Source organism: Helianthus annuus, chromosome 12 (assembly GCF_002127325.2).
Source record: "Helianthus annuus cultivar XRQ/B chromosome 12, HanXRQr2.0-SUNRISE, whole genome shotgun sequence".
Taxonomy (NCBI): Eukaryota; Viridiplantae; Streptophyta; class Magnoliopsida; order Asterales; family Asteraceae; genus Helianthus; species Helianthus annuus.
In genome coordinates, this window is record NC_035444.2 from 77,302,193 (window position 1) to 77,374,281 (window position 72,089).

Consider the following 72,089-nt stretch of genomic DNA (forward strand, 5'->3'; position numbering starts at 1 on the left):
ATGAAGACCCGTTTTTCAACATCGATGAGTTAAGGAATGCAATCCCCGATGATGAACCGTATAGTGTTCCCGGTTATCAATCGCCGGAACACGTAAGCATTCATACGGAAAATTCGGACGATGGGGGGTATTACGATGATCGGGCTAATGATGATGAAGATTGGGGCTACGTGAATAGGGGAAACGTCTACAACGCTAGAAGGTATGACGATGAGGAATTTGGTTACCAAAACGCCAATTATGTTGGGGACGATGAATACGGTTATGGAGGTGGAAGAAATGATGGTTATGGGAACAACCGTCAACCACGAAACAATAACCAACGGAACCGGAATGATGGGTTTTACAACAACAATAACAACAACAACAATGCAAACCCTAACCGGATTCCTCATTTCGTGAGAGGTGGTAACCCAAGGGATAATCGAAGGGGGGATCAAAGAGATGAAAGAAGGGATAATCGAAGACCGGTCGATCAAGAAGTTAATGGTCCACAACGTCGTCAACAACCTCCACGGGGAGTAAATGACCGTTTCCGCACGATAGTGACCGAGAATAATTCTCCGATAGTATGCGAAAGGAGGATGTTTGATTGTAAACTGCATTACATCAACATACTTCCTCACTTCAATGGGAGGTCCAATGATGAGCCGTACACACATTTAACGGAGTTCTCTTCCATTTGTGATACTATTGGGGGGCACAATTTCGCACTAAAGGAAGTTAAGCTTCGGTTGTTTCAATTTTCGTTGAAAGACAAGGCAAAACAGTGGTTCCTTACACTTCCGGCCAATAGTATTCGAACTTGGGAACAAATGCAACAAGCATTTTTGGATGAATACTATTCTATGGCAAAGACCGACGATGCGAGAGATGAAATCCGGTCGTTTCGTCAACTTTCAAGTGAGCCTTTACATGAAGCATTTACCCGATTCAAAGAGCTAATGAGGAGATGCCCACATCACCAAATAGAAAAATGGGAGTTGGTGAAATGCTTTGTACGGGGTTTGGATGATGCAACTTGGAATCGTCTCGAGACAACAAGCAATGGTACACTCTTGAGCAATCATGAGGATGATGATTGGGAATTTTTGGAAAGGATGAGCAAACGATCCAAGGAAAAAGAATCGGCCGATAGAGCAAAAAGACATCCAGTTTCCCGGTCACTTCCCGATCTCGATTCCAAAGACCGGATTTCCACCTTAGAACGTGAAATAGCCCAACTGAAAAAGAAGAAAGAGGTAAATGCGGTTCAGTTTGCGGTTTGTGAAGAATGTGGAGATATTGGGCATGCGACCGAGCAATGTCCAATGGGGTCGAGTGGTTACACTGAAGAAGTCAATCAAGTGTATGGAGATAGAAAATAGTATGACATGAACTCCAACACTTACCATCCGGGTTTGAGAAATCACCCCAACTTTCGGTATGGCAATGCTTCAAATCAAATGAACCCGAATTTCCAATCGGGTAATCAAGGAGGAAGTGGGTCATCATATCAAAACCGTCAAGGCGGCAACCAAGGAGGTTACCAGCGAAATTACAACCAAGGGTACCAAGGTGGGTACCAAAAGAATTACAATAATCAAGGCGGTAATGGAAGTGGGTCAAACAACCAAACCGGTGGTGATGACTTGAGTGCCAAGATGGATGCTTTGCTAAACATGCAAAAGGAGACTCACAGTGATGTTAAAGAGATAAAGAAGGCAAACGAGATTCGAGACAAAGCACACGAGGCATTGGCGAAACAAGTGGGGCAACTAGCGGAAGAAGTGGCCCAAATAAAGGGAGGCATGGGAAAGCTTCCAAGTGACACCACCATAAACCCTAAGCATCAAGGGTCGAGCTCGAGGAACACACGTGAGGTACCAATTAATAAAATTACTTTACGCAGTGGTCGAGTTGTTGATAATGGTGTCAAAACACCACCACTCCAATTTGTTGAAGGGGTGGTGGAAGATGCTAGTGATGAGGAGCTTGAGGATGGTCAAACGGGTCAAAATAAAAATGATTTGAAAAAGAATAATGTTACTCCCGTTGCGACCATCCCCGTCCCCAAGGCTAAGGAAAAGGGTGTGGAGGCTAATACCGCCCCTTATCCCGAAGCATTGAAGGGACCGATGAAAAAAGTTGTAAACAAAAGAGGTCCACAACAAGAAGAGTTGTTGGAAATTTTCAAACAAGTCAAAATTAATTTACCTCTTTTGGATGCAATTAAACAAGTACCGTCGTATGCTAAGTACTTGAAAGATTTGTGTACCCAAAAACGCACTCACAAATTTCCAAAAAAATTAGATTTAACCGAAAATGTGAGTTCGATTCTTTCGGGTACACTTCCACCTAAGCTTCAAGATCCGGGTGCGCCTATCATTTCAATTCAAGTGGGTGATTTTAAAATCAACCGGGCACTTCTAGATCTTGGTGCTAGTGTAAGCATTCTACCGGGTAGTTTGTATGACCAATACGAGTTTGGTCCACTTCAATCGTCAAACACCACCGTGGTGTTAGCCGATTTGACACCCAAACTACCTCGTGGAATTGTTTCGGATGTGATAGTGAAAATCGATGATTTTTACTATCCGGTGGACTTTCTTGTACTTGATTATGTGGCCAAGGACCCAACCAAACAACCTACGGTGATTTTGGGTCGACCGTTCTTAGCAACTGCAAATGCTCAAATTGATTGCAGAACGGGAACGGTGGACATGACATTTGGAAACCGGAGGTTGAGGTTGCATGTTTTTTCCGGACTTATGAGCCCTCCAGTTGATGATGAATGCTATATGGCAGACATTGTTGACACGTGTATACCTCTTTGCGACATAGTCGTTTATGGGGAAAACACAATGGAGGATTGTTATATGTTTGACAGGTCACAGGTGGAGGTGGAGCAAAGCATGGACGAGGAAGTGAGGAGTTTGGAGGTGCTTGCGGTTAGAGAAGGAAAACCGACATGGACGCACCAAGTTGAAAGCTTACCGGAGAGCATTGATACTAAATTGAAGCCGTCTTTAGTAGAGCCTCCGGAAGTGGAGTTGAAAGCATTGCCAAAGCATCTCAAATATGCTTATGTTGGAGAAGGCAATACTCTCCCGGTTATCATTGCATCAAATTTAACCGGGGAGCAAGAGAAAAAGTTGATGGAGGTGTTGGTCACCAATCGGGCGGCGATTGGATGGACCATTGCGGATTTGAAGGGTATTAGTCCCTCGGTGGTGATGCACAAAATCATCACGGAAGAGAGTGTGACTCCCGTTCGAGATGCACAAAGGCGGTTAAATCCGAACATGCGGGAGGTCGTTAAGAAAGAGGTGTTGAAGTGGCTTGATGCGGGTATCATTTACCCGATCTCGGATAGCCAATGGGTGAGCCCAACACAGACGGTTCCCAAGAAAGCCGGTATACAAGTCGTCAAAAATGACGCAGGTGAAGAGGTAGCTACCCGGCCGGTAACCGGGTGGCGAATTTGTATTGATTATAGGAAGTTGAATACCTTAACTTCCAAAGATCATTTTCCTTTACCTTTCATAGATCAAATAGTTGAGAAATTGTCGGGGGAAAAATTTTATTGCTTCCTAGATGGTTATTCCGGTTATAACCAAATTGCCATCCATCCGGAAGATCAATCAAAGACTACATTTACATGTCCCTACGGTACCTTCGCATTTAGGCGGATGCCGTTTGGATTATGTAATGCTCCCGCCACCTTCCAAAGGTGCATGATGAGTATCTTCTCCGATATGGTGGGAAAGTCTTTGGAAATCTTCATGGATGATTTCTCAATTTTTGGATCATCATTTGAGACTTGTTTGGACCAATTAGACAAAGTATTAAAAAGATGTGTTGAAACTAGTTTGGTCCTAAGTTGGAAAAAGAGCCATTTTATGGTTCAAGAGGGAATTGTGTTGGGGCACGTGGTGTCAAGTCGTGGGATAGAGGTTGATCGTGCTAAGGTACAAGTCATATCTACTTTACCATATCCCACGACTGTTAAAGGTGTTAGGTCATTTTTAGGTCATGCGGGGTTTTATCGGCGGTTTATTAAGGGTTTTAGTGATATAACAAAGCCTTTATGTAATTTGTTGTTAAAAGACCAACCGTTTAATTTCAATGAAAATTGCCAAAATGCTTTTAACAATTTAAAAGGGAAGTTAGTGGAGGCCCCAATCTTGCAATCGCCAAATTGGTCTTTACCTTTTGAAATCATGTGCGATGCAAGTGATTATGCGGTGGGGGCCGTGTTGGGACAACGGGTTGACAAGAAACCCGTTGCCATATACTACGTAAGTAAGACTCTTTCGGATGCACAATTGAACTACACTACCACCGAAAAAGAGCTACTTGCGGTGGTATATGCATTGGATAAATTTCGGTCTTATATATGGGGTAGTAAAGTGATTATTTACTCTGATCACACTGCAGTTAGGTACCTCATGGAGAAGAAAGATGCAAAGCCGAGGTTAATCCGATGGGTGTTGTTGCTCCAAGAGTTTGATTTGGAGATACGGGACAAGAAGGGTATTGAGAATGTGGTAGCGGACCACTTGTCCCGGTTGATGGTTGAAGATGATCCGAAAGCCTTAGAAATCAACGAGTCTTTCCCGGATGAGCATATAATGAAATTAGATAAATTGCCATGGTATGCTAACATTGTCAATTATCTTGTTACAGGTGATATGTCGGCACATTGGGATAGACGGAAAAGGCAACACTTCATGTCCCAAATCAAGTACTATCGGTTGGAAGAATCGCATTTGTGGAAGGAGTGTGCGGATCAAGTTATAAGAAGATGCATTGATGATGAAGAGATTCCGAGCGTGCTGCAACATCTACACTCGTTTGCATGTAGTGGTCACTTTAGTGGTCACAAAACGGGTCACAAAGTGTTGAATAGTGGCCTTTATTGGCCTACTATTTTCAAAGATGCAAACGAGTTTGCCAAAAATTGCATAGAGTGTCAAAAATTAGGGGGTATTTCAAAAAGGGATGAAATGCCCATGCAACCAATCCTTGTAGTCGATGTTTTCGATGTATGGGGTATTAATTTCATGGGCCCATTCCCCAACTCCTATGGCAATTTGTATATCTTGGTGGCCGTTGACTATGTGTCAAAATGGGTCGAAGCAATAGCCACCAAGACGAACGACCATTCCGTAGTATGCAACTTTGTCCAAACCAATATTTTCTCAAGGTTTGGGATCCCTCGTGTCATCATAAGTGATGGAGGATCTCATTTTAAAAATTTTCGGTTTGGAAAACTTTTAAAGCGGTTTGGTGTTGACCATAGGATTGCTACCCCCTATCACCCGCAAACAAGTGGGCAAGTTGAGGTGTCAAATAGGCAAATCAAACAGATTTTGCAAAAGACCGTGCGGGCGGACCGTAAGGATTGGTCAATTAAATTGAACGATGCTTTATGGGCCTACCGAACGGCACATAAGACACCCATAGGCACTACACCTTACCGGTTGGTCTATGGTAAAAACTGCCATTTACCGGTTGAACTTGTGCACAAATCGTTATGGGCTATTAAAGAGGTTAATGTGCAATATGATGATGCAGGTAAGGAACGGAAGCTCAAGTTGTGTGAATTAGAGGAGCTAAGGGAGATGGCATATGAATACGCATCTCAATACAAGGACGGAATGAAGAGAGCGCATGATGCCAAGTTGAGGAAGAAAGAATTTGAAGTGGGTCAAAAGGTGTGGCTCTACAATTCAAAGCTCAAATTCTTTCCCGGAAAGCTCCGAAGCAAATGGATGGGACCCTATGTTGTCACCCGGGTCGGACAATTGGGTAATGTTACTATCGAGGACCCGAAGGACGGGGTACGGCAAACGGTAAATGGTCATCGGCTAAAACCGTTTCTCGAGGGTAATGAGAAAGTGGATGCAAACAAGGAATCGGTAAGCTTCGTGGTAAGTTTCCCGGTTTACGAGGTCGAATGAAAAGGACCGGTAACACTTTATGTAAAGTTATGTATAATTGTTTAATTGTTTGTGTTTCGAGGATTATCGTTTTCAATTCCTACTAATCCTTCTTAATTGTGTGAAGTCAAGACATTACGAACGGGTCATGAAGATACAAGGTATGTTCTTAGACTTGTTTATGTGTATTGAGGACAATACACGATTTTTTTGGGGGTGGTAGGACCGTTAGCAACGTCCATGCCATGTTTAAGTTTTGTTTTTAACTTATAAAAAATCACAAAAACATTTTTAATAATTTTTAGGATTTTTTAACGTACATAGTCCTTTTATTAAATAATTATAATTTTCCTCTTAGTTTTCAAAAAAAAAAAAGGGGGAACCCGTCGGCGACGGGAGTAAGGCCGTCCGGGACGGGCACCGGAAATGGCCCGTAGGCACTTTTGTCCCGTATCCAGACGGTTAACCCGTCGGCACCAGACCCCATTTCCACAACCCGTCGGCGATGGGGTAGTGACCGTCGGCGACGGGTCTTCGTTTGTAGCTGCGGGATTTGTTTTTTTTTTTTTGCGTGGAGAACCGAACCAATACACCCTTTGACCGATCCAAACTTCACCCAAACTCACTTTTAACCACATATTTGGTCCATAACCATCCTAATACACCCAAACTTCTGAAATCTTCACAACCATACGTTCTCTTTCTCTTGCAACTTTATCTTCTTCCCCAAAACTCTTAAACCCTAGAAATCTTCAACCTCTCATAACTCTTTCTCAATTCTCCACCAAATCCACTGATTTTCGGGTCCATCTTGGGTAATTTTTCAAGAGGAACAAAACCCCCAACACGATTTTCATCAATTCTTGCTATTGTGCGAGATTTTTGGGCGTGCTACTTAGGGTTTTTGAAAGGGTGTTCATCAAGTTGCTTATTTGCCATCTTTTCTTAGTTCTTCTTGTTTAACAACAACAAAGGTATGGATTCTTCTTAAATTTATGCTTGATTATCATATGTTAGTGTTTTTCTTCCGAAATTTTAAACTTTTTGGTTTAAGAGTAGGTTGTTTAGACAATGTATGTTGTGCTAGCATGATTTTGAGTAAGATTAGTTGTTTTGAATGGAATTTGAGTATGTCATAACCATAGTGAAGTGATTACACTGTTATGAACATGATTGAACATGAAGGTGATGTTGACTTTTGTTGAAATTATAAGAGATTGTAAGATTAACAAGAAAATTAATAAGTTTATGATAAAGTGAGCGACTTTGGAAGTTTAAAGAGGCGATTTTACATTCACTTGTTAATTTAAATGTCAACATCATACCTCATGTTCAAAGTTTGGGAGTTAATGAAGGTTGAATTTATATTGATGTTTGCTTGTTTGTAATTGTAGTTATGGCGGGAGGAAAGAGACAAAAGACTACAGGCCAAGCTTCATCATCCGGGGTTGGTTCTTCTTCCGGTTTAATACCGAAGAAGTGGGAGCAACTAAGCTCCGTGGAGGAGAATGATCCGAGGTTGTATAGGCAGGATTGGGAGTGGGCGAAGTTCAGGGATAGCCAAAGTGCTAGAATTTGGGATGACGAGAAGAACAAACCATTGTCCCATTATCAAGACAGGAAGTTAGAGGCTAAGTTGTGGAAGTGGAAGATGGTGAACGGTGTGAATACCACAGTGCCAACAAGGGTAATATGTGAAAGGGTGGTGAACGTGGAAGAATTTCGTCACATCGGGATTGTGCAAATGTTTGAGCGTTTAGGATGGGAAAGCGTTCTTGATTGGTGCGAAGATAATACTTCCAGGATTTACTTGTCGGAAGTATGTGAATGGTTGTCTACCTTGAAGCTTGTGAACAAGAATGAATCTCCTTCACAGTGGAAGTTGGTGGGGAAGACTACTCGAGGGAACATGACGATGTCTTTCGAGACCATGAATCGTACTGCTCGTTTTGACTCTTTGGGAGCACAAGCCTATGATTACCCATCCATCGAGCATTTTTTGGATAATCATTTGAATATTAATGATGCTGAGCAACTGATAGATGTTATCTTACCGACCCACCAAGGGGGAGAAATGAAACGAAAGCAAATGTCGCTGGAGGGAAAGATTCTTCAAGGGATCTCGGTTGAGAACATCTTGGCAAGGTTTGGTGATCGTGGAGGAGTGAGAGTGAGTGACTGTAGGGTGGTGCACGCCTTACTGTATGGGACCCCAACACTGTCGTGGAGACATATAGTGATGATGAACACATGGGCTACCAGGGAGTCGTCCCAGAGGCGTTTTATTCCGTATGCACGCCTCATTAGCGCCATGATTGTGCAACAAAATTGTTTACCCCCGGAATCACTATGGGTTTCTAAGCCGGTGGAGGAGTTTAATTTGGGGTACATGCGGAAGAATTGGAAGATAGAAGTCAAGTTCTCGGGAAATAAGTGCGTTGTGACCGATGATTTGGGGAACAAGTATGAGATCCGTACTTCCGGGGCACCACCAGTGGAGGAAGAAGATGAGGAAATGGGTGAAGAAGAGGAGGAAGTTGAACCCTCCGGTGCACAAAGACCACGGAAACGATATATGCGGCCACATAGGGAAATTAACGCAGAGGTGGCAGGTTTTGTGACCAGAAGACGGGTGCCTTCCTACAAAAATTTTGATCGGGGGCAGCAGGAGATATATGACAATGTCTCCGCATGCATAGGTGAAGGACGGGAATACAGTCAAAGAAGAGAAGCTTGGGAAGGGTCGCATGGATCCGCAATGCAAGAATATTGGGCAGCTCAAGAAGCCCGGAGGGAAAGAATGAACAAGTTTATGGAAGAACAAGAACTGTTTCAAGCGATGAAAAGATCACACATGGAACAGTTGGCAAAAATGCAGGAGGATGAGGCTGCCCGAAGACGGGCATGGGAAGAAGCAGCGACAGCACGTCAACAAGAAGAAACAGAATTGAACCGACGCTGTTGGAGTGCTTTGTACGTCTCTCAACAAATGGCGATTAATAACGCCAAAGTGTTGCATGATCAGGAGCGGCACCAAAGAGGCTACCAAGCCGGCCTCCCGTACGCCGAGCACTCGGGGTGGACAAATTACCCCGATCTTCCCTACCCGCAAGGCCCATCCGACCCGACTCCACATTGGCCCGAAGCAGTAGGGTCTAGCTTCATTCCGATCCCGTACCAACCGCCACCTCAAGGGGAGCAAAGCCCCCTAGATAACTATAGGGAGATGTTCGAAGCCCTCACTGGTTATCCATACCAACCCAACCCGCCAATGGATCCAAACGAGCGATATCAGCGGTAGAGGTATGGTATGTTTTATGTTGTTGTTGTTGTATATTTTGTTCTGTTATTTCTTTTTGTTTTTATTTAATTTATGTCTAGTTAAATGAACTTTGTGGGTGTGTTCCCTATATAACCCTCACGAGACCTCTCGTCCTCCTAAGCTATTGGGGGGTTTAAAAGGGCTTGTTGCATAAGCTAAATGCAACCGTGATTCCTACGAAAGTGAGTTAGGCTTGTTGTTGTTGTAAAATATTTTCCACATAAAAATCAAAGTAAAATAATGCATGACTTGGTAATATGTTCATAAAAAGGGTAGAACTACGTACTAACAAATTTTGATGGTTGTGAGAAGCATGCTTCTACACAAGGATTAGAATTTGTAGGTACAACCTGTTTGCGGGACAACCATTTTTATGAAGAGACGAAGGATATGAGCATCAAGTGATAAAAATCAGGTGCATGCGTTTCTTTTTACTTTGATTGGTAGTTTAGAATAAGTGGATTGTAATGTGTATTTTAATTTCCAGGGTGAAAATTTGGGAAGGTTAGTCATGTCACATCCCTTGTGCAATTCTAAAACTCTAGTTCTTACACATTGAGGACAATATGTACTTCAAGTGTGGGGATGGGGGAGTAGTAAAAATTTTCGATTTTGACCCGTTCATTTAAACACTACACATTGAGGACAATGTTTACCTCAAGTGTGGGGATGGGGGAAAATTTCAAAAATTTTTCAAAAATGTCTTGTTTTCAAAGCAATCTCAAAAGCACAAGTAACCAAGTCAACGAGGGATGTCACAACCCATTTGGTCTTTTGTCATGGTCAAGTTCAAATTAATAAGCATAACGGGTATTTAGCGGGTGGTTATTTGGGAATAATTCGCCTAAGGAACTAGCAATGTATGCATATCACATATCATACCCTTATACGTGAGGTTTGAGCCACTTATATATCATAGATTCACATTTACATGTTTCTTTGTTTGAGTGGGCCATTAGTCGCGTATTGTAGAACTTGCGACTTTTGATACGTTTGAGATTATAGACCAAATACAAGCACGAGAATGATTAAGGCATTAGGTAAACCTTTTTCTCTTTAAACCATTTTTCTATCCTTACCCGAACAAACTCCTTAGTTGCCCATTTTGAGCCTAAACCTTTCATTTGACCACCCTATAGCCCATAAACCTTAAACCTTTTCTTTTTAAACCCGTGTGATGAAAATTCGATTATAGGAGCTTAAGTTTGTATAGTTGTTATGATTCGTGAAAAAAAAAAGAGAAAAATGTGTGAAAAAGAATTGAAAATTGTTGAAGAAAAACACAAAAATAAGTGTTAGTATTTGTCGAATAAAAGGGTGAAAGATTATTGCCCATAGTTGATGTTTATATTTAGTTTTGTTTAATCTAGTGGTTTGTAATAAAAATCGAATTTTCATCGCCATAGCCACTTTAAAATGTCCTATTCCCTACCCTTAGCCTAGCCCCGTTACAACCCTTCAAAGACCTTTTGACTTGTGCTTCGTATTTGTGTTCGATAGTGGAGAATGATTGAGTTGCAAGCCTATGCGGGTACGTGTTCTAATTGGTTTTGAGCGATTAATTGTTGAAGTGCTAACACATTATACACGTTAGCCAGTTTTAAGCCGAGTGGAGAGCACATTGTGAGGGATATGCATGAGTTGTTAGTTTTACGGGCGGGTTAATCTTGGATAACCATTAGTATATGTGATTATTCACTTAACCGGTATATATGTGAAATTTGTAAAGAGTTTGAACTTTTGTATGACAATAGACCTTAACCTCTGTCTCGGGAATGGGATGTGCATTTGTTGTTCGACCCACGTGAAAGTGAAAAACAGATTTGCTTGAGGACAAGCAAAAGACAAGTGTGGGGATGTGATGCGTGGTTGAAAACCGGCGTTCGTTAATGCTTAAGTTGATGTTTTTATTGACTTTTAATCTTGAATAGCCTACTTTTAATTAGATTTGTGTTTTGCAGGTTTAATGAAGTTTAAGGAGCTTTTCGGGTGCTTTACGGATCACCGGATCGAAAACCGGAGCACCGGAACGCATTACGGATCAAACGGGAGCGAAACAAGCGAAATCTGGAAATGAAGTTTTGAGAACCCGTCGCCGACGGGTCCCAAGCCGTCGGCGACGCCCCCTTAAAATGCCCGTAGGCCAGAAACACCCGTATCCAGACTAACAACCCGTCGGCACCATTTGAGGAATTGGGAACCCGTCGGCGACGGGGTCATACCCGTCGGCGACGGGCAGCAGAAAACAGCAGCGTGAATTTTGATTTTTCTTGTGTGAGGATCGACTATTATTGGTGGTTGGCCATTCATTACGGGAGTTACACACCTTGGGGAGTTTGAATCTTGTTCTTGGAGCCTAATTCACCAACTATTCCACCTACCATTCCATCTATCATCACTATCATTGGAGATCATCAAGAATCATCATCACAATCAACACAATCTTGATTCCTAACCCTAGTTCACCCAATCATTCACCATTCCACCATCACCATCCATCACCAACCTTCACCAATCATCCAATCAAGCTTCAAGATGACTCCATCCGCATTCCAAACATCCGGTGATCAAGTTGCATCAACCATGAGCGGCTAATCATCTCGGTTTCACCCCGGTGTAGGTAGTTGTTAATTCTAGGGTTTCGAATTGTTCTTGTTTTAACTTAGTGACAATTTGTATTTGGTTTTTGAAACTATTGACAATAGTATTACATTTGTTACGAATTCGTGAATTGTCGAACGATGTTAAAAGTTATGACTTTGCGAAACGGTGATATGTAATTGTACATTGTCATTGTTAGGATTTACTTGTGTTGATTACAAAGTGTCTTTTTGTCCGTTCTTCGGGGCGTTGATAGTTAGTAGCACCTAAGTCACGGTACACTAAATCCGTTAATCGAATGCATTTGAGTTGAAACTAGAACTTGTAGAAATCCTAGGTTAATAATTATCGAAACCGGGTGTGATTCCCTTTTAATATTATTGTTCTCGTATCCAGAAATTCTTGCAATCGTTAAGTAGTAATTGTTAATTAAGTAATTCAATTTCAGTAGTCCAAATTCACATCTTTCTTCTAAACAAAAATACAAAAATATCTGGCAAGCTTCATAATTTTGATAAGTTTTTATAATTCAGTCAAATCCCTACACAAACCACATACTCTTCGTGGATCGACCCCTTACTACCACTAACACATTGTTAAGGGTAATTTGGGCTTATAAATATTATCTTTGACCGGAGCGCGACACTCCGATTAGAGAGAGAATGCGATGGTGGATTGGATTTGAGAGAGAAAGAAAGTGAGTTTTAGAAAGTGAAAGTTGACAGATGATAAGCTCGGAGAGATTAAAAAGAACTTTTTATATGTATATGATTTGAATTTTGAATATGGAGCCAAGATTTTGAATTTTGAATTTTGAAACATCAGATGTTTGAATTTTGAATGAACATCAGTGGTTTCAATTATGAATAAAGGGCAGATCTTTGAACTTTGAATGTGGGCCAGACCTTTGAATTTTGAATGTAGGGCAGTGGTTTGAATTTTAAAGTGATTTTATATTAACATTTATGATGTAATAATGACATAAGAAAAGCGTTGTTGGACAGCCTCTCCTGCTGACACATCAGCTTTTCTTATGTCACTGAAGTTTCTCCTTTTATAGAAAAGATAGATAGATACGGGTTGAAGGAATTTATCCATACCCAAAATGCTTTTAATTTGTTTTAGAGTAAACTGTCAAAATGGTCCCTGAGGTTTGGTCACTTTTGTCACTCTAGTCCAAAGTTCAAACCTTTTGAATCTGGGTCCCTGTGGTTTCAATTTTATTACCATTTTTATCCAAAATCAAAATTTGGTCAGATTTTTCAGTTAACATCCAGTTTTTTTTTTTTGTCTTTTTCATCCCTTTTAATGAAGGACAAAATGGTCTTTTAACGTTTTATTATAACAAAGTAAAAAAAAATGACCATTTTGCTCTTCATTAAAAGGGAGGAAAAAGACAAAAACATTAGATGTTAACTGAAAAAATTTTGCTTTTGCAACAAAATTGAAAGCACAGGGGCCCAGATTCAAAGGTTTGAGTTTTGGACTAAAGCTGCAAAAGTGACCAAACCTCAGAGACCATTTTGGCAGTTTACTCTTTGTTTTATATAAAAACCTTTTATAAATTTTGTAGTATAACACTTCTTAAAACTTTACAAGCATAACAAGGGAAGCTGACTCGACTTGTCTTTATACACGTTAAAAAGATTAATCACTTTAACCTACTATCAAACTCAACCACTGTATGAATAATCAATATCTACTACACGGCGATGGTGATGATCATTTAGGAACCACCATTTATGGTGATGTAATGTAAATTACATCTATTTCCATGTATAATTTGTATAATAATTTGAGTCGTTTTGTGTCGTTTTACCATTGGTTTTGTAATCATTGTGTCTTATGTGCTTTTGCAGGGTTCCGGAAGTAAAAACGAGCTGAAACGTTAAATAAACGAGCACACAGGAGAAGATTTGGGCTTAGTTAAGGATTCTCATGGAATGGAAATGGATATTCTAAAAAGATGAGATGATAGAGAATTGATTTACGAAGCCTTGGGTGAAATAGTGAAGAAAACAAAGTTGAAACGAAGAAGTTATAACAAAAACAGTTTTCTCAGTTCGTATGTTGATCGCGTCGCGGGACCACTAACCCATATCATGCCTGCACGGTCTGGTCAACACGAAAAAAGTCCACTTTTTGACCCTATTTAAGCCCATAAACAACACTAATCATAACCAGACAAGCACAGACGAATTAAGAAGCTGAAAACAGAGATTTTGAAGATCAAGTGTTGGTGCATGTTATGTGATAACAACTTTGGCTTGGTATTTGGATATTAAACAAGACTTGGAAGTGAAGACTTGGATACAAGAGAGTTCGAGTTGATAAAATATCTAAGTTGGTCCGAGTTTGTGTAGGATATGGATTTCGAGTTTGGTTTGTTTCAATCCAAGTTTGTGTCAACTTGTCTACCTCGAGTTTGTTTATAATGTATGTGGGCCTAGCGCAATTTGCATAGCATGGCTGTAGTATACAAACGCTATAGGGTTCAGGTTAGACATTTTGGCAGAAGAGTTAGAGATTGAGAGAGTTAGAGAAAACACAGAGAAAGTGTAAGACCCTTATTATTATTTAACGGTTTTCGTATAGTTTACGAAACTAAACATGTAATTATGATTACAGATACATTGAAAAATACGGGTTTATTAAAACTTTTACAATTTAAGTATAATGCAGCTTAATATGTATGGATTCGTCGTTTGAAAATGACGACAAAACAACGTGCAGAAGCTTCATTTTCATGTATTCGGTTCTTGTACGATGCTTGATCTTCATCCGATTACTCATAACGTTCATCTATAATCAAAACCAACATAAAAGTTAGTTTTGTTAATTTATTAACGCATTAAATCAAGTCCCATGGGTTAAACAACCAAATTCAAACAATTTGCCATATAAAGCAGCTCTCGCGGGCCGCGAGAGCTTGCTATAATGTTGTCGCGGGCCGCGACTATGGTCGCATGACGCGACGGTCCACTTCCTTCGCTGTCGTGTGGCGCGAAAGCCCAATTTCGACAGAATGTTTGTTTTCTTGGTGCTGCAAATGCCCAGCTCCATTTTTAACCAATTTTCAAACTTATAATTGCCATAACTTTTGATCTAGATGTCCGTTTTGCGTGATTCTTTTTCCTATACGTCCGTAATTAAAATATTCATTTACCATCCTTGTTTGCATCAAAATATGACTTATAAACAAATGGCTTATAATTCACAATTTACACTTATTCAACCCGTTTAGTTTTAAGTTACATTGCATGAATGTTATCAAGAATCGTTTCTAAACATTCCTACCCATCCATCGGGCTTATCAAGCATTAGCGTTTTCGCTCCCATTTCGGGGTTCACGTGCGCATTTACATTCTTCGGTTTATTTGTATCTTTCTAAGCACTTAATCACATTTAACTTCTTAATTAATTTTGACCCGTTTAGAGGACTTTTAAGCATTTAAGCATCAAACTCACTCTTTTCTTTTCGCACTTCGCATTCCATATTAATTAACTACTTATCTTCCACCACAACTATTTTCGTGGTGGATTTAACATAAGGAACCCAAAATCGCAAATTTTACCCTTCGGTTAGTCATTTTACGCAATGACCAATTTTTAGGCATTCGACCCATGAATGTTTATGCCTATAACTTTTATACGTATCTAAGGACTTCATAATCAATATACAATTTCCTAAAGAACCCATGGGGGTCGTTTGCCCGATTTACCCATCAAGGGCGCTTTGGTCAACTTAGTCCCCCATTTTACGACGACGGACTTTCGCTACTTATTTGACCAAAATTGTACGTTTAACTATAATCATACTTATACGTACCTGGCTCGGGTCAACTATAAACCCGTTTTATACCTTGCTTTTATTAGCCGCTACTTTATAGTGACACAATTATCCACTTCTGGTTCACTCCTGTGAACATATGACTTGACAAACAACGTTAGTCGATATTGTCGAATGGTGTTATCACCGCCATTCGACCCGTTTGGCCTATATGACCAAACATTCACATTTATAACAAAGCATGGTTTTTTAACTACCCATTCACACATCCGACCTATTTCGGACTTTACCATAAGATCTTCTTTTTCTTTTTTTACGCATTTAACCCGTTTCGGCTTACGCCTTAGGGTATCTTTTGAACTTAAACTTACATTTGTTAACACGTGACTATTTGCCATTTTACCCATTTTTCTCATTATGAGTTACCCCAAAAGGTTACATTTCAAAAACTCATTGTTTGTTCGTCATCCATGACTTAGTTACCATTTTACCCGTTTTTACCAACCATTATGGTTTTCATCATTTTCACTTGTTCCGACTCATATTATTCACGTCGGAACATCATAATTCAATTACGGATTTTTCTCTATTCATTTTCAATCCACAGACTAAGTATATATATAAAAAAGGGTGTAAGCATTTACTTACCTTCCATTCGGTTATGCTTTTTTCCGCATACTCGACCCGTTTGACCTGCTTCTTTCCCAAGCCTCCACCAAGCTCGTTGTCACACCCCGATATTTCCACGTATCACCGGTGGGCCCGGTGGGGAGTATCGTGACGTAGTTGATATCATCATAGACAATTAATCGTAGTTTAATGCACAGCGGAAGTCTAAAATAATATTACAAACCGAATTTGAAAAGTATAGTGAAATATTATACAAACGGTTGATAATGGATCCACAGGCGGATCTAAAACAGAAAGTAAGTATTGTTCAACAGACTTTAAGTACTAAAAGCTTGCAAGACTCTTTTATTAATACTCAGGAGTTTCCAGCCCATTTCGTGTAGTACCTACACTTAATCTTTTTGAAAAATACGTCAATTTACACCGGTAAATACAAACTGACTCTTTTGAAAACATTTAAGAAAATTGATTTATATGCACAAGGCACAAATATTCTTTTATAACTTGGGACAATTATTTAAAATAATCTTGTATACAGATTTATATGTTTGTCGTACGTTCAGGACCGGAATAGAAGAGCCGGTACAAGATTAATAGACACACCACTAGTATAAGCCCACAAGAAGTTTCCTCATGAGTGAGATACCGTTTTACATACGTAACTGTTAGGCGTAACTGTCAGGTGTATGCCTACACCCCGTGCTTAAGTCGTGGCCATTTCAAATGAATGAGCCGAGGATATCCAGGACACGGTCATATTAACCCCCAAATGCTTTGTATCAAACAAAACAGATTAAAACGAGTTATCTAAATGATTTAACCACTAATCGATTAAATATTCAATACCCGACCAAGCGGTAATAATTTACCGTATCTCAAGCCCGTATAAGGGAAAATAAGTTAAAAGTATGTACCTGAGCTAAAAGTAAATTATTCTCAGTCGTATTTTCAAATCAGCAAGTACATGGAGCTTTTACTGGGCTCCTAATCTGGAACAAAGGTTTTAATAACCTATTAGATTCCTAACGGGTCTTATTTAAGTTGTAACTTTGACCGGTTAGTTTTAAAGGAAAGTTTACGATACAAAACACAAGATTAAGCGGTGACCGAATTGGAATATGATTTAGACCCGACAAGTAAGAAGACTTGTATATAATGGGTAAACTAAACACATTCTGGATTTTGAAGTAAAAGTGATAAGGTTTGACCCGTTTCGGTTAGTTTATGCAAACTAGTTACATAAATCGTACCGAACGCATATATGCATAACGTGTAACCGAGTGAGTCATGTACAAGTTCCACAAGTTAATATTCTTTAAATATGATGTGATATCAATAGGATATCTTCCATTATGCCCCAAACGAATTTAAAACCGATTTAAGCCCTGTAGGGGTATTTTGATTATTTTAAGGTTTATAAAAGAGGTTTAAAGATAAACTGAGGTTCTGGTCCAAAACATTCTGTGAAAATATTTATTTTATGTTGTTATATCAGCAAGATATCATACATATGTGAGTTTAATCGTTTATGGCCAAACTATGCACCTTAGGGGCATTTTGGTCATTTCACATATGCCTTTAAGGTTAAATTTTGAAATCTGAGTTCAAGACTTATACTTACAGTTGAAGTATAAAAAAAATTATTTTTTAAAAATCAGTAGGTAACAAATCTTAGGTGCTAAATATGGTTTTAAACCATACTATGCGCCTAATTCGCATACAAATTGGGTCATTGACCATATTTGATATGTTTAAGGAAATCTGAGATTTTGATCAGCCTCAACTGCTTAAAATATTTTATTTAACATATAAAATCAGTAGAAAAAGGTTTGACATGTAAATGATGTGTAAAACTCATTTTATTAGCGAAAAGGGCATTATCGTCAATTTAATTAACAAAAAGCTTTCATTTTACGATATCTTGCATAACTTTTATTTTAGACCAGAAACTGATGTCAAATTTTTAGGACATACTTATATATCAGTAATAAAGCTTTTTGTCCTCTCACATTTTTAAAAATCTCGTTTTAATAACAAAAGGGCATAATGTTCAATTTTAAGCATTAAACGGAAACATGCAATGAACTATGATTTCTTTGGGACCATGACGTATAACCTCAGAGGGTTATACCTACATATAATATGGTCACAAAGGAACCCTAAGGCATATCTAAACTAAGCTAATTCGGGTCAGAACTTAAAGTCAAAGCAAAAGTCAACTTTTGCGACTTTCAGTTGCGAACCGAGCCTAATACTCAGAATTGTCAGGTTGAACATGCCTAAACATGTTCTTATATTATTTACCAAGTTGTTTAAGTGATAAAATGCATTTTATAACTTCTACATTATCAGTTATAATTTATTTTGCAAAAACTGACTTGTTTGACTTTTTTGTTAAGCAGTTTGACCCGACAATTATCTGAGATAACGTGATAATTAGAAGGTGCCCTTTTAATGGTTTATCACCTACTTAATTACCAACACATAGCCACTTTTAATTCGAATAATGGTTGGACCGTTAGTGATTAATCACCAAGTCAAAGTTTAAATACGATATCTTTGGCTTTCGGTTATTAAGCTAATAAAACCTTAACTATAGAAGCTAAGAACACTTACAATGGTCCTTAGCACGAAGATTAGACTAGAGAAAGCTTCCTAGATGATCAGGATGCTTCAGTAAAAGTTCCAAAGCTTGAGAAACTTTGAGAGTATGAGAAATTTGAATTTGTGCAATGAAGGAAACAACCCTAAGCTCCTATTTATACTACAAGAGGCCATCACCAGATCATTACAGGTGTTAGGGCACTTCAGATATCATCACAGGTGTCTAACATGGTTTTGAATACCATCAAATAGTCCCTTATTTCGAGTTCATGTGAGTGTAAGGCTGTATTAGAGAAGAGAGGTGCAGAACCTGCACCTGTGCATGTTTTCTGCGAAAATCAGGCTGTCGCGTCGCGCGACGGCAGAAGGGTGTTGGTGTGGCACGACGCCACCACTATGGTGACCAGCCAAACAAGTTTCAAACATGGCAGTTTCAACCCTTGGACCTTTTAAAACGTAACAACTTTCATTTCAAGCACTTTTAACCCATAAAATTTATATTTTGATGATCCTTTGAATATAACCAAACATCATTAGGTCCGGTTTCGTTAACCGATAACCGAAAACACAAGTTTTGCCTCGTTGACGCTTTTAACCCTTTATTTACGAAAGTTAACGTATTTAATATCAATCGATACCGAAACCTTGTGAATTTTTTGTCACTTGTTCTTGAGAGCATAAGTAATTGTTGCAAAGCCCCGAGTTCGTTAAAAGGTCACTCAGAGGTATTAATTTAACATGTTGACACATTTAACCCTCGCGTCTTGTAAACTTTCACTTTCTTTCACAAAAGGCTTCATACGATTCACAATTCATTCGTTTAAGAGTATAAACATCGTGTAGGGTTGTTGAAAGGCGTAGTTTTCAGATGTTGGCACTTTGGATCCTTTCACATACATACTTTCTTCGTTTGTCAACTTTAGTCCTTCGAAATCAATTCATTATACATTTAAAGTTCATGACACGTGTCTTTACCGTATTGGACATGATTTTGCGAGGTGTTACACTCGTTAAGCGTCAAACTATCGTCATCATTCACAAGATGGTTAGATTAGTCGTTAACAATCACGACTATTCCATCTTACGTATTTTCTATGTCGAAACTACTATTCGACTTCGTCATTGGTTAGTTTGTCTTCCATAAGTCAACTACCTTTAATCAAATAAAATGCACAACGTGTTCTATAACCCATTAGGCATTTCATCAATTATCCGGTAGGCATTATCATTATGCCACTGCCTTAAACTATTTTCTAATCTAAATTCGTGCCATTATTATCGCCAAGTTAACTTAGTTCTTTCTTTTATCAAAGATGATTTATTCTTTTATTATGTAAAATCTACGGATTTTTCATCTATAAGTGAATACCCATTTCATCATGTTATTAGGCATTCATCCGAATACCTATTCTAATCAAGTTCTATCTATGAACTAGGAGGCACCCAATTTCACTTAGGCATTTTAACGAGCACCTTGTGTTCGAGATTCGTATACTTCTTTTGTCAAGTTTTTGATTAACTTTTTAATCAAATTTCAACATCAATATCACGCCCTTATGTCTAGTGTTTATAAATTACAACTAGAACTTGCATTACTTACACCAATGTTCATACATTTTAACACTTTAACTCTAGTGTTCATCATATAATCATAAAACCCATTTAGCACCTACATAACTAGTTAACCGAAACACTAATTTATGGCGCTAAATTAATGAGTTTACATCTAGGGCTTGTTCCTATACTTGTACTCATATCAATTGTACTACAACATTCATTATTCATGCCAGAATTTCTTTCTTGAATGTTAATCAAAATTTCAAAGTATCACCAAATAACAAAATTCAACATACCTTGCGATCCCCATGCTTAGATGATCACGAATTTATGTTCATGCATTGATTTAAGGCTAGGATCGACCCTCAATTTGATGAATTTGATTGAGTTAGGGTTTTGGCTCCTTGGAGCCCTCCTGATCGTACGCATACACACACACACACTTAGTGTGTGTGTTGTGTTTTATTTTCTTATTTTTAATAAAACTAGTTTGCCCACTTGGCAATATTAGTCCCTCATGTTTTATTTTGATCAAATGAAGCTATAATTCACTATTTACACTTAATCACATATTACTAACTAGGTTAATTATTCCTAGTTAACTTAATGGGTTCAGGAAGTCATAACCCGTTTTATTTTAAGTCCTGTTAACTTGGGCCTTTTATATACTTTGTTTTCTCAAAGTATTTATCCTCCTTTTAATTAATATTAGGTTTATTTATTTAAATCCTAATATTTATCGGGTTAATTTTTACCACTAACGATATTTTACTCGTCATTACTATTAACGTGGTTTGATTACCAAACCCGTTTTTGGAGTGTTACAGAAAGGTTGTGAGTTCTTGTGATCTTGAGTGGTTGTAAACATTACGTTTGATAATCACAAAAGATTAGTTTGGGAATTGATTTTCGTGTTCTTCATCCTATATTCTTGTTTCTGTGTTCATCGATCTATCAAGGGGATTCCGCACCCTTGGTTGATTATAAATCTTGTAACGATCCACGGGATAGGGACCTACATTTGATATCAGAGCATTTGCTCTTATTGTCTGTTCGAGATTGATATACGGATTCAAGAAAATCGGCTGAGTTTATTGCTGGTCAGATTCAAGTTCTCGGGTTCTGTTGATAAGCTGGTGTGTTTGAAGATTGTTGGTATCATTTTGAAGATTGCGACTACTTTTCTGGGATAGAACTTGAAGGTTTCAAGTCCTGTTCATTGTAATCATCAAGAAATTGGTGCTAATTTGGTTCGGAGATTTCCAGAAAAGTGTTTGCGAGAATATTAGAGTTCTATTGAAGATTTTCAGAAGATTTCTTGAAATCTTTTGATTTTAAAATCCCGATTTATTAGGATTTTGATATTATCTCTAACAAACTTGTTTTGCAGGTTTCGAGTTCTAGAAGCTTCCAAGAGATTTCGATTTGAAATTCGTGGTTCCTACTGTGATTTCGACTTGATATTCAGAGGTTGCTACAGTAATTTCGACTTAGGTTTTAGAGGTTGCTACTGAGATTTCGAGTTGATATTCAGAGATTGCTACTTGAGGTTGCGACTTAGATTCCGACTGGTGGTAGTTGACTCGTAAACAGGTGGTTGCGACTGAGATTCTGACTGAGATTCCGATTGGTGTTGTTTACTCATAATCAAGTTGTTCCGACTGGTAATAACCACTCAAATCTTGAGATCCCGAGTGTGATTGCGACTGAGCAAGTGGTGTCTGTGATTGCGACTGAGAAAGTGGTGGAGTTTTACTTAGCTGACATATACGGGAATTAATGTTTTCGTGAATAGAAAATTATCCGTAGACAATCTCAGTAAACCGTCTGCATGGTTAGACTCCATTTTTTTTAGGACAAAAAAGGCACGACAATTTTGAAAAAGGTTTTCGACAATATATATCATTGGATTCATATTCTCGAGACGAGTCTAACGGTAGAACTTGAACAAATGATGAATAACAACTTAATAAGACTCGAAATCTTCAATAAAACCCAAATAATCTCACCCGCAACCTTGAACAGTACTCGATATCTTCCATAAGCAATCAACAACTCTGAATAATACTTGAAAACCTGTTCAGCAGAATTCCTCAGCCGTTTTTCTTGAATCTGATGATATCAACCGAACCTATAAGTAGGTTCTTGGCTTTGATACCAATTGTAAGTCCTGCGACAGGATCTTGCAATGATATCAATCAAGAATTGTGTATTCGTGCGGAATCCAAACACAAAACTGATTCAAGATCTATAAACACAATATGATATGAATGAAAAGCTTATCTTTGCATACACCAAAAGTGTCAGATACAAAGTAATCTTGTGTGTTTCGGCTGGCTCCTATTGTTTCACAAAAGTTGATTAACCCATAAATGACACAAGGGTTATCTATTTATACAAAACCAAACGGGCCTAAAGCCCCTACCAAGGCCCAGCCGAAATCAACTAACTAATCTGCTACATTGACCCAAAACTAACTAAACATAAATCAACTAATTACATAACTAGTCCAAACCAACTTATGTATTTAACCTATTATGCATAAACCTTCAGGTTCCAACATCAACATCTAGGTCAGGTAACCTAAGACTATACAGTGTGGGCGTGGAAACCAATCCACGTCGGGCACACCACCCCAGAAGTAGTGTGGTTAGCGGCGTGGGTGAGAGGGCAGGGTTTTTTTCCACCGGCATGTAGGCCTTTTGTTTGGTGATGTGGAGGCTCTTGATTGGTGGATGTAGTTTGGGTTGGTTTTAATTGGTTGATGTTTATTTTTTTATTTATATTTTAATAACGTAATTTTCATGCCCCTTCCACTCTGTGTTTTTGTTTTTTTACCACGTCCCTCTGTTGACCTGGCCACCATATGACGCTTCATGTCCTTCCGTATCCGGTGTAAGTGGGTAGTTAGTAGTGGTGCACAAATCGGGTTTTTTTAAAAACCGGGTTTCGGGTAGGATCGGGTTCGGGTAGGATCGGGTTTTACAAAATCGGGTTTTTTTAAAAACCGGGTCGGGTCCGGGTTCTCTACCAAAAATGTATACCCTATATACCCGGGTTCGGGTCGGGTTTTATAAAACCCGGGTATTATAATACCCTATTTCCGGGTTCGGGTCCGGTTCGGGTATTCATCGGGTAGGGTTCGGGTATGCATCGGGTTGGGAAAAAACCCGCACCGGTTATTAAAAAAACCCGACCGGAACTATGCTTATAAAATGTATCAAACATAACTCTCACACATAGACATCAAATCTATTGATAAACAGAGACACAATTTATAAACAGAGGCACAATTTATAGTTCTTCATGTGGTTATTCTTGAACTTTATAAACAGAGGCACAATTTATTAAATACAAAAACTAATAATGATATTAAACAAACAAAGAAAATAGAATGGCCAACATATATTGGCATATTTGTTTCCACTTGTAATGAAATATACTAAATAATTAAGTAGCGGTGGCAAATATCATTAGAAACCTAATAATTAAACAAGATTACATCAAAGTGCATACATAATTTTGTTAAATCATAAGAACTAGAAGTCTTAATGCATACATAATTAAACAAGATTACATCAAAATCGGGTTTTTTTAAAAACCGGTTCCGGGTATTTTTTTCGGGTCCGGGTCCGGGTTCGGGTTTTTTGTGCACCACTAGTAGTTAGTAATGTTGTGATGGCAATTGGGCCTGTCCAATATCAACCAGGCCCGTATCCGATCCACTTGTGGGAGAACGCATCTCAAAATCGCGGCCATTTTTAACCAGTGTCGGCCTTTGTGAAATTAACACTTTCAAACCAAACCAAACCAAACCAGAAGATTTCAATCCGCAGTCACCTCACCTCTCTCTTCTCCGGCGTTCGTCGTCAACACATTATTATTGCTTAGGTAAACTACAAACCCTAATTTTACCCTATCTTCATTCATGTAGCGTTTATTCAACATCACGTTACCTGTTCATCTGATTTAGGGCTAATAAACCGAATTAATCATCATTCAATTTCGTTCGCTCAACAATGTTATACAATCTGCCTGTCTTGTGTTATCGTATGTGTTTTATGTGCTCTGGTTGATTTGGTGTATTAATTTAGCTGTTTTATGCAAATTGTTGAGTTTGATTGATTCATATGGTATGTTAGGTTAGGTTAAAGTGATTGGTGTTTAGCTCAATGTTGGAATAGGTTTGATTTCTAGGTATGAGTTTATTGTTTAATTAATTACTTCTGGTAATTGCTGGATATAACACTATATATTCATTGGATTTTATCCAATTTTATGTTATACTTGCATTAGGTTTGGCATAAAAGAGTAGGTTGCATACATGCCAGTGATAAAGTGACTTCTTTTTAACATGCTTTTCATGTAGGAAAGAAACTGGAGGCTATATATTTAGCTGTGTTGACCATAGTTGTCAAAGGCTCAAGGTGCAAAGGGTGAGCCTTGGGCCTCAGTGCAAGGCACTTAAAAAGCAAGGGTTTTTTTAGGTTAGGCGTATAGCATAAAAATACAACTTTTAGGGGTTTTAGAGATGTTTTAGGCTTTTTTAGGCTTGGTATAATTGTTTTAGACCTGTTCAGATGATTCAGGTGCATTTTTTAGGGTTCGTATAATTGATTCTAGCCTCAGGGCCTGAAAGTCGGGCTTTTTGAAGCGAAGCAAGAAGGCTACGCTGGGCCTGAAAAGTGGGCCTAGACGTGCGCCTGGGTGAGCTTTGATAACAGATGTGTTGACCGTTGAGGTGAAATCAACGGTTCAACTGAGTTTAAGCCTCTGATTTGTATGTGATTTTGAGGATAAAAATCTTTTTGAAGTTCGCTATCGGGAATTAATGGTTATTTGGCTATTAACTCTGCTGCAAAGAGTTGAAATTTTCAGAAAAAGGCCATCAGATTTAATTCAGGCTTTTGTTAGCTGTTGCGTGCTACATGTTCTGTATTTTAGGATCACGCAGAGGTCATGCTGCATATTTCTTCTTCATGTCATGGTTATATGTGGGCTATACAAAATTTCTTTGTACAAATTTAATATTCAACGTTTAAACAACCTTAATTTGTTGAAGTTGAGTTATTAACCATCTTAAAGTGATATTTTATTGATTTTTAAAACTCTCATTGCAACAGGAAGATCTTAAGTGTGTTGTAGGTTTCTTCTCCATAGTGTTGGGGACTATTGGCTGACAGTCCAATGGATTTTGACGAATACGAGTACTTGGAAAAAATGGTGGAGAATCCTGATGTGTCTGAGCAAAAATCTAATGGAGGTGAAGAAACTGATAAAAACGGAGATAAAGAACGGAGACACAGCTCTAGACATAGAAGTGACAAGAATAGTGATGATCGAAGGTCAAAACGCTCGAGATCCGATGAGGAATTGCGTGACCGTGAGAAAGAAAGGGGCTCCTCTCGCCACCGTTCATCTCCAAAGGATGGTGATAGAGACAGACAAAGGAGTAGCCGCGAAACTAGAGACAAGGATAGGGACAGGGATAGGGATCGTGTGAGGGGAAGACGTGAATATGAGAAAGAAAGGGAGGGGAAAGACAGAGACAAAGACAAAGAACATGAACGAGCGCATCGAAGTGGAAGCAGGTCAGAAAGACATGCAAATGAACGGGATAGAGAGAAGAGCCGTGATAGAGAGAAGAGCCGTGATAGAGAGGTTAGAGATAGAGAAAGAGAAAGAGAAAAAGAAAGAGAAAGAGAAAGAGAAAAAGATAAAGAAAGGGAATCTAGAGAAGCTGATCGAGAAAGCAGGTATTTTTGTGTTCATGTTCTATGTGCTATATATCTTTGTTGCTTTGTTTTTGTTGCTACATGTTTTATGCTACCAAAGTCAGTTAGTTCCATTGTGTAGCATTTTCAACCCGGTCTATTGTACTAGTGTACTCCTAGTGCAAATTTAAGTTTTTATTTATGCAGTTAATTAATATCACCGATATATCGGTTATCGGTCCCCATGTAAAATATTGGTGTCAAATATCAGTACCGATATTATCGGCGATATTGACCGATATTTGATCGATATATCACTGATTTTCCTTTATCGTTCTACCATTTGTCTTTCTTCTTATTGCTGCTATTAGTGTTTTAAGTCTCAATTGTTAATTGTTAGTGTTAAATGTTAGTGTTTTAAGTCTTAATCAGTTCCTACTTGGTACAATTGTTAGTGTTTTGCAAGTTGCAAAAGGTTAATTTGTTAATGGTAGGAGAGTATACTGAATTGTTAGTGTTTATTTTGCATGCTATTAAAATTACCGATATCCCACCGCACTGCGATAACCGATATCTCAAATATCGGTCCTTGCCAGATATCCGATTTTTTTTTTACCGCACTAACTGCATAGGATTAGATAATGCTTTGGATCATCTTTTTGCTTATATGGCTGGACAGACAAAGGCTTTTTGGTAGGAAGTACTAGTTATATCTGTTATTGCAAGCACCTGACAATAAATAGGCACAAGGGAGTTTCTCTTTGTAACACATTTATTGTACATGAGTGAAATTTTTGCCTCTTTTTAGCCTTTAGGAGCTCTAAATCAGGTAAATAAAATTCATTTGAACTCATCCCGAGCTTCATGCCGGTGTCAGTTGGTAACTTAATCGACGTACGCGCTCAGGTGAAGCGAGTCAAAGTCGCTTTAGGCATACACGGCACTGGGGAGCGCATAGAGCCCCGTAGTTATTTTTTTCTCCGTTTTAACTGTTTATCCGGCACTTATTTATAAAAACCTGCGGTGAAGGACGAGAGGGGGGATTTATATATATATATATATATATATATAGAGAGAGAGAGAGAGAGAGAGAGAGAGGGAGGGAGAGAAACCTGGTTTAGGAGCTTTGAATACTAATGGAGAGGAGAGAACCAGAATTTAAGCAGATGGAGACAACTGCAGAGCATATCCGGAGACTGGAGTGGAGGAGACTGCTGTTAGGCCGAAAAGAAGAACCCGTAGTTTTCACTCGGTGACCCAGTAATTTTGTTTCAAAATTGGACACCTGTTTTGAAGAAATAGACTGGTGGATGATGATTATTTATATATTATTTTTCACGTTTATTATTCTAGTGTGTTATAATAATTATATATTCTGAAAAAGATTATTATTTTTTAATCTACAAGTTATATAAAAAGATTTTATTATATATGTATAATAGTATTAATTTTTTTAATCTTCTATGCTCTATGGTAAGATAGATTCTTGGGGATTAGTCATGCTTTAACCTTTAGTTAGTTGGCTTTGCATTTTATCTGAGTTAGTAAAGAATCATAATTGAGTGTGTATTTTTTTTAATGTTATGAAGTTGTCAACTTCATGGATGGGATTTATATGAATGCTAACAACTTCTAACGCGTCAAATGTTCAATAGCCCTGATATTCTTTTCCGATTCGAAAACAACTATATTTGTTGTTTGGGAAAGCAATCTGGTTTTCTCCATTGTCTTCTATTATCTCTCGGTTGCTTCATGGTATTTTTGCTAGTGCCAACATAATAATACCTGTGATATCTAAATTTCTTAAAATTATGAATATTGAACATTTTGTTTTTGAGAATAGAATATTGAACACTAGATTTCGGGAACTCGCAGATGTGCTAGAGCAAAAATCCTCAGTCAGGCTCAGGGACTCAGGTCATGGGTTTATTTTGGAATCCAAAATAAAAGCTTGAAATTGGAAGATTTGGGGTGGCCCTTTTGGCAGGGTGACAATGATGATGATGATGTCATGTTATGATTTTCATTATCCTCCACCTTTAAACCAACATCGTCTTATTTTATTATCTATTCTGTTGCAGAAATGCCGTTGTGGGAGTACAGAAGCTTTTGCTTGTGGATATCATGCAAGATCCATTTTCTTTTACAGGATATATCTGTTGCCATGCGTTATATTTGATAATTAATTAATTAATTATTAATATTATTACATTTCAGGTCTAATACCACCAATAATTTCTCAATGGAAAATTGCACACTGTTTAAGTAGCACGTACCCGTTTTCAGTTTTCTACCAACACATTTTTTGTTTTTATGCATGAGAACTGATCATAGATGCTTGTGGCTTTAGTTTTTTTGCTTTGTATATTTCTGTATAATGTAAACGTCTTCTAATAATGAAACGGATACTGTTAGCAGGTTTATTCCCTTCGATTTACTAGTATTATTATGTCACTCCGCCATTAATATCAACTGATGTTCGAGTAATGTTAGGTTCATTAGGAAAAGGTACAAATATATCCTTCATTGTCGCCTGATTTGGATTTTACATAGTTTTGTACAATATCTTTGCTGCTTTTATAAATGTTGCTTTGTTTTCCAGGTTGGTTCTTTTAACTTCAGCAGCTGCAATATCATTGTCGCCTGATTTGGATTATACATAATTTTTGAAACGTAGTTCTTGCATTAAAATGTTGATTTTTTGTAGGCGGCATAAAGACAAGAAGGAAGGACCTGTAGAGCCTGAAGTTGATCCAGAACGAGATCAACGTACGGTCTTTGCGTATCAGGTAATAAAACATGATGTTCACTCGTGATGGCTACTTGTATAATCATTTAAGATTATTGCCCTGCCCCATCATCAACTATTATGTGGTTAATTTTACGATCTTATAAATTATCACAGATATCTCTAAAGGCTGATGAAAGAGACGTTTATGAGTTCTTCTCAAGGGCTGGCAAGGTTGGTTCTATATACCTATTATGTAAATAAGGATTCATGATGTCATGTTACCAGTTTATGTTTTTGTATGAACGTTACTGATAGGTTCGATTATGATTTCAGGTTCGAGATGTACGTCTTATTATGGATCGTAACTCAAGACGCTCAAAAGGAGTTGGGTATGTTTCCTTCTATAGAGTAAATGATTAAAATTAATGTTACATCTGTAGTGAAATGGTATTTTGTATCTTCTGGCGTTTCAGGTACATCGAATTTTATGACGCAATGTCGGTCCCTATGGCAATAGCACTCTCTGGTCAACCTCTTCTTGGTCATCCGGTGATGGTCAAACCATCAGAGGCTGAAAAAAATCTTGTACAGTCCACTGCAACTGCTGGAGTTGCTGGTGGTGCAGGTGCAACTGGAGGGGCAAGAAAGTTGTATGTAGGCAATCTGCATTACAATATGAAGGAAGATCAACTTCGTCAGGTTTCACACCCCTGACCCTAATTTTTTTCGTATATATTAATAATAATTTTAGTTTTGTTTTACTAAGTGTATAGTTTTTAGGGAAGCTTTTTTTTTTTCTATGCACGACGCCAGTTTGTGAGTGTCGCTAAATAATTAAATAAATAATAATAGAATAGTTTTGCTTTCACTAAAAGTCAATACTTTCTGTGGAAGCTTTTTTTCTGTACACATGATGCCAGTTTGTGAGTGTCACTGAATAATAAAATAAATGTACAATTGGGATGTAGACATAAGAACACTTCAGTTTTTTTCAGTATTTATTCTATTTATATAATGTTCATTGTTCTATTTGATGAACACACTTGGAGTATCGCTAATTAAAGCATCGCCAATGTATGCACTAAACTTTTACATCATTTTTTTTCACCAGTCATTTTTATATTTACACATCAGTTTTTCTTCGGTTAATTATAATACTGATAACAGTAAAAAAACAAAAAAAAAGTCATTTAATCTTATATTTACTTAATTATTTTAAAAAGTTAGTTATTTAGTCAACTTTTTTGATAACAATGAATTTAATAAATTTACAAACCATATTCAGTATGGTACTCATCTCAAAGATCTCAATAAGGTTGTTGAATTATATGTATATATATATATGTGTGTGTGTGCATATATTTGAATTAGCTTTTAGCTTCTACCATATTCAGTAAGGCACTGATTATCTATTCAGGTATTCGAATCATTTGGCACAGTGGAGCTGGTGCAGTTACCTACTGACGAGACCGGGAATTGTAAAGGTTTTGGTTTTATTCAGGTGAGAAACGATTAACATTTTTTCAATTCAATCTTGCAGTTACATGCATCATCTTATTTATTTTGCAAAAGGCAGTCAGTTCTAGTTGACCTTATTACTTAGCCATTTTCCTTCTTCTTTTTTTTTTCCAAAGTTTGCAAGACTTGAAGATGCCAGAGCTGCACAGAGTTTGAACGGACAGCTGGAGATTGCAGGTCGAATGATGAAGGTACAATTCTCATATTTCATTAAGTTAAATGTCGAGCTCTTATTTTTGCTACGTTATTTATTTTGAGATGTTGGGACATGTTTCTAACTTGTAAGGTAGGTTGGAGTGTGACAACGCACTTTATTATTATTATTTTTTGTCCAGGTGTAGTTTTGTTTTGATATCTTGAAATCGATTTTGTAATAATATAACTATTATTATGCAGGTGTCTGCCATTACTGATCAACCTGGAATGCAAGAAGTCGGTGTTAATCCTGGTGATTTTGACGACGATGATGGAGGCGGCTTGGTTAGTAACTAAGCGTTAAGTTACTAATGCCGGTTTGTATATATCATTATGAGATGAAGCTTATAAGTTCTGCTTTTATGTATTATTATATTTTCAGGCTTTAAATGCACGTTCTCGAGCACTTCTCATGCAGAAGTTGGACCGCAGTGGAACCGCAACAAGGTCTAATATGAATTCCAACTCTAGTGTTGTTTCTTAATCATATCTGTTACTGTGATCATAACGTGTAATATTTTCTATATAGTGGTGTTGGATCATTGGGCATTGCAACCACTAATGGCACAGGCCTACCATCTGGCGTTCCCGCCATTGCATCAATGCCTGTTCCACCTGTTACTGTTCCTTGCGTAGAAAGCATCGGTGTCCCTAGTGAATGTTTACTGTTGAACAACATGTTTGATCCTGAATTGGAGGTTAGTTGTGTAATTTCACATTTCACATCCGTGCGTTGATTTTATAATAGAATGTTTACATGTTTTTTATTTTTTATTTTAATGCAGGACGAGCCAGATTTTGATCTAGATATTAAGGAAGACGTACAGTCAGAATGCTCAAAATATGGAAAACTGAGGCACATCTACGTTGAGAAGTAAGCTTCTTTTTATAGACTAATTGTTAATAAAAATATATAAAATAATGAGCTATTTTGTCTGCTGTTATGTTGGTCTGGTGCCCATTCATGTATCCTAAGATCTCATAATTTTTTGATTAACAGGAACAGTGCTGGGTTTGTTTATTTGCGTTTTGAGAACACTCAATCTGCAGTAGCTGCTCAACGTGCCCTTCATGGGAGATGGTTTGCTGGGAAGATGATCACCGCCTCATTTATGGTATATCTTGCTTTAGTCAAATGTCTAAAATACCCTTTAATAATATGATTAAGCAATGTTAGATTGGAAATTTAACAAAATTGATTTTGTAGAGGTGGGCAATTTCAACCCATGTACTTTTTTTACCTATGAGCGGGTCAGATGGGAAAAATAAAAAAAATGAAGCTAGAAAGGAAACGTGTCAAATGGGTTTAAAGTTACCAAAAGTTATTTTAGATTATTATTTTAATAATGTACTTTTTTTTTAAAATTATATTTTGTCACAGTACTTGATAATTAAGTGGATGAAAAGGTGTTTGTGGGTCAAATAGATTTGTGGGGACTTATGTTTATAATAAATCTTTGCACAGGTGCCACAAACTTATGAGGCCAAATTTCCCGACAGCATCTAGGTGATGTCGGACACAAGTGTTGGGAATCCGAAGGCTGCGGGGAGGATGTTGTCTAAGTTTGAGTTTTTGAAAACCAAAAATACTGGAATGTTTTCTATGGTACATTTAGATAGGTTCTAAAGTGTGTGTAAAAGAAGGAAGTTTGATACTGAGCAGTTGCAGGTATTTGTGTTTTTAAGAGAAACCATTGGATGTATAATTTTCTAAACATGTACCAACTTTTTTTAATGTTGCTTTTTTACATTCTACTATTGTTTTTATATGATTTAGTAGTCTTTGATTCAGAATGCTAAATTCATAGACCTTATATCACACACAACGCTTCTAATACCCATGTGAGTTCATTGACCTACTGTGAATGCTAAAGCCTTTAATATGTGAGGCTTAATTGTGAAGTTAACAATTCAAAACCTTCAAAAACATATTTACCTCATTGCCATTTATAACACTTCAACGGTTTATTTTATGCATTCGTATATACCAGGTGATTCAACTCGTTAAACAACCCAAAACAAAAACTGTTTATTTTATGCATTCGTATATACCAGGTGATTCAACTCGTTAAACAACCCAAAACAAAAACTGATTCGACTCATTCAACAGTCCAAAACTACAATTTGAATACGAAAGTATTGTGCATAGTTATCTATGTCAATCCTACCAATGTGATTGCACAACACACATAAAATGTACCCTTAGTATAATTCTGCCTTCCTAATCAGTGATTGAAATTCAAGTGTGTCCCGATATGTAAATGACACCCCATTGGAGTAAACTACTTGCACACATACACAATTCATGAGACCAAGATTGTACATTCATGTAGATCAACATGCTTCTCAACCTGTAGAATTGAATGCTTCCAATGTCATATCAGCATTTTAATCATTCAAATTTCAAAATGTAGATGTCAATGATAACACCTTAAAAAGTCATTACATTACTTCTTAGATTACATTTTTGTTGGTGTATATATAGTTAAACATTAAAAATATGAAGATATGATACTAATGCTAAATATAATTATGCATATGATACAAACACAAGTTTTATGAAATCAAAAGATCTTTATAAAAGCTAACTCTTTTTTTATAAAACAAATTAAATGTAAGAAGGTATATTCCAACATGATATACATTTTGATACAAGACTTCGCCATTTGAGTTTTATCACAAGTTTTCACCCTAAAAAAAATACCTAGAATGTTTGAGAATACTTCTCGTAGTCAAATGGTTAGGGAAAACATTCGAAAAACTTGAAAAAGATGGTCAAAATATGAAAGAGACAAGTTTTTCTCAACGAGTCCGCGACGTATGGACCGCATGTAGATGTGTTTAAGCCGTAAGACTATGCCCATTGGTGACCTTTGTTTAGGTTGGTTGCCACTTGCCAAAATAATATTAGTTGTATTAAAATTAAAAAAAAGAAAAAAGAAATTGAAATCAACAACGAGGTTGTTGGAGCAACCTAGGTCATGACCCAAAACCATTCTCAACTTCATTCACTTGTCCAAACTTGATTGGTGCATCATTTTTTATTAATTACTATTTTCCTCATCAATTGAATTACTCAAATAACTTTTTATAATTAAACTTATAAGAAAAACTAAATACATAGTATTTCTTAAAATAATTTTCTGAACATCCCGATATAAGTTTTATTAAAAATAGATTTTGTTTAAAAAACACATTTTTAATATAAAATAAATATATATTTAATAAAAGTAGGTTTGGGTTGGGTTGTTAATGGGAATGAAATATTGAGTTGTGTAGATTCAAGAAAGTGAAATTAGTTTTTTTATTAAAGGTTGGGTTGAGTTGGGTTGTGAATGAGGATAGTGTGCTTGTGGAAATTTTTGAATATTGTTTTTCACTCTATATAATGAAGCAATTTCTCCATATTTGAAACTTGAATTTTGCACACTAAAACCTAGACATTTAAGTCATATCTAAGTGATCGTTAGCTCAAAACACACACCCCATCTAAAAAGAAAGATTTACATAAGGATGTGTACTGAATGTTATTTATGAGTTATACTTTTCAATACTTGAGTGGTTACGTATGAAGGTTTCTCTATCCTATATAGGAATATTTAGATTAGTGAACTCTACCATATTAAAGAGAAACAATGTAGTGGTGGTCTCTACCATACTTAGAAAAAAGCTTGTAAAAGTGACCACTACTTTAATTAGCGAGAAGTATTTGGTAAAGCAATTAGAGATAATATTGGTGATCTCTACCATATTAGAGAGAATAGTTGTAAAAGAGGAGTTCATAATATATCAAGCAGTGGATTAAAATTGTCGTCGTCATCATCATCATACTCAGTAAATCCCACCAATAGTAAAACTAAGGTATGGTCTGAGGATGGTAAAATGTAGACAACTTTATCTTCTCTTCATAAAAATAGAGAGGATGCTTCTAGTAAGACTCCCGACTCTAAAGTAGTGGATTAAAGTGAATTAGTTAATACCCACCTGAAGCACTTATGTTTGTTAATTTTTCATTCATTTTAAACTTGTTTACATGTCTTTTTCAACTTACAAGTGCTACACAAAGATATAATAAATAATATTTAAAGTGGTCAATAGATTCTAAAATAAGATAAGTCATTTGCATGTCTTTACCAAAACATTAGCATTTCTATCTATTCATTGAATAACCAGAATTAAAAGTCAATCCTACCTAAAGGTCAATCTAACTCAATTTCTTTTAGCACAACTAAGGGTGTAAGGGGTGCTCACCTCTTAGGTGAGTCCCCCCTCTTACACACAACCAACCACAAAGTGCCATGTCAACTCCCCTCTAACACTCCTCTAATACCAATTTTTGATGGCGGCACTCCCCTATTAGGTGAGTTCAAAATTATTTTTTTTTTTTTGTAAAATTATGGATGTTTATAAATTAAATAAAAGGCATTTCATTAAATTTAAAAAAAATACATTCAAAGTAGAAAATAAAAAACACATTCAAAGTAGAAAATAAAAATTACATTAAAACTAGAAAATTAAAATTTTAGAAATCGCATGGCCACCCGTACTTGTTAGCGATTTCTCGCTTTCGGGCGAGGATGATCGGCAACATACATACTTGGCGGAACATCGTCGTGCGGCTTAAGGAATGTTTTCATATCTCGATCGTAATTGTAGTTTTTCATCGTCTCGAGTTGTGCCGATATGAGCTCGCGAGCCTCCGACTCTCTTTTTTTCCTCAATTCGATCGCCTCCAATTCTACCGCTTGCTTCGCTTCTTTCATGGCGGTGTACACTTTGAATTGTGCCGCCAACTCGGCCGAGCTTCCCTCGGACGATGTAGCTTGACGCTTGTCTCGCCGTTGTGCTCTTTGTGGCGAGGGATCTTCGTTCATATCCGGTATCGAAAGGTCCACGTCAACGGGCTTTCTTTTATGTGCCGAACCTTCACCTTCCTCACCCATCAATGGGACTTGGGCCCATTTCTCGTGTCTTCGAACGACCTCCCACGCCTCGATGTGTTGAAAACCGCTTGGAAATCTTCGCCGTCGCCCAAATTTTGAGTTTCGGGCACTACCTCCTCGTCCTCGTCGTCGTAAATAGGTAGAGGACGTTCGACATTTCCTCGTGTAGAAGGAACTTGTGGAGAACGAAAAGCATATGGGTCGAAGGCGGGGGATTGAGGAGGAGCGTCCATTGATAACAAATTTTGAAAATAGCCGAAATTGGGTTGTTGGGTGTTGTAAAACGAGGGGTGTGTTGTAGGTTGTTGGAAAAAAAAACGGGGGTTGTGAAGTGTATCCGAAAGGGGTTGTGGTTGAGCATTTGCACCGCTCGAACCATCTCGAGACGGTTTCGAGACCCGTCCCTTAGTTTTTTTCTTGGCCTCGCGGGGTCGGTTCTCCATTGCTCGGTGTATAAAAAATAAAAAGTGAAGGGGGTTTGGTTGGAGAGTATAAAAAATAAAAAGTGAAGTGGGTGTGGTTGGAGAGTTTAAAAAATGTGTGAGAATGAGATGGTTTGAGTATAAAAAAATGGTGAGAATGAAATGGTTATTTATATTAGTTTAAAAAAAGTGATTTTTTTTTTTATAAAATCCGACCGTTCCTCAATTGTCGTGCCTTTTCACTCGGTGAACCCACACCCAAAACCCACCCCGAATCGGGACCCCGCGGTGATGGCGGCGGTGTTCCCGATCGAGGAAACCCCTCACCGAATCACCTCCCCGAGAACGCCCCGTACACCCTAATAATTATCAATTTACAATCCATATGATCTGTTTAGCTCTAGTCATTCTAAACCAACTTATAGATATTTTGGTAGAGGTGTACAAATCGGTTTTTTCAAAAATCAGTTTCGGTTATTAACCGAACCGGTTTTTTTCACCCAAAACAAAAACTGGTTTTTTTTATAACCGGTTTCGGTTACTAACCGGTTTTTCAAGTCCAAAACAATAACCGGTGTAACCGGTTGGGACCGGTTTTTAACCGGTTTTTGCCAAAAAAAAAAAAACGGTTTTTTAAAACCGGTTTCGGTTATTAACCGATTTTTCAGATTAAGAATAGTAACCGGTCAAAAATCGCCGGTTCGGTTATAAAAAAAACCGGCTAAAAAAACCGGTTTCGGTTTTTTCCCCGGTTTCGATTCTAAAACCGGTTTTTTTTTTCTACATTTTGGTCACGTCTAAATGCCCAAGAAGTATTTAAGTCCTGTTGAATCAATTTCAAGCCCACAACCTGTTAGTCTCTAAATTCACCAAAACGAGTCTGATCACTTTCCATATAAAATTTGAAGTTTAAAAACACTAATTGAAATGCAATCGATGATTTGAAACCACAACTTGTTGCCCGACTACCTGTCATTGCGTTGTAATTGCCCTTTTTCGTGTGGAATGATATTGAAGTAGATTTATTAAAAAAAAAAAATTGTAAGCCAATTTGGTCAATCAATCCTCACCAAAGTGTAGTTTCAGATCAGCTTTTGTCAAAATCGTAATTTTGGAATTAAGCTTGAATTAACATAGATATAAACTTATAGGGCGACTTTAATCAATTTGCGTCAGTTAGTGATCAGGGTTACAGACCATTTGACAACACATGACTGACTATGTGGACTTGTTCAACACAGTCTTGTGGGGAAAATGCATAGATGAACCATACAAACAACACTAGTCATACAGACAAAACCTTAACATCCGAACACTGCACCAAGTAGTGTGAGTGACACTAGATTATGCATGAACAATTATAAATACTGTCTCAACAACCATCATTGGTTATCTCATGTTTATGCAAGCGTTGACCATTTGAAAAATGTGAACATGATATCATCTGTATATTTGGGGAGACATTGTTCACCCCTATTAATTTTTTGTTTTTTTTTAAAGTAGTAGTGATTAGGGTGGGTGGGTTGTGAATGCTCTAAAATACTTTGGAACCAAATGAAAGGTATATATAGAATTTCAGAACTACCTCATAATTTCATATTAATAATAATAGGAATGCCACAAACATTCCATTCCAATTGTTTGATATCCCATTGGCCTAAAACCACTATACATACATATACTTCCTCTAGACACATATGTAGAAAGAAACCAAAGGCTTGTTCCAACTCATGTTTGTAGCACCCATCAATCATACTTCTTGCAGAGTTCAAGAATTTCTCTAAGGTAGTCCAGCTGCTCATGACTCCCTTCAAGTTCTTCCCACTACAGACAGCACAACATAAAATAAAATATATTTAACCCGAAGCGTTGGAAAATGGAATAAGGAGACGTTAAGGCGACGAAAGAACTCACTTTTTGGTGAGATACCGACACAAGCTTCCAACCCGCAGCTTCAAGATAGCGACGTTTCAGCACCGTATGTCCTAAAGGCTTTCCTGAAAACAAAAGAATCGATTCCGGTTGATAATACTGCAAAGGTACGAAAAGATAACGATTAAGGAAAAAAACAGACCTAAATTTCTCGAGAAATGTGATGGCCCGTCGATCTCCAACGCAACTTTTTGATGAACCAAAGCGGCATCCAAGGTGTACCCGTCCACAACGTATTCTCTCGTCCAATCAAGACCCGTCCCAACAAGAAGACGACCGACTTCTTTCTGAAACGAAGAGGTGATCTTTTGATTAAACCGTGTAGTTCTTCCTGCACGAATTATTTTGTCCTCTATCTCGCTTTTAAGTGACAATGACAATTGTGGGTACTCGAGCTTCAAACACTGGTTCACGAGCTGGACCTGCGTAGCAAACATTATATCCTCCCGATACTGCTCTAGAATACGTTGCTCCTCGAAATCGCTAAGGGTGTTCCAAATGTACGAAAAAAAGTCCCGATTCAGTTGACCAAGAACCGCGCAAGACCACGATATGTTTCCAAGTTGATCCCTGTTGAAATTGAGAACGGTATCCTCAATGGTTGACGGGTTGTTGAGATTTGACGTATGCTCATCAAGAGAAGCAAATAAAGAGTCTGCGGGCTCAAAGAGAGAAGCAAAAGCCCATAACAGCTGAGCAAGTTCTTGTTCTTGAAACGTGTTAATGATACCCGAAGCGCGTTTTGATAGTTCGGAAAACAGGTCCGGCGCAGCATGCTGCATAGAGGCAAACGCGCCAGCAATATTAGCAACGTTCTGTGAATTGAGTTGGTCAACCTTTGTCAACGCCACCTCCGCCACTCTATCCATCTCAGACAGGTAAAGAAGCTCACCGCCGATCTTGGACAGGGCCCACGCGATGTTTGAGACGCCTTGAGCGGAACATTCCGGAAGGGCCATCATGGCCATGCCTACAAGCATACACATCTCCCTACGCCGCGCAAACGCGAGCCTGTGACTCCTCGTCATTGAAACCTTCTCCATGTTCTTCGCAATACGGTGGATTGCGGTGGCGAGATTTAGTGGAGATAACGGTGAAGGACTCAACCCTTTCCCGACCGCCAGTATCATTTCCGACGTCACCTCCAATACTTCATCCGCCGTTTGCGCTTCAACCATTTCTCTGTTTAAATTAATCTCTTTCATACGGTTAGTTGCCCCACTGACCGGGAACTGCGATAGCTTCTGAACGAAAGCTTCCATGGTTTTCTCCTTCTTTTCTATAAACATCCCGCCTGCAAGCGTGCTCATACGCGCTTTAAGCTCATCCGCATCATCCATAAAGTTTTCGATAGTCAGTTCAGCTTCTTCACCGTCAGATTCAAAATCTAAGTCTTTAGTGGCGGGCTTTTGCTTGTTAACAATCGACTTCTTCTTCTTTTTCTTCTTCTTTCGTTTAGCAGTCACAAGATCTTCCATAGCGCTAGTCAGACCTCGGGTTTGAATAGACCTGAGTGCAGACTTCCTTGCGCGTACACACCAATCCGTAGAGTCGGTTTCTTCGAGTAATTCCGACTTTTCTTTTTGTTTTTTCTTATTCGGAGGAAGAGTATCGACCTCTCCTAGAAATTCCCCTTTCCAATCCAAATTCGACTCTACATGTTCACCTTCTTCACCGTCATTGTCATCATCATCATCAACCACTTTTATGACGCGAAAATCTTTAACACCAACACGATAACAAGTCTTTCTTGAAAGATGGTAGATTCTTTGGTTAAGGAACGAAAAAACTGAATCATTAAACCGTATGGGGACAACGGTTCTTCTAACTGAGTTCAAGCATAAGAGTGGCTTCGTGCATAAAATATCTCTAGGACAAGGTCCTGGTCCCGAAATTGGTGAATTTAACATATTCATCTACAAGATTAAGCTTCCTTCTCTGGTCTGACTATGAAACCAGAACGAATAAATCCACAACTTATGTACGAATATCACGAGATATAATGATGATTCGATGTGTAACTAAATTAACATACGGATGAACTAGAGTAGCGGCATTACACTGCACATGAAAACAATAAAACATTTTACAAACAACTTATAGGCATTTTTAATCTGATTTAGCTTGTAAAAATCACAAATTAAAAGTTTCATTTTCCATAATTAATGTTTTATCCAATAATATCCTAAGTATCTTGGTCCATCAGAAGGAATATTAACAAATATCACCTGACCGAAAGTGATTAATATTGGTATAATCAACCATATTTTAAAGTTTAAACCAAATGAGATAACATCATAGAAGATGAATCACCCAATTTGCATATGAAAGATTAAGGTTTATGGTGAACCAACAGATATTGGACATAATTTCATCAATAACTAGAAATTCCCACATGACATGTCCCCAAATTTTAACAATAAAGGTATAAAATTTTGAGATTTATGATTACCTGAAAATTGATGTCGGAGGAGCGCAACCGTGAGCCGCCTCTGGTCGGAGAGCAATCGCCGGCGGTTGGTGTTGGACAGAGTTGGAGAGGGTGAGATAACGTTGTGTGTTGGGTTGTGTTGCTACTTCGATTGTAAACAGCCTCAAGTTATCACTATTGCCAGTCAAGACCCTCAAGTTATCACTATTGGGGCTCAAAATCTTCAAAGTAAAAAGGTTAATTATAGGAGGTCCCCTTGGTGTTGAGCAAGGTACTAGTGGGCAATGATATGAGTTGCATTTTCACTTGTTGCAGTAAGACTGGTGGGCAAGTCTATGGAAACCTGAGTTCGATTTTTGAGCCAAATGAGTTTTACTGGTAATTTCACCGTCATGTCTATGGACGGGTGGGTTACCGGGTTTTCCACGGCATTGGTGGTGAACTCGGTTACTCTAAGAATACTCTATTTGGTCTGATGGATGCTCTGAAAATGCTTGAGATTGATTCTATTGACCATTAAAAAAATGTTAATTAGATTAACTACGTATTATTTTATTTTATTGTACTCAAAAGGGAAATTTGGTGGTAACTAGTCTACTTCACTACCAAAACTATTTAACTAATATTTAAATTTAAAAATAACTAGTTAGATTTTCCGCCCGCGCATTGCGGTGGGGATCCAATGACTGCAAAACACGTGTCAGTAACGGCAAGCAGATACCGAATATCAAAACATAAATAAAAATGTCGTGAAAAAAAAAACGATTTTAAATAATCTAATATATAATAATAGGACCCACACGTCCTACATGTTGAAAATTCGGTTGTTTTCAGTTCAGTTATTACGGTGCTCAGTTATTACGGTGCTGACGCATTAAAATATGGATGAGCTCGGTACCGATAACGGCAACGAAAGTACCAATCCAGAAAATCATCGAAATTAGGTACCGGTACCGAAAATGCTCGGTACAATACCGAAATGATTTGGTATAGTAAATTTGGTACCGATACGATACCGGTTTGATTACAAGATTTGATACAATTGCTCATCAATAATCTAAATATCCAAGTTAATTTTATATGCTACAATGCATTCATTACAGAGAAAGACAAAAAATAAAGCAAAATAAGTTGTTGTGTATATAAAACCTCATTCAAACGAAATACAGTTTACTTACTGTGTGTATGAAAAGTAATCTAAACGGTGCAATTACTTGCATTGCTATGTTGCTACAGGATTTGATGAGCTTGGTACCAACCGGTACCGAAAATACCGTAACCGAAATCCCCAAAAGTGGGTACCGAATATACATTGTACGGTGCCGGTCGGTACTGGTACGGCACCGATATTTGAGGGTTAAAACCGATGAATACCGGTGCTGAACCGGTACCGAAAATACACTTGGTTTGATAAATTTAATACCGGCACCGGTACCCGATACCATTCATTCAATTCTATTTTTATTATTGTTAATTCCATTCTGTTTTGAATATATTTTATTACTTTTCATTCCTACTGTTCATTCCTTACTGATTTTAATTCAACTAGTTAAATTTCTGCCCGCGCGTTATGGCGGGGACCCAATGACTGCAAAACGCGTGTCAGTAACGGCAAGCAGATACTGAATATCAAAACATAAATAAAAATATTGTGAAAAGAAAAATCAATCCGTCCAAAAAAACGATTTTAAATAACCTAATATATAATAATAGGACCCACATGTCCTACACGTTGTAAATTCGGTTGTTTTCAGTTCAGTTATTGCGGTGTTAACACGTTAAAATATGGATGAGCTCGGTGCCTGTAACAGCACCGAAAGTACCGATCCGGAAAATCATCGAAATTAGGTACCGGCACCGAAAATGCTCGGTACAATAAGGTATGGTATTTGAAGGTAAAAATCAATAAATATAGGTATGGTGCTAGACCGGTGTTGAACCGAAAGTAACGATTCTGAAAACGCCAAAAGTTGGGTACCAAATTGGTACGGAAAATGATTTGGTATAGTAAATTTGGTACCGATACGATACCGGTTTGATTACAGGATTTAATACGATTTTCTCATAAATAATCTAAATATCCAAGTTAATTTTACATGCTACAATTCATTCATTACGTAAAAAGACAAAAAAAAAAAGCAAAATAAGTTGTTGTGTACATAAACCCTCATTCAAACGAAATACAATTTTACTTAATCTAAACTGTGCAATTACTTGCATTGCTACGTTGCTACAGGATTTGATGAGCTCGGTACCAACCGGTACCGAAAATACCGTTACTGAAATCCCCAAAAATGGGTACCGGTACCGAATAGAATATATCTGGTACAGTACGGCTTGATACGGTCCGTACTGATACGGCACCGATATTTGAGGGTAAAACCCGATGAATATCGATGCCGAACGGATACCAAAAATACACTCAGTTTGATAAATTTGACACCGATACCCAATACTATTCATTCATTTCTATTTTTATTAGTTTTCATTCAAGACTATTTTTAATATTTATTTATTATATTACTGTTCATTCCCATTCTCTTTTTAATATATAGGTGAACTAGTGTTATTAAATCCGCGCGTTGCGCGGTGGGTGGGTATCAGTTCGTTTAATTACGGTACTAACACTCGTTATAGCAAACAATAGAGAAAAAAAATCATGATATGACCAAAAATATACCAACAAAGCGAGAATTTGATCGGTATCAGTTTGTTTTGTTACGTCACCTACACACATTACAGCAACCCATAAAGAAAAAAAATCTTGATATTATAAAAAATACTGACACGTGAATTACATCGATAAAAAACAAACGCAAGTTACATAAGACTATGGGGTATGGGGCGGGGGTTGGGGTGTGGGTTGAGTACAAACGCCCACGTCACCACCCCGGATGGGCTTGGGTTTCGGCGTGGCCCCTTGGGCGGGGGTTTCAGCCCGGGTGTTGGGCGGGGCTACGAACATGACATGGCGGAACCTCGTTGGCCAAGAGCACTAGCCCTTTGAAATTGGCTTTTTTTTCCACGCCACCCCACCATACCCCTTTGGAATTGGCTTTTGGTCTTGGGTGCCCCATACTCCACGTGGCGCGCCATGCCCCCAACTCACGCCCCACCATACCCCACGATCTAAGATATACAAGAGAACCACATAACACATGTAAAAAACCACTAAATAACACATATAAAAAATACACTCATTACGGCAACCCATAGAGAAAAAAAATCTTGATATGATAAAAAAATACTGACACGTGAATTACATCGATAAAAAACAAACGCAAGTTACATAAGATTATGGGGTATGGGGCGTGGGTTGGGTACAAACGCCCACGTCACCACCCCGGGTGGGCTTGGGTTTTGGCGTGGCCCCTTGGGCGGGGGTTTCAGCCCGGGCGTTGGGCGGGTCTACGAACATGACATGGCGGAACCTCGTTGGCCAAGAGCACTAGCCCTTTGAAATTGGCTTTTTTCCCACGCCACCCCAACGACGCCCCACCATACCCCTTTGAAATTGGCTTTTGGTCTTGGGTGCCTCATACTCCATGTGGCGCACCATGCCCCCAACTCACGTCCCACCATACCCCACAGTCTAAGATATACAAAAGAACCACATAACACATGTAAAAAACCACTAAATAACAAATACAAAAAAACCATAAAAAATATACCGTTCATTATGTTTATCTATTATTAGTATACAATTCTATTTTTATTATTGTTAATTTCATTCTATTTTGAATATATTTTATTACTTTTCATTCCTACTGTTTATTCCTTACTGTTTTTAATATATAGGTCAATGTGAATACAAAGTTCAGAACCAAAACTATTTAAACAATATTTTAAATTTTAAAAATAATGTGAATACAAATTATATAATAACCATTGGGATTTATGTGCTCCACAACGGTTAGGTTTGGTTCATTACAGTATCGGTATGAAACTGACATTCGGTGTTGTTTTGGTAAAAAATCAAACAAAGTATAATGTAACCAAATCTGATTTTGTGAGGTAGTGTGTTTGTATGTAAAATAAATGAATGATCAAATGTGAAATGTTATGAACAATGAACACAAAAATTTGTATGAGGAAAAAGCCCTTGATCTTTATGAGATCTCCGGCAAAAAAAACCTCGGATAGTGAAAACTATCACTGTCAAGTGTATTGAACAAAAGTGTTTACAACTTCGGAAGTTGATCAGGTGTGGTACAATGTTTGCTAATGTGAATGTGTATTCGAGAGTATGTGTGTGCTTCTGCTAATAGCCTTCTGTATATCTATACACTTGATCAACACCTTTAAAAGGAAATACAACTAAGTCCGAAAAAGATGGGTGACCACGTCCAAGCTAGTTTATGTTGAACCAATTCCACACGTGCAACATCTTCAACGAATGTGGACCGAGATTCCCGCCATGACTTAGTCCATACCGTCCATGACCTGCATACCACCACATGAAAATACAAAGCACAATTGTTAGTGAAGTTGTGAAATAATAAGGATCCGTGATCCTCAGACTTCCTGCATCAATTATTAAGGAACCGTGATCCAGGCTGGTCTAAGGATATGTGATCCATAAGTAATAAAAATTAACCCCTAACAGGTATAACAACATAAAGATATATGCCCAACAAGATATCGACATGTGTTTTACATCAATCAAAAACAATAAAAACAAACTTGGTTCATCACGACACTGTTGCCGCACCAACACTCATTATAGCCTACGGTACAAAAAAATTACTCTCTTGTTCATGCAACTATGTTTGCAACGAATTTTAGACACCAAGTCGAGAAAACTATAAAAAAAACTAATACGATAGTGATAACGATGTTATTCAAACGGTATTAGTTTGGTTCGTCATAGTAAACAACAAAAAAAAACAATTGTATTTGACCCGTTCAATTTTTTTTTGTTGTTGAATATATATAAATAAGCATTTCGCAAAGTTTATTCTAAATGTTACATACTAAAATAACAACGAAAAAGGTAAATGGCATAACTTAATATAAAGAAAAAAAACTAAAGTGCGCGACAACTTTGATCATATGGGCGTTGTATTTCAACTAAATGTACATTATTACTCACAACTCGATTTAAAAAAAATATATCAAGACGTAGATAAAAGAAGCACATCACAACGCTATACTTAGAATCTTATATAACATCATATCTTAAAAGTTATCAGAAGAAAAACAAAATACGCCAGAATCTAATTATAATGATACAATATTATTCACCAGTCATTTAGTAATTTAGTAAGGGGTAAATTACTTTTTGAGTCCATGTGTTTTATGAGTTTTAACTAGTTGAGTCCAAAAGCAAAAAGTTTAACGACCTGAGTCCCATAAGTATTTTCTTTAACCATTTGAGTCCAAATTTCTAACACTGTTAGAATTTTTTGGTTAAGTATTGTTAAATGACCAAAATACCCTTATAATTAAAAAATAAAAAAAATTATGTCTCTCTTATATCCCTTATCTATTTCTCTCTCTAAAATCTCACCTTCATCTCTCCCTCTCATCTTTCTTTCAATCTCTAGACCACCATTAACACCGCCATATAACCACCTTCATCTTCCTCACACTTTTCATCATCAATCTCCATTATCATCTTCATCTTCTTAATCATCATCAACCATTCCGATCAAGAAACTCACCGCAAAAATCAACCCTCACAACCTCTTCAGATCCAAAAAGCGCAACACACTTTCCAGATCTCAAGCGTCGTCGTTCGGTTCCTCCGTTACCACGTCGTCTATCTCGTCGGAGTCTAGTCACTGATCGAAATCCAAATCAAACGGAGTTGTTACTCCGACTAGCGTTTTACCGGAAAATTCACGTGAATTATCTTTCGATAACTCTAACAATACCAGCACAGTTTCCAGATCTCAATCTTCATCGTTCGATTTGCCAAATACGACGTCGTCTGATTCGCTGGAGTCCAGTAACCACCACAAATTGGATTCAAAATCAAACGAAACTACAACTCCGACTAGCGTTTTACCGACGCAATCTCACGAAATATCTTCCGATGAGTTACAATACGAGTTAACTCAGGCGTTCTGTCTCATCGACACCGATAATGACGGTAAAATAACCAGATCGGAGCTCGGATCTCTATTACTTCGTATCGGAGTAACTCAATCGAAACTTACAGGCGGTGACTAGTGGTTGACGGTCAACGAAAGGTGGTGATAGTGGTGGAGGCGCGGTGGGGATGGTGGTGGTGCGCTGGTGTATAACAATATATATAATTTATTTTATATATAATATTAAAATATTTATGCATTAAAGACTTGTTCTTTATACTCTTGTGTATATAAGACTTGTACTTTGTGTGTAAATGACCAAATTACCCTTGTAGTTAACAAACTTGGTGGATGGAGTTAGAAATTTGGACTTAAATGGTTAAAGAAAATGCTTATGGGGACTCTGGTCGTTAAACTTTTTACTTTTGCACTCAACTAGTTAAAATCCATAAAACACAGGGACTCAAAAAGTAATTTACCCTTTAGTAAGTGTTACATTGTTACACAAGTAATATATCCTTTAGATTCGGCGTTGTGGTTTAACATGGAAGGGAGTGTTAAAGTGTCACGTCACTGCCACAAAGGTAACAAAGCTTTAACTATCTCAACCCTTAACTATCCCGATGCATTTAACTAAGATATATTAAATCTATGTGTGTGTGACCCACCACCATTTCCAACCTTTACCGTCTGTGAACTCGTGAAGGGCTTGGCAATCGATCTTTGACGCATACTAATGACACTTGTGGGGTGATGTACGTGATGTTAAAAAGCCCATGTGGCAAGGGGTGCGATGCCACTATGGTTAGTCATATAATTTACAACCATAGATCGTAATCTAACCTAACAATCACGATTCATATCCCATGATTACAGTTAATCTTACCTAAGCAGTCAATACTGGTGATATAGCAGTTATCGGGTCTTTCAAAACAGCGGTGTCAAATAGCGGAACCATTATTATCGGCACTAATGACCGCTATATAACCGATAATGATCGTTATTTTAAATGTCTTGATTGATATAGACTCGAAGGAAGATTTCATGACATGTTTCAAATATTTACATTTTTAGAACCCAGCCCAGCCCAGCTCAGCCCAGCTAAAGCCAACCCAGCCCAACAACATTTCTTCATGTAGACACTTCCAGACAACCCTTCTTCTTCCTCAAGACAAACCCCTATCAAAAAACCCTGATCCCATTTCAACTTTCAACCTTTAACCTTCAACCTTCAACCACCAATGGCCGGCGGTCGCTTCCGCGAGCTTCTCAAAAAATACGGCAAAGTAGCCTTAGTCGTCCACTGCTCCGTCTCCGCCGCAAGCATCAGCGGCCTATACATCGCCATAAAAAACAACGTCGACGTCGAATCCGTACTCGAAAAAGTCCGCTTCAAACAACTCGAATCCGTACTAGAAAAAGTCGGTATGGCCGGTCCAAAAGAAGAACAACTAGATCCCCAAACCACCACCGCTGACGTGGCAAAGCCGAGGAACCGGACGGCGGAACTGGCGGCGTCCAGCGGCGGAGCTCTGGCGCTGGCGGTGCTGTGTAATAAAGCGCTGTTTCCGGTAAGAGTTCCGATCACTATTGCGGTTACGCCTCCGATTGCTAGGTTTTTGGCTAGGAGGAAGATTATTAATAATAGTATTCAATGAATGTTATTTGCAGATGCTTTTTTTTAGGTTAAGAAGTTGTTATAGGGTTTTTGTTTTAGATGAAATGGATATAATAATTGGATGGATGACTTATTGAGTTGGTTGATAAGTTGTGCCACATTTTGTGTATTGTGTTCGGTTTATTATAAACATTTGTTTTTAATGTTAGTTATGGTTATGGAGGTTTGAATTGCTAATGTTTTGAATGTGTAGTTTGTGATTAAATTTGTTGTTGTTGAATTTGGAGTTTGTTAAGGTTGAAAAGTGAAGTTGTTTGAGAGATTAGTGATAGAATTGAATATCAATTTTTAGGTGTAAGCATATGGTTTGTTGCAAGAATGATTTTTGGGTGCTGGTAGGTTAAGATGTCGTGATCGCGGTTTTCTTGTTGGGAGTTTGATTGATGAGCAATGGGATTTCATGGTTTAGTTTAGCTAGTAGAAAGGAAGAATGAATACATGTTGAGTTGATCAACAAATATGGGAAAGTTGAGAAACTTGTTTTTCGATGATTGAAGGCGGCGAATATATGTTTTTAAGTTGTGTGTGGGATTTGTGTATTTAGTTAGTTAAACCGTTTATGCTTGTGTTTATAAGTAGAAGTAGTAGAGCGGAAGCAGATAATCAAGTTATTGAAAGCAACTTATTTCACTGTTAGATAGACCATGAATAATATATTGTTTGAGCTAAGCAATCCCAATCTGGTATTTGAAAACCACTTGTTTTACCTAAAATTAGCATGATCATTTTTCTTCATCCAAACACTGAATGGTGTTTGTTGAGAAAAAAAATGCAACTACAAGCAAATAGTGTTGGGGTGGGTATCGGGTCTGTTCTAAACTAGATGTTACCTGCTGTGCAAAAATGCCACCAAAACATTGTGAACCGAACAAAACAGCAAACTGCAGAAGAGCTGATCGCTGCTGATCTAATGTGGGTTGCTGATCTGCTGCCAAAGAGCATTGATGCTGTTGACTGGATGTTTTTAGTCAAATGTAATGGTTGATGATGGGGCTGACTTGATTTTGATGATGGGTTCCTCAAAACAAATATGATCGGAACTGCTGTAATTCGCTGACAATCAGAATCAGGCCAGGCACTTAATTGATCTTTCTTTGGCCTCGGACGAAAAGACAAATAAACAAACACAAGAGTTTTACGTGGTTCAGTCTAAACTGAACTACATTCACAGGTCGATCTAGCAAGTCAATTTTATTTTTGAGGTGGAGACTGGCACCAAGAATTACAATGGCATAGGGCCTTCGATTTCTTTTGAAAATAAATCTGCTGGTATTTTGGCAACCTGCCAAAAAACAAATAATCTAGCAGAAAATAATTTAGGGTTAAGGCTGACCAATAATCTGGCTACGGCTTTGTATATTATTTTTTTTGAATGTGAACGCTAATTCAACTATACTACTCCAATAATCCTAATTTAATCGTCTTTGCCCAGACCTAACCTCTAAGTCTATCCGTAGTAGGGCGTTATGGGGATTTTTTTTTGTGAGCTATGGCGCCCCATAGCGCCCGCCACACCATTACAGGCGGCGCTATGGGGGTGGTTTTTGATGAAGGCGGTATGTGCATAACGGCGTGATTGGGATTGCTTTTCAAAAAAATGGAGGGTAGGGGCTTTATTTAATTTTATTAAAAAATTGAAAATTAATAAATAGGTAATGATGGATAGGGGCTTTATTTAATTTTATTAAATAATTGAAAATTAATAAATAGGTAATGATGGGTAGGGGCTTTATGACTACGCGCTCTAGTGTTATAATGCCCCATAAAACCCCTGTATGACGTGACGTGCCATGTGTCGCATAACGCCCCCAACGGGGCTTTATGACTAAGAGGCATATGCCGCTAACAATTGGGCTAGCCCCATATTGGTTGCCTTGTGCATATGCAATTACATATTGTTTCCGTCTCTTCCCCCCTTCGGCCTTTGTAAACTCCCAATTGGTCCCTCAGAACCAGGTACAGACCATACCGACTGGTCACTAAAGAGGACATTTTCTTCGTAGAGGGTCTCTCAAGCCGGAATTCGATACCGGCGAGTTCATTTTCTCTGTCATATTCGGTGCGAGAAGTAACAAAACCGTATCTTTTTCTCCGGCGACGACGATTTCTGTTTTCTCTGTCTCCGATTCTTCACCGGCGAGTTCAAATTTTTCCTGCTACATTAATCAGCGACAACCAGGTGTTTTCTTTCATATATATACACTCATATAAAGTATATATTTTTATTTGCATCTGCACTTATATATTTTATTATATAATAAACCTTTCAATTTTTCCGCTTGTGTACCCACCGTTCTTTGTTTGCTTGCTTCAATTGGTTTTTCAAATAATTGGGGAATTGGTAATTGTTGTTCTTTGAGTCCATTAGATTTTCTTGTTCTGGTTTTACAACTGGTCAAACCCGATAAACATTTTGGGTTGTAGGGTTTTGATTTCTGTTTGTAGGTTACAAGGAGACCAACCCCACTAGTTTGTCACGTCTCGGAAATCTCTACCGGGCCAGGTGCTATCGCCCCCCCCCCAAAAATAAAAAATAAAATAAAATAATAATAATACAATAAAATAAATAAATAAAAAGTTGAATATAAAGTTTAATAACAATAGCAGACTTTTTGTGTGCCTCTTGTGTGCTTAGTGTGTTTCCTGTTAACTGTGTCGCATGCTAAGCGTAATACTTGACCAGTCATCTATGCTATTTATTTTCATTGTATGCTTATTGTTGCGTATTGGATAGTTTTGCCCTTTGTGTTGCCCGTTGTTTGTTACCTTGTGGTTAGTTGTTAGTTGTAATCATAGACAATAGAAACCATGACTTTAACTTGAGATCATGTCCAAGTACGAGAAGTGTAGGCAAGGGTAAAGTTAGAAGGTGTAGTTTACGTGTGGCGTCTTGGAACGTAGGAACTCTTAGTAGTAAATTGTTGGAGGTGATAGATGCACTTAAAAGACGTAGGGTACAAATAGCATGCCTTCAGGAGACTAGGTGGAAAGGACATAGAGCAGAAGAGCACAATGGGTATAAGTTGTTGTATTTCGGGTCTGATGGGGCCAAGAACGGAGTAGGATTTTTGGTGTCTGTAGAATTGCATAAGAACGTAATTGAGGTGATACGACACAACGATAGAATTATGGTGTTAAGGTTAGTATTAGGTGAGCAAGTAGTGACAGTGGTATGCGCCTATGCACCGTAAGTGGGACTAGGAGAACAAGAGAAAAGAGAGTTCTGGGATTGTCTAGATGTAGTAGTAAGGGCCATACCTAGGGAGGAGAAAATTTTTATAGGAGGAGGTTTTAATGGGCACATTGGCAAGGAAAGTGATGGCTTTGACTTGGTACATGGGGGATTTGGTTTTGGCAATAGGAATGACCATGGTAGAGACCTTTTAGACTTTGCGGCAGCTCACGGCCTAGGCATTATAAACTCGTTCTTTAGGAAGAGGGAATCCCATTTGACCACTTTTAGTCGCGGAGGACGTAACACGCAAATCGACTATCTTTTGATGAGGTAGGAAGATCGACGGATGTGGTTAGACTGCAAGGTTATACCAAGGGAGACTGCAGTGGCTCAACACCATTTGCTGGTAGCAGATATAGCCCTAAAAGTACGGCTAACTGAGGGGGAGAGGAAAACCCGGCCTAGGATCCGTTGGGGAGACTTGAAGGGAGAAAAAATTACGATGTTTAGAGAAAAAGTTAACTTGATGACATCGATGCAACTAGGTGACGACGCAAACCGGATGTGGGAGGATATGGCGACTACGATCACTACAGTGGCGAATGAGACGCTAGGGGTCACAACGGGAAAGACTAGTGGCCATAAGGAGTCCTGGTGGTGGAATGAAGGCGTGCATACCAAAATAAAGGATAAGCAACAGAGTTTTAGAGATCTTTTGAGGTGCACAGATGAGGAGGAGCAGCTGAGGATGAGGGAGATATACAAGAGGGCAAAAAGGGAAGCGAAAAAGGCGGTGACCAAGGCAAAAAACACAGCCTATAAACAAATGTATGAACGTTTGGAAATGAAAGGGGGGAGCATGATATGTTCAAGATTTCCAAAGCTAGGGAGCGAAGAAGACGAGATCTAGGATTAGTAAAGTTTATTAAAGGAGAGGATGGACGTGTTTTGGTCAAGGCACATGACATTAAGTTCAGATGGCAAACTTACTTCCATAGTCTTTTCAACGAGGATAGGGCATACCAACAGGATAGCAGCAATCCCAGGACTGAAAGGCGACAACAGAATAATTGCTACTGCAGGAGGATCACACATGAAGAAGTGAGCATGGCACTTAGGAAGATGGGAAGAGGCAAGGCAGTGGGTTTGGACAACATACCGATTGAGGTCTGGAAGTGTTTGGAGGAAGGAGTCCGATGGTTAACACTTTTGTTCAATCGTATTTTCAAGACTGGAAAAAATACAAGAATAAAGGAGACACTCAATGTTGTGGGAACTACAGAGGAATCAAACTGCTAAGTCATACTATGAAGCTCTGGGAGAGGGTAATTGAAACTAGAATTAGAAGAGAAACTCAGGTTTAAGTAAACCAATTTGGATTCATGAAAAGGAGGTCAACTACAGAAGCGATACATATTCTAAGGAGAGTGATGGAAAAATATAGAGCGAAGAAGCAAGATTTACATATGGTGTTCATCGACCTTGAAAAGGCATATGACACTGTCCCACGGCAACTGATTTGGGATAGTTTGGAGGGTCGAGGACTACCTAGGAAGTATATAGACATAATTAAGGATACCTACGATAGAACGGAAACTAGTGTCCGCACGCCTGTAGGGGATACAAACTTCTTTCCTGTGGAGGTAGGACTCCACCAAGGGTCTGCGTGGAGCCCTTTTCTTTTTGCGGTTGTCTTGGATGAGTTGTCCAAAGTGATTCAGGAGACAGTTCCGTGGTGTATGCTTTTTGCAGACGATATTGTGTTGATTGCAGAGACTAAACAGTGCCTGAACGCGAGGGTAGAGAAGTGGCAAGTAGCTCTAGAGAGCAAGGGCCTAAGGATTAGCCGAACTAAGACTGAGTATCTACACTGTGATTTCAGTGGTGTAGCAGATGGCGATGACACCCAAATCACCATTGAGGATCAATTGGTCCCGCAGGCAACTAAATTTAAGTATTTGGGGTCGTTTGTACAAAGGGATGGTGACATAGATAGTGATGTAACCCATCGCATACAGGCTGGCTGGTGTAGATAGAAGGCAGCCAGTGGGGTATTGTGCGATAGGAGGTTCCCAACTAAACTAAATGGGAAATTTTACAGGGTAGCAGTTAGGCCCGCTATACTATATGGAACAGACTGTTGGGCTATCAAGAAGACACAAGCGCGCAAGATGGAGGTGGCAGAGATGAGGATGCTGAGGTGGATGTGTGGACACACGAGGTTAGATCGGATAAGAAATGAGGTTTTTAGGGAAAGATTAGGAGTGGCTAGTATATCAGATAAGATTAGGGGGGAGATTGAGATGGTTTGGGCACGTAAAGCGGAGGCAAACGACGACACCGGTTAGAGTAGTGGAAACTCTTACTGTGGAGGGGAGGAGAGGAAGAGGCAGACCCAAGCTGACATGTGATGAGCAGATTAGGCATGATTTACTAGAGTTGCATCTGTCTGAGGACATGGTCCAAGATAGGACTTCGTGGAGGCGTAGGATTAGGGTTAAGGACTTCTAGAGGATATTGCAGTAAGGTCTTAGGTGTATTTTAGGGACGTAGGTTTTACTTATTCTTTAAGGGACTTTAATAGTGATTGACCTCTTGTGTTTATGCCCAAATGTTGTTGTATGCCATTATACATGATTTACATTATATTGTGCCACTCTGATCACTTTCTTGATATAGGAGACTTCTTTTTCTATATTCTTTGACTTGATGTTTTGGTATGTTGTTCGTTTTGGAGCCGGGGGTCTCTCTGGAAGCAGCCTCTCTATCCCTAGGGATAGAGGAAAGGTCTGTCTACATCCACCCTCCCCAGACCATATAAGTAGCTTTGCTATGTGTGGAATTTACTGGGTATGATTGATTGATTGATTGATTGTTTCCTGTTCTTTTGTTGTTCCAAACTCAATGTAGCAAAATGCATTTAGCTTATTAATATTGCGATTTGCTTGTATCATGGATCTATGCTTACTTGTTTGAGTCTTCTTAATCGAAAAAAGTTAAGCACAATGACTCATTTTGTTGGCTTAATGCTTACGCAAGGGCACAAAAAATGTTTAAGGGTATTGTTTTTGGGTAAAGGGTTACCCCGGTGATTCTATTATAAACAACCGCAAATAAGTACAAGCAGTGAGAATGAGTTCCACACTAGTTCATATATAGGACATGCCCCATATATGTAAAACCAACCAACGTTTAAGGGTATTGTTCGAGAAAAGGGTATCACCTAAACGTGTCTTATGCCCATGATTTTTTTTTAAACTAATAACATATCCAATCCCATACCATACTACGTGTTAGAGGTGTTCAAAAAAATCCGAATCTAAAACCGAAATATCCGAAAACCCGTATCCGAAATATCCAAAATTTCTGATATCCGAAAATCGGATAATCCGAAGTTTCGGATTCGGATGTGAGTTTTTTAAAATTTCTGATAATTGAATTATCTGATATTCAAAAACTTAAAAATAAAAATAAATATTATATTGTGTATTATTAGGATTTTAATCCATTTTTCATTCTCTTCTCTTGTATCTACCATGTTCTCGTTTATTCAAAAGAAATTAGGACTCAACCGTCACTCCCTCACCCACCTTAGGCCTTACTCACCTCGTCGCTGGTTGGCCTCTCCTCACTGCCCTCATCTTTCATTCTTCCCGTCGTTTGATACTTTCATCTTCCTAAGACCATGCATAGTCGTTGGAGTGAATAATGCCCCACCCTTGGGCATTGTCTGCCACGTGGCATCCTTGTCAGCAAAGGAGCATTGTGAAGAAATGGGCGTAGTGGGATAATGCCCCACCCTTGGGCGTTGTCTGCCACGTGTCACTTCTATAATTACCCAAGTTTTTAATTTTTTTATTTTTAAAGCAAATTATATTCTATTAATTAAATAAAAATTCCATAAATAATAAAACAAATACACATAATATTTTTAAAACTAATAATTTTTTTTAGTTCTCGTCTTTGCTTTCACCATTCCCATCATTGTCGTCTTCTTCGTCATCTGACTCTTGCTCACCCTCGTTTGGAATATAACGAACGACCACGCGTGTTCGACGAAATCAAACGCTACTCATTATGTGCCGCTTCAGACCGCAATTCATGTGCATTCTTCACTCTTTCTTCCATTGTTGCTTGTGGATACTCCTGAACGTCTTTTGGTACATAGTTCTGGCATATTGTTTTTCTTTCGTCTTCCAAAATCATATTATGCATTATTATACAAGCGTACATAGCATCTCTCATTTTTTCTTTGCTCCATGCACGACAAGAATTTTTCAAATAATGCCATCGTTGTTGAAGGACTCCAAAGCATCTTTCATATCCTTCCGCGAAGACTCTTGAACCTTTTTAAAGTGAGCTATTTTTTCATTGTACGGGTCCCTGAATGTCTTCACGACAATTGAAATTTTTGTAGTAATAATTTGCAATGGACGACGAAGAAGTGGGGGAATCCATTTTTTATAAAATGGGTGAAGGTTGTATAAAATTTTGATGTTTGAAGTTGTGGGTGAAAGAGTTTTTTGGTTGTGGTTTGTATAAAATGGATGAGGAATGAGAGTATTTATATAAAAAATGATTGGATTAAAAAAAAAATTAAATGAACTAGCCGTTTATATTACCGTTGCTCGAAAGTGATTGGTCAAACGAATCCCCCATCCGACGTGGAATATAGCACGCTCCCGAAAATTTTGGTCGAAAAAACGCCCATGGGGGCCGAACTTGGGCGTACTTTGGGCATTGTCGGGCATAAAAACGCCCCAATTTAAACGAGTATGCACGGTCTAACTGGTTCACAATTGTACATCATCATTTCAACAATTTTGCAGATTTTTAGCCCAGAGAACGAAGGGAATTAAATGGATTCATCCTTTAACAACATCATCCTGATTAATCTCTTCATATTACATGCTAAGCCTACTTGACTATGCAGTTATTAGTTATTTGATAAATGTTATTTATTGGTTTCCTGTTTTTACTGGTGGAAGTGGAAGTGGAAGTGGAAGTACCAATAATTTTAGACAAGAGTAAATTGTCATTTTGGTCTTTAAGGTTTGGCTAGTTTTATCATTTTAGTCCAAATTTTAAACCTTTTGCCATTTTGGTTCCTGTGGTTTCGTTTTTGTTGTCATTTTGGTCTAAATTTCAAATTTGACTAAATTCCCCAACTTAAAACCTTCTATTTTGTCTTTATTCTCAGGGGCATTTTGGTCATTTTAGAATTATTATAAGTCAATTATATATATATAATACCTTAAAACAATTATATATATATATATATATATACACACACATACAACATACAAACAACTCTCTCTCTCTCAACTTTCTTTCTCACTCTGCTCTTTCTCTCTCTGAACTACCACCACCACACCACCACTACCCCCACCACCGCATCATCCCCACCACCACCATCCCACTGCCGCCAACACCACCATCTCACTAAAACCCCAACACCACTATCCAACTGCCGCCACCTTTGGACAACCACCAACACCTCCATCCTCTCAAAACCCCAACAACCACCATCCCCTACGGTTTCAACCACCATCTCCGACGGCTTCACCTCCACCCCCGCACCACCACCACTGCACTACCATCATCCCCACCTCATCTTCTTACCTTCTCTCTCTCTCTCTCTCTCTCTCTCTCTCTCTTTCTCAAATACAGACAAATATATATACCTTAGATAATAGGGAAATTGGTCAAAGGTGGTTGCAGATCCAGTGGAGGGTTAGGGTTTTGACATTTTTGAGAGGTTGTTGGCGGTGGAAGCGGCGGCGACGGGGAAACTAAACCCTCTGTTAGATCTCTCTCTCTCTCTAAACAACATGTTTTTTTGGTTGTTGACGGCGAGGAAACTAAACCCTCTGTTGAAGGGTTTCAATTGATGGTGACTTTTCCGTTAACTGATCCGTCCCAATCGACGCCAATCCAGGTGCTGGAATAGACTTCTACTTCTCCGGTGTAATGTGGTTGAATGATTCTCTGTTTTCTGATTCCGGTGCTTACATGAAACTGGATTTGATTTGTGGTTTTCTAGAATTAAAATGAAACTGGACTTCATTTGTGTTAGAGAGAGAGAGAGAGAGAGAGAGAGAGAGAGAGAGAGAGAGAGAGAGAGAGAGAAGAGAGAGACAGAGGGGTGAAACAGATGATGATGATTCAGTGTTGATGGGTGGGTGTTGATGGTGGCGGTGGTGTTGCTCGAGAGAGAGAGAGAGAGGGGGAGAAGAGAGAGATAGAGGGTGTTTATAAGAGAGAGAGACAATGTGTAGTGTGTGCAGTAATGTTGATGTAGATGAAGACAATGAGCAGGTTGACTTAGATTGTTTTTAATCAGTTGTGAGTTATAATAATTCTAAAATGACCAAAATGCCCCCGAGAATAAAGACAAAATAGAAGGTTTTAAGTTGGGGAATCTGACCAAATTTGAAATTTGGACTAAAATGGCAACAAAAACGAAACCACAGGGACCAAAATGACAAAAGGTTTGAAATTTGGACTAAAGTAGCAAAACTGGCCAAACCTCAGGGACCAAAATGGCAATTTACTCTTTAGACAAATAGCTATTTAGATCATGTACAATTTTACATGAACCATTAGTATGAATTTTGCTTGTACATTGGACCATCTGTTTGAAGTGCAATTTTTTGTTGTTTATTTAATTTTGGATATCAAAATCCACTATCCGAAATTTTAGGATATCTAAAAATCGGATAATCCGATCTTGACCACCCCATGTACCAAATTTTTGGGTTTATTCCTTACATAGCTCGGATTCGGGTTTGTTTGGCTTCCCTATTAATAACCCATCACAGCACACAAAATATAAGAATATTACGCAAAATATAAGGATATTGGTCATTTAAAACACTTAAGTAACACAAATCCAAACCAGATATATTGACGAATCGTTACTAATGTGCACTTAAACAAATCCTTAAGTCATTAACGCGAGACATAACTTTACATTTTCTAGTGCATCAAAACATTCAAAATCAACCATAGATGCAAAATTTAAATTTAAGAGAAAAATGCCCGGATAGTCCCTGTGGTTTGCTTCATTTTCACCTATAGTCCCTACACTTCTAAAATTATAGCTATAGTCCCCCACTTTTACACATTCGTTCTCAGATAGTCCCTAGCGTGAATAGAGGTTAGTTTTTGGTGTTAAGTGGGTGTGAAATGAATAAAATACCCTTGTTCATAAAAAAATATGTATGACTTTTAAAAATATCTAATTAAATCATGTACGTGGGCCCCACCATTTTCTTAAAGTATAAAACCAACTCATCCACCCCTATCCCCGCCTACACTCTGCTTTCCCGAAAAAACCCACCCCACCGCACCCCTTCGGTAGCCACCCAACTCCGAGCGCCCCAACCCCCACCGCTGCAACTCTAACCGTCCACCCAACTCCGAGCAATAAAACCACCCACCACTTTTTCCCACATAAAACACCCATCATCTTTTCATTTCCCACAAAACTCTAGAGAGAGAGAGATTTAAGAGAGAACATAGTAACTGAAATGATGTGAAAATGAAAACCAAGAATTTAGGATAAAAAAATCAAGGTTTTTATGATTTATATAATCTTTTCATGTTTCATACCATCTATATGGCCATTCTTAAGTAGATTCTTAAAGGTGCTTGAGAGAAACTTACCCCCTTGATGTTGAGTTAACTAAGGAAGATAATTGGTGAACAAGGTGTGTGTGTGTGTTAGTGACTTTAACTAATTAAATGGTTTATTGAAAGTGGGTGAAATAATAGTGTCGCCGTTAACTTGGGCCATGAGAGTTTACACCAAATCCTTCAAATCTATCAAGAATCTCCTGACGCCATCGACTTGGGTCGTTCATGTTTTCTATGTCTATGTAAAGTCAAAAGTCAAAACATGTTTATGCTCTTAGAAGAGGTTAAAGGTTTTGGATGGAAATTCGGGTTGGGTAAGCTTTTGTCTTTGCACGGAGATAACGTCAAAGTGTAAAGGACTTGGTTTATGTAAAAGTATCTATCTTAAGAGATTTGATGACTCACCGACGGACTAATAGAGACAAGTAATATAAACTCCTTAAACTATATAATTAACTAATTTTATACCCGACCTTGAGTGGTATTTCCCTGCTTATTCAAAGCGATATTGTTAAGTGTGCTATGGTCCCTAAAAAGAACTATACAATGTTATGCATTAAATACGCAGTTTTTCGTCTGACAATCGAGCCCTTGCAACCCCATGGTTAGAAGAATCAAGAAGTATGGTGATCCTAAACACCCATTTTTCCTATGATTGTTTACTATATTTTATTTTTGCTCTTTATTTTTATTTTGAGCCATTTTTAAAGAGAGTTAATATTCACACATCACTCTCCTCTATGTCTCTATATACATACATAGATATATATATATAGATATATGAAAAAAAGTGTAAAAATAAGATGTAGGGATGTGAGAATAGTGGGAGCCTTTTTAAAACTTTAATTTTTGGATTTGACTAGACGTTAACAACCACTCGGTACTAAAACTAGGGCTGTCCAAAAAGCTCGCGGCTCGGAGCTTGCTCGGAAAAAGCTCGCTCGATATGGCTCGGTTTGAAAGTGAGCCGATCCGGCCCTACTCGGTTAGAAAGTGAGCATAGATCGGCTCGGCTCGTGACGAGCCAAATTGGATCGGTTTGGCTCGCTTGATAGCTCAGCTCGGCTTAGCTCGAATTATTTTACTTATAATATATTTTATTTTTATATACATATAATATATTACAAAAAAAAGTGATTATTATTTACATGTATTTAGGCTTGTAATTTGATATCTATGACATATTTAAAGGTTGATTGTCGTGCCAATGAACAAATATTGTATTTGCTTGAAATATAAAAGTTATTTTACGTTGTTGAACATGATGTTGGCTTGTAATGTATTAGGTTGAACTTACTTTGAATATGTTCTTTTGAAGTATTGAATAATATTTTAGAATACTGAATTTTGAGAGCTATTTATTAATTTTTATTTTTAAAATCGAGCCAAACCAAGCCGAGCCGAGCCAGCTTGGTTTAAAACCAAGCTAAGCCCGAGCTTAGATTTTCAGCTTGGTTTCAAATCCGAGCCGAGCCGAGCCCGAGCTTGCCCTAGCTCGGCTCGGCTCATGAACAGCCCTAACTAAAACTCATGTATACTTGGACGACTTCAGTATCTTACCATCACTATATTAAGTCAACGATAAGTACACTTGCCCAACACAAGTTGTAGTGTGATAGTATTTGATCGTGTTTTTATAAATATTGAAACTTGAATTAGTGTATAAAACAACTAAAAATAATCATTATTCTATATGCAAACCAAACCACGTCAAGGATATTATTTAATTTATTTATTACTTTTTTAAAGACAACCATAGTAATCATGTATACTCTTATATCTGCATACAAGAAGATCTGAATCTTTATCTTTTTAAAGAGATGAGACACCTTATCATCACACCATGTTTAATAGGATAATAAGTAATATTATTTTTTGAACGACCAACAAAAAATATTATTATTCCACAAACGCCGCCGGATTAACATTGTGTTAACCCAAAACGACATAAATGCCAAAGTACATTAGACACCCATTACACCCAAATTCAAATTACACGAGTTCTCTCATATTAGACCCATACATTTCGACCTACTTTTACACCATAACAAAGCTCAATATTCTGACTTCATTCCTAATGCTTCCAAGAGTTGGCTTTTGATTATTTTCTAATCCAACATTTCACAACAGTTCTATTTAAATTCAATCTAATACAAAATTTGTAAGAATCTCTTTTTACTCGATAGAGAGAAAATATCATGTATATTACTTTGAAGAGGTTAATTACAACTTTGTATTTTATCCACTTTTTAAGTGGAGAGTTCAAGAAATAAAATTATCACTTCAAGATAAAGATTGGATCATGCTAATCACACACAGCCAAAATAATTTTCACACCCCTAAGCGCTCCGCTTTGGCCATAGCGCGGCGCTTAGGGCGACAAAAGGTGATACGAGGTTTCGAATGACTGACTGAGTGACAGACTGACAGACATAAAGCTTCCTAGGTTTCAGTCGTCCCGTGAACCCTAAGCGCCGCGCTTTGGCCATAGCGCGGCGCTTCGATCCCAAATTCTGGCTTTAAATCACTGGCCAGACAACAGATTCATCACTCGAATTGTTTTCTGTCGATCTTCTTTGCTCTATTAGTTAAATTTTTTGAAAAAACGATGTCGTGGTTCAGTAACTATCTTTTCGGTGATTATTCTGACGAGTCGGTTGTTCCTGATTCTTACGAGGGGACCGCTATTTCTGACTCGTTTGAGAAACCGGTGTCGTCCAACTTGAGGGAGACAGAGGTTGTATCTGGCATTCGTTATCGTGATAACACGGTGCAGCTGGATTTGAATACCCCTATGGAGGACCCTTACGCACAACAAGGTTATTCGAATTTCGGTTACGGTGGCGAGTATAGCTTTGTACAGCAGGAGTGTTATCCAAACGAAAGTTACGATTGTCAACAAGGTTATTCGAATTTCGGTTACGGTGGCGAGCAAAGCTTTGTACAGCAGGAGTGTTATCCAAACCAGAGTTACGGTTGTGAACAGAGCTTTGAACATCAAGTCTATTCGAATCTCGGTGACGATGGTGAGCCGGAGGATGTGTCTGTTGACGAGGAAGGTTGTTACCGGTTACATTTTCGTTTGATACAACGCAGACCTTTTCGTCACGTAAAGAGTTGGTGCGTTGGGTACAAGACACGGCAAAAGACAATGGTTACCTCATTGTGACAAAGAGGTCGAATAAAAGAGGAGAGAATTACAAGATTTGGTTTCAATGTACTTTTGGTGGGGAGCATAAGAGTGTAGCTACACAGAGGAAAACGGGTAGCAAGAAAATAGGCTGCCCGTTCGAGATGATCGGGTTTTCGGAATCATCCGGAAGTGTTTGGAGGATCGAGGTGACGAAGGCGAAGCATAACCACACTCCTATTGAAAACTTCGAGGGTCACGCGTATGCGAGAAGACTTTCTTCGGAGGACAAAAAACTGGTTAAGGAGTTGGCAGAGCAAGATATTCGCAACCAAAGTATTTGGCGAACGCTGACAAAAAACAATCCGGCTAGAAAGCTTATTCCGAAAGATATACACAACGCTGTTCAGAAGATCAACGCCGAAAAAAATGTCGGTAAGTCTCCGATGCAAAAACTTGAAAACATTCTTATCGAAAAAAATTACACTTATTACATGCGCACGAATGAGATATCGAACGAAGTTGAAGACGTCTTCTTTGTTCACGAAAAATCATTCACTATGTGGTGTGCCTTCCCGCATGTGCTAATGATTGACGCCACATACAAAACGAACATGTACAACCTGCCATTTGTTCAGGTCGTAGGCATGACGTCGACAAACAAATCGTTTACGGCTGCTTGTGCTGTAATTTCCGCCGAGAAGTCAGAGAACTACCTATGGGTGTTGCAGAGGATCAAGTCTATGCTGGCAGGATGTATGGAACCGCGCGTGATTTTAACAGACAGGGATTTTGCGCTAATGAACGCGTGTGAACAAGTTTTTCCAAAAGCGCATAAGTATCTTTGTCGGTTCCATATTCAACAAAATATTAATAAGAACAGCAAGAAGAAATTCTCTGACAAGGAGTGGAAAGAATTCGTACGTACATTTTGGACATTGTGCGAGTCCACGACCGAGGAAATATACATGTATAACTTGGAAAACTTTGAAGCACAGCTGAAAGAAGCTGACCGTGAACGTGAGTATTTCTTACATAATTATGTTCAAATTTTATATAATAACAAAAACTGACTATTTACGTTTTTTAATTTTAGAGGTTTATGATTATATGAAGAAATCCTGGTTGGATCCGTACCGTGAAAAGTTTGTATCTTGCTGGATTAACCAAACTATCAACTTTCGCCAGACTACGACCAACAGGGTTGAGAGCATGCATGCAACATTAAAAAGTCACTTTCCAAGAAGTCAGTCCTTGTCTGTTGACCAACAGGGTTGAGACCAAACTATCTTGCTGGATTAACCAAACTATCAACAGAAGTCAGTCCTTGTCTGTTGACCAAAGCCAAAGCGCCCCGCTTTGGCCATAGCGAGACGCTTTGGATGTGCAAAAAGACAAACAGCGTGTGCGAATAGACCCAGCCTAAAGATTAAAACATAAAAAAGATGGTGCCTTTTTAAGTTTAACTACTACACGCCATCGATGCTAACCCTCTCTTCCATAGACACGTGTATTGTGCTCCCTTCTTTTCTTGAGTGCAACTTTTGTTGTTTAGTGGACCAAGAAAGCAAGATGTCAGTCATGTAATGTCTATGTCAACTTTGGATATACCCACTGCTCTTCTTAATAAATTCCGTATAGATGAGATGGTTATAAATTAAGATCTAGCCCCATTCACATCACATACTATGTTTTATTCATATCATTAGGTTTCAAATAAACCGAACAAACACGAAAACGGTTTTATTCGTCTTTATTTATTAAGGATATACATGTGTTTATGAACAGTTCATGAAAATTTATCGAACGAAATTTTATGTTCGTGTTCATACATTAAGGAAATTAACTTGTTCATGTTTGTTTGTCAATTTAGGTACCGAACACGAATGTTCATGAACGCACACAAACACAACCGGGCATTTATGTACACGAACACAAACGAACAAAAACAAGCGTTCATGAACATAAACGAACACAAACGAACGCAAACAATTTTTAATGAACATAAACAAACACAAACGAATGCTTAGGGTTCATAGTTTCATTTGTTTATGGGAAAATCACAAAAATGGTCGAAGCCGTTTCAACTATGCAAAATTAGCCCGATCTAGCGGCTTTCCGAACCATTTCAGGCGCCGCCAAAGTTGTTGTAGCATCTCTAAAGACGTGTGAAGATGAATCAATCAGGGCGTGCCACGTGTCGGAAATGGCTGTAGCGGCTCTGAGCCGTTTCAGGCACCGTCTTTTCGCTGAAGCGGCTTAGCCGAGACGCTACAATGAGTCGTTTAGGGCTTCCTTTGTGTCGGCTTACGCAGCTGGCTTAAGCGGCTCAAAGGCTATGTAGCGGCTCTAGGAACCGTTTCAGAAGCTTTTTTTTATATAATTTCTTTTACAAAATTTCTAAAATTTACTTATAAATAGCAAAATCTGAAACTTGTTACACTATTTTTAACATTGGATCCTTGTTATTTGACGTTTATAGCTAAGAAAAACATGAGGTTACGATCTGTTATATGACGTTTATAGCTAAGAAAAACATGACGTTTAACTGATTTCTAGGGTTTTTGATATGAAGTTATGTTGTTAGGGACTGAGGGTTTTAAAGATGATGAATCAGTTTAAATGACACATAGGACATGCCACATCAGCTTAAATTGACACGTAGGCTAATTTTACTAACCAGATTAGTGATTATTTAACGAGGGGGTGCCATGACAAACAATGTGCCAAGTTGGGAGTGGTGTGAAGCAAAGTCAAAGTTGAGAGTGCCAGCGGCCAAATGTCAATAGTTGGGGGTGTTTAAATCCATTAATCCTTTTATATAAATATATTTTTTCCACATCCTCGTATTGTACAACATAACGATTTTCTTAGGTTTAAATTCCTATCTTCCCTTTCTTTCTAGAGGGTTCGAATTAAACAAAAATTGCAACATTTTTTTAATTTGATCCTTGGATTGAAGTATTCCTCCCTAGTTTTATCTCTTGGTCCTCTTTGACAAAGATGTAATGCTAATCTTTTAAGTTTATTTATGTTTTATTAACTTTATATTAGTTTATTATCAAAAAGTTATCTGTAAATGATGTTTATTTCCCAAATTTTAAAACTGCAGATATCATTAGAAGAGGCTACATAGGTAGGGAGATGGAGAATATGTCAATCTTCGCCTGTGTACTGTTTACTCTCGATTCTGTTTGACAAAGATGGAAATGGAAATGAATACTATTTATTTTAGTCAATTTTTTTTTTCTTTTAGTAACCTTACTTTTTGTTATTGTATTCCTGTATTTTTTTTAATAATATATACTAAACAGGTGGAGATACAATAGAAAGTTTATTTGGCTAGGAAGGCTAGGAAGTGATCTTGACCATCCATTTAGTTAATCAAAGGCTAAGATTAAATGATGGAAATTAAAGGGAAGAAAAAGAGGCGCGTGAGTTTGTTTAGGGGCATTCTAGTCAATCCAAGCCAATAGTTTCTCTCTCCTCCAATTCCCCCCATTTTTTAAACGTTATTAACTCTTTGATACGATATTATTTTTTTATAAAAATTGCACCAAAAAAACGAGCGTTTTTTATCTTTAAAACGAGTATACTATTGCTATATTTTCAAAAAAAAAAAAAAAAATTTAAAACCCAGTTGCGTAAAACGCAATAGAAAAACCCCCAGTTACGTAAAACGCAATGAAAAAAAAAAACCTAAAAAATGACATTTTTCTAAAACGCAATGCGCAAAAAACACAAAGAAATGTCTTTCTTGTAAAACGCAATGGCCAGAAAACACAAAGAAATGTCTTATTTCTAAAACGCAATAGCCTAAAAACTCAAAAGAAATTGTACTTTCTAAAACGCAATTGACTAAAAACACATAAAAATGTGTTTTACCTAAAACGCAATGCACCAAAAACACAAAAAAATGTCTTATTTCTAAAACGCAATGGCCAGAAAACACTTAAAATGTCTGTTTTCTAAAACGCAATGGACTAAAAACACATAAAAATGTGTTTTACCTAAAACGCAATGCACCAAAAACACAAAAAAATGTCTTATTTCTAAAACGCAATGGCCAGAAAACACTTAAAATGTCTGTTTTCTAAAACGCAATGGACTAAAAACACATAAAAAAGTGTTTTACTTAAAACGCAATGCACAAAAAACACAAAGAAATCTCTTATTTGTAAAACGCAATGGCCAGAAAACACAAAGAAATGTTTTATTTGTAAAACGCAATGGCCAGAAAACACTTAAAAATGTCTCATTTCTACAACGCAATGGCCTAAAAAAACAAAAGAAAGTGTTCTTTGTAAAACGCAATGGACTGAAAACACCTAAAAATGTGTTTTACCTAAAACGAAATGACTAAAAACACTTCAAAAATTTGTTTTACCTAAAAGCAATGACTAAAGACACTTAAAATGTGTTTTTTCTAAAACGCAATAGCCAGAAAAGACATAAAACTCTCTTATTTCTAAAACGCAGCTCAACCCCAGCCAGGGCTTGCCGCCCCTGGGACCCCGCTACCAGGGGCTGCCGCCCCCGGACCCCCGCTAAGATCGTAAAACGCAATAACTAAATCAAAAACCCAGATCGTGAAAATGAAATTAAAGAATTTCTTACATGGATCGAAGCCGATTTCTTCATCAATTGACGAAATTTGAATGATAGAAACACTTATCAGCGATTGAATCGAACGGATCGAGTGATTATCTTCAAAATCACGGGAAAAAACGAGATTTTGAATGAAATTAAACTGGGTTTTCTTCAAAAAAAAGCTGAAGAACACGTTGATCGGGTGTTTAAATCATTGATTGATGACGAAAATCGCACTATAATGTAGTGATTATTGAGATAGTAAGTGAAGAAAAGGTTGGAGATGGTGGGTTTTGAAAATGGTAGGTTTTGAAGTAACTGCGGAGAAGAAGGAAGAAGAAAGGATGTGATTGACTAAAATACCCTTTCTCTTTATTTTAAAATTTATCACATGTCATAATCCTATGGCTTCCTATCCTTTCTAGCCAAAATAAACTTCCTATTTAATCTTTTCCCATACTAAACATTAAAAAACATCTTCCTATACTAATAAATGAAAATCTTTTTGTACACGTGTCACTTTCTGGTGTCTCCTCCCTTTTAATAATAGTATTACATATTAATTTTATACACAAAATATAATATAATATTAATTAATATTTTTTTTTAGTTAGAGATAAACGTTTAAATTCAAATTTAATTAATAATTATCTATAACAAATAAATTTATCAAATAATATAATAAGTATAATATTATTTAATATAGTTAGAGATAAATGTATAATTTCAAATTTAATTAATAGTAAGAGTTAATTACATAGTTAGTCCCTGTGGTTTGCACAAAATAACATACTTAGGTACTAATAGTTTAAAATCACCTTCTAGGGTATTAACTTTTCATTTTGTAACGTTTGGAGGTATCAATTTCTAGGGTATTAACATAGTTAGTCCCTGTGGTTTGCACAAAATAACATACTTAGGTACTAATAAAATGTGATTTTAAACCTTCAAATAACGTTAATACCTCCAAACGTTACAAAATAAAAAGTTAATACCCTAGAATGTGATTTTAAACTATTAGTACTTAAGTATGTTACTTTGTGCAAACCACATGGACTAATTATGTAATTAACTCTAATAGTAAATTACTTTTTGAGTCCCTATGTTTTAGTGGTTTTAACCACTTGAATCCAAAATCAAAAAGTTTAACACCTTGAGTCTTTAGCCGCTCATTCACCCCCTCTGTAAAAAATTAAAAAAACCTTTTGTAAGGTTGAGTTCTCTAATTCTCACAACTCGTAGAAGTTTTCATTTTACCCTGACCATATATATTTGTTAATATCTGTAAAAAATTAAAAAAAAAACCTTTTGTAAGGTTGAGTTCTCTAAGTTCTCACAACTCATAGAAGTTTTCATTTTACCCTGATCATATATATTTGTTAAGATAAAATATATTATTTGAATATAAACAATAATTATAATAAAGTATCAAATCACATGTAAAAGTAACGAAAATATAACTGTTCTTTTGTTTTACTAATAAATCTAAATAAGTCATTTCATTAATAAGGATTATATACAAGTTTATAATTTACATTTTTCGTCATTCAATCCGTGTAATACACGGGGTTATATCTTTCGTGAACGAGCTCAAACCGATTTCGTTTAGTGTTTAACTTACATTTTGTCGTTTTACGAAAATCATCCATATCGATATTGATTATATTGTTGAATTTTGATTAAATGACGACAACTTGTGTTGTCGGGAGCGTCCAAAAACAGAGGAAACTCTGCCCGTTTTTCGAGAAAATCCGTAAAAAGTAACGTGTTTTATTAGAAAACAAAACCTTTCGGATTCAAACGATTTTATAAACATATATACAACCACGTATTTGATTTGACGACGCCTTATAACCTACACAAAATTAAGATGACAACTTTTCAAGGAACATGTTTACTAAATAACGGAATTCGGTATTCTTTTGTAAATTAAATATAACTATTTTTGTTTGGTTTAATCATCAAATCTCGGAAACGCTTTTATAAAAATAAATATATTCTATATATTTATTTCGAATATCAAACGACACGATGATCCTTTTACTAAAACAAATATAGGTTACATACTTATTTCCGACACAAACAAATCGATTCTCTTATAAAATAAATACAGTTATATATGTTTATTTTCAAACATCGAACTATTCGGATTCTTTTACTAAAATAAATATAATTTATATATTTATTTCAAATATCGTACCACACGAATCCCTTTTATAAAAGTAAGAGTAAACTGCCATTTTGGTCCCTGAGGTTTGGGCAGTTTTGCCACTTTAGTCCAAATTTAAAACCTTTTGCATCTAGGTCCCTGTGGTTTCAATTTTATTGCCATTTTAGTCCAAAAGTAAAGTCAACTCAAATTTTCCAAATAATTTCCTACTATTTTGTCCTTTTCCTCAAGGGCAAAATGGTCTTTATAAAATCCTGCAAAATGACAGTTTACTCTTTATATTATATTAATATACATACACACATTCATTCACTCTCACACACACACACACACTATCTCTCTCAGTACATTCTTCCACCACCATCAGTCCACCATCACCATCAGTCTACCACCATTTAACCAACCTGCAACCACCACTTATCGCCTTCAACCAACCCATATCATCGTCATCAGTCATCTTCATCGAATCATGCCAGAACCCACAACCAATTCCATCTTAGATTCAGTTTCTAAGCTGCCTATTTTTACCAGATTCATGTTCGATTCCGGTTCATCTTCATCTTCATCGAATCATGCCGGCAGCTAGTCGACCATTCTTATGAACCATTCTCAAGTTCCGATCTGCTTCACAAGAACAAAGTCGTGATGGTGGAACGAAATGAAGCATCGAGTGGACACAAAGTCGTCGGAGACTCCACCGGAGAAGATGCAGCTGACGACGGCGACGGAACCTTGACGTTTTTTGGTGATGGCAAAGAAGGACGACGGCGGTTGGTGGTGGTGTAACGGTGGTAGGTCGGTGAATCGAGAGAGTAGAATAACCCTAGATGAAGTTGTCGCCATGGATGTGAGGCGAAGCTCTCAAGTGAATGAAATGAATCTATCTTCTTTCTAACGTCCACAACTGTGTTTGTTTGCTTGTGAAATATGAATTTGCTTCTATTTTTTTTAAATATAAAACGACCTTTGTTGACGGGCTGTATCTACATATTTTCCATTAGTGTTTTTTAGAAGGTGTGATGGTGGTGATGGTGGTTTGGTCATGTAGATCAGAAAGGGGAAAGAGAGAAGAAAATGAGAGAGGGGTGGGGTGGGGGTGGGTAGGTGGGTGAGGGTACAAAATGACCATTTTGCCCTTCATTAATTAAACTGAGGAAAAAGACAAAAAAATCATTTTTTTTTGAAAAATCTGAGCTGACTTTGCTTTTGGACCAAAATGGCAACAAAATTGAAACCACAGGGACCCAGATGCAAAAGGTTTCAAATTTGGACTAAAGTGACAAAACTGTCCAAACCTCAGGGACCAAAATGGCAGTTTACTCTAAAAATAAATATAGTTTTATATTTATTTCAAACTTCAAACAACTCGATGATACTTTTGTAAAATAAATATAACTTTTTATATTTATTTCAAACACCGAAACGACACATACGTATATTTTGGCAAATATATACGAGACGCAATATATATAAAACAAGTTTATTATATATTACTTTCGTACGAATATTCCTATGTACACAAACGATTTCTCGAGACGACAAGCGACCTTAACAATATATTTATATGTTTTGATAAAAATATTTATTTATTTCTAATATCTCGAGAATCAAGTCTTTTCAAGACTTGTTAGTTATTATCAACAATAAAGGATACCTATCAAATATGACTTAATCATTTTCTATAAGTTAACTACTTACCGTTGAATCGTTCGACTAACGATTCGGTAGAGCTCGGTGATACGTAGACTAGTTACCGCTTTTATTTAGAAACTTATAAGATATTCCGTGTTAGGAATATTGTAGATTGCACGCTAGCGATTCTCGTCTTGGAAACGCCATCACTAAGTCGTAATTAGCTAGCTTCGCACAAGGCAATTCAGGTGAGTTCATAACCCCACCTTTTTACGGTTTTACATTTTTATAAATGTTTTCGGGGTGGAAAGACATGCACGTTTTACAAGAACATACAAAGTTTTTGAACGAATGAAAACTCATATTTTTAAGACATGTTACGAACGGATTTCAAGGAACTCAAATGGTTTACGAATGAATCATATTAAATATACCGGTTTTTACAAAACAAATGCGTATTATCGAAATGTGAATGATTTTCATAACTAGGGATGGATCGTCTGGTGATAATATAGAGAGGCTGGGGAGGCTCAGCCTTAGAGGCTGGGGAGGTTCAGCCTTAGAGACTGGGGTAAAATACATGTTACAATCAGTACAGACATTTTTATACATGGTATGATTAGCTTAAGGAGGGTTTACTACTAGATCATGTGAGTGGTGGGCACAACACTTAAGGCCATTAATCCTCATCGTAGGACCGAGGGACATGAGTGATAGATCTATTTGGGTGTAGCGAGCCCACACCCATGAGGCCGGGGCGGCCCATAGAGGTGACTATGTCTTCCAGCCGGAAGCCCGATACAAATTTGCTAGGTTTGAGTACTTCCTGCACCATTTCACACATACCAGTGGCTTTGCAACCCATTGGTGATCTCTTTTTCCTTATTGCTACATACCAGGGACATACATACTTACAGAAATACTTGATTTATACAAATTAAATACAATGTTTTATACAAATTCAAAGCATAGGATTATGCGGGCATGGAGTCAAAGTCAGGGTGGGCATTGACGGTTATACGAACATTACAAATACGAGAGTTTACAAATACATGGTTTTACGAACATAAAGCGTTACAAATACAAAGTTTCCATGTAACTGGGCAAGAAAATGATTTCTAAATTCGTTTTCTCAATATTATTTCATAAACCGGTTATTCAAAAGATTTATTTCAAATATTTTACAAACAAACTATGAACTCGCTCAACTTTATGTTGACTTTTTCGCATGTTTCTTTCTCAGGTTGCATATAAAAAATTATGGCACGGTTGGAATAGGAGAACCATATAGCGTCGAGTACTTAGTGGGCGTTCGCATTCTAAAAGTCTTAGCTTATTTGCTTCCGTTGTGCAATGAAGATACCAGTCCAGTCACGCCAGCTCTGATAATTTCGGGGTGTGACATACGGAACGAGTGTTGTCACCCCCGAACTTAGAGGTGTATAAATCGTTTTTTTTTTCAAAAACCGGTTTCGGTTATTAACCGAACCGGTTATTTTCATCCAAAACGAAAACCGGTTTTTCTATAACCGGTTTCGGTTACTAACCGGTTTTTCAAGTCCAAAACAATAACCGGTGTAACCGGTTGGGATCGGTTTTTAACCGGTTTTTGAAAAAAAAACCGGTTTTTGCTAAACTGGTTTCGGTTATTAACCGGTTTTTTGGATCAAGAATCCTAACCAGTCTACAACTGGCGGTTCGGTTCGGTTGTAAAACTGGTTATAAAA

The 72,089-nt window shown here is 37.7% G+C and overlaps 3 protein-coding genes across 6 annotated transcripts; 2 read left to right on the forward strand and 1 right to left on the reverse strand.

Moving 5' to 3' along the window:
• The first annotated feature begins 24,165 nt into the window (after positions 1-24,165).
• On the forward strand, positions 24,166-32,344 carry LOC110895306 (RNA-binding protein 39). 4 transcript variants are annotated; one of them, XM_022142593.2, is made up of 14 exons: positions 24,166-24,319; positions 25,552-26,184; positions 28,850-28,931; positions 29,048-29,104; positions 29,207-29,262; positions 29,347-29,572; positions 30,291-30,374; positions 30,508-30,582; positions 30,788-30,871; positions 30,969-31,033; positions 31,116-31,284; positions 31,372-31,460; positions 31,587-31,701; positions 32,052-32,344. In XM_022142593.2, exons 2-14 carry the CDS (start codon positions 25,616-25,618, stop codon positions 32,091-32,093), a joined length of 1,713 nt encoding a protein of 570 aa, XP_021998285.1. In that variant the 5' UTR covers positions 24,166-24,319; positions 25,552-25,615; the 3' UTR covers positions 32,094-32,344. The 4 variants fall into 4 exon arrangements, with proteins under 4 accessions (XP_021998285.1, XP_021998286.1, XP_035836575.1 ...); XM_022142594.2 differs by having other exon boundaries at positions 24,208-24,319; positions 25,556-26,184; XM_035980682.1 differs by having other exon boundaries at positions 24,275-24,319; positions 25,556-26,184; positions 28,018-28,931.
• A 5,173-nt stretch (positions 32,345-37,517) lies between these two features.
• LOC110895307 (RAP domain-containing protein, chloroplastic) lies at positions 37,518-40,525 on the reverse strand. Its single transcript, XM_022142595.2, has 4 exons — positions 40,336-40,525; positions 38,026-39,944; positions 37,866-37,948; positions 37,518-37,775 (listed from the first exon to the last, which is right to left on the reverse strand). Exons 2-4 carry the CDS (start codon positions 39,797-39,799, stop codon positions 37,698-37,700), a joined length of 1,935 nt encoding a protein of 644 aa, XP_021998287.1. The 5' UTR covers positions 39,800-39,944; positions 40,336-40,525; the 3' UTR covers positions 37,518-37,697.
• A 6,972-nt stretch (positions 40,526-47,497) lies between these two features.
• LOC110895308 lies at positions 47,498-48,197 on the forward strand. The gene has a single exon (XM_022142596.2). It carries the CDS (start codon positions 47,591-47,593, stop codon positions 48,005-48,007), a length of 417 nt encoding a protein of 138 aa, XP_021998288.1. The 5' UTR covers positions 47,498-47,590; the 3' UTR covers positions 48,008-48,197.
• Positions 48,198-72,089: the final 23,892 nt, after the last annotated feature.

Coding starts and splice junctions, on each gene's coding strand:
- LOC110895306 (XM_022142593.2), top strand. CDS start 25,616: ATGGATTTTGACGAATACGAGTACTTGGAAAAAATGGTGGAGAATCCT. Junction 26,185..28,849: donor GAAGCTGATCGAGAAAGCAG/GTATTTTTGTGT, acceptor GATTTTTTGTAG/GCGGCATAAAGACAAGAAGG. Junction 29,105..29,206: donor TCTTCTCAAGGGCTGGCAAG/GTTGGTTCTATA, acceptor TTATGATTTCAG/GTTCGAGATGTACGTCTTAT.
- LOC110895307 (XM_022142595.2), bottom strand. CDS start 39,799: ATGAATATGTTAAATTCACCAATTTCGGGACCAGGACCTTGTCCTAGA. Junction 37,949..38,025: donor ACATTTCTCGAGAAATTTAG/GTCTGTTTTTTT, acceptor TTTTGTTTTCAG/GAAAGCCTTTAGGACATACG. Junction 37,776..37,865: donor TGTCGGTATCTCACCAAAAA/GTGAGTTCTTTC, acceptor TGCTGTCTGTAG/TGGGAAGAACTTGAAGGGAG.
- LOC110895308 (XM_022142596.2), top strand. CDS start 47,591: ATGGCCGGCGGTCGCTTCCGCGAGCTTCTCAAAAAATACGGCAAAGTA.